Below are 72,089 nucleotides of genomic sequence, written 5' to 3'. Positions count from 1 at the left end.
TTTAACTCTTTCCCATACTAAAATATGTTTTTGTGTATCTCTGTCCCCATTGCAGACATTTCATGTTATTTTTTGTCCATGTGTGTCCCAGTCACTGTTACAGATTGCAATAGAAAATGTATCCAGATGAGACACTAAACATAGTTTTTTTTATCAGACCGGATATGTCTTTTAGCACCTACTACAGCACATACCCTCTGTGGTGGTATAGCCTGTACAGTCCACCATGATGACCTGGAGGCAGTTGTAGCTGGTGAGAGGTGCTTGAGATGAGCAAAGCAAAAGAGAAACCCTGGAGCTTCTCCTATTGAAGGCAATGGTGGAAGAGGTGGTGCACAGTGTCTTGGCAAGTGAGGTCTTCTTGATGTGGCAGTACATGCAGCAGAGAAGTACAGAGGGTATGGCATTGGGTAGTATGTGCGGGGGAGCAATGACAAACAGTAAAACAATGGGCAGTAGTGCAGGCAAGGACTGTGGAGGGTATGACAGTGGGCAGTATATGAAGAAAAGGGTTTTTGAATATATGACAGTGGGTAATATGCTTAGGAAAAGAGTTCAGAGAATAACAAGGCAATTAATGCAGGAGAGAAGTGCGAAATGATACATTTAAGCAATAATTTCATATTAAAATTTTATATGAATAGGAAAATCACTTCATTTTTAGTTCAATATATTGTTACATGTAATGAGTTTCATGAGGAATAATAGTAGGTAATGTATATCAATAAAAAACTCTTCTGTTAAAATCCTAGACAGCAAAAATATGTTTTATCTGTTAATACAAAAACATGCACAGATGTTTCCCAGAGGCCTTAATCAATAAAATCCTCTGTCATATAGTAAAATGTAATAATAGTAATCATCCTCATCTTAAATAAAAAAATAAAATAAAGATGAGTTCTTTCAGGATTACAAACATGACATGACAATGACATGAGTGTAATGGTTTTGAAGTACCTTTTAAGTCTATGATCCTGGGGACGCCACATGTGGGAATGCATGATCGTGGAGACGCCACATGTGGGAATGCCGAGGCAGCAGTTAGATACTAAATGGAGACCACAAGAGATGAGTCACTTGCTAACTGAGGAAAAGAACGGCTATGAACGGCTATGGTGATATAAATGAAAAATGTCAAGGATTGAGATCGTAAAGAAGATAGATAATATGGATTATAGTATGATACAATGTAAAATATTGCTGATTGAAAGATAGTTCAAAAGCTGCTGTCCTTGCCTGCTTTCACCTGTTAGGTGAGGTCCTATGTGCTGCAAGAATCAGATGTCCCTGTTCCACCTGTTTCTGAAGAAGCATATATAGTCCGCAAAATGCGTCGAACCAGCAGGGTTATCCCTGTTTGGGCAACCCGGACAGGCATTTCTGTTTATGTTTGCTACACATTTTAAAAGTTTTACTGTTGATGTCTTTTAATCATATTAACTAAAGTTTTAGTTTTTGATTTATATTTGTACAATTTGCATTCATTGGCCTTTAAAGTCCCATTTGTTAAGGTAATTCCCCAGACCCTTTTTTTCTCAGTCTAAAAAGTATGGGATGTGGCCTTGCCTTAATTAGTAGGTTGGTCAAACTTTAAAAGTGAAGTCTATGATCATGTTTAGGCCACTTGAACTTTTTTTTTTTAGAAAATTTTTTATTGAGGTTAAACAGTGAAATCGATATATACATACAGTCATGAACATTATATAATTTACAATATCAACACTTTACCAGTATTGTTATTCCTAAAGCGTAACTATTTTCTTAGTAAACCATCTGGACAAAAAAAAAATAATCATACCAATATCATTAAACATAGACTTTTGTGCATTCTAAATAAAAAAAAAACAATGACCGGTCCCTACTCCAGCAAAAATTGTCCGCTCTGTAAAAGTAAAAGGTTTATAATTCAGTAGGTTGTTACGCATATATTATTGACCACTTGACACCAGAAACGCTTTACAATCGGGCATTCCCAAAAAGTATGATAAAGGGATTCAGCACTGGCTCCACATTTAAAACATGTTTCTCCATCTGAGAGTCCCATATAGTAAGCCCTTTTATATAAATATAATTTTTGTGGAAAAGTCAAAAAAACATTTCCGGGTATTGGACCGCTAGCATAGCTTTCCAGAATACCCTGTACACCTTCATAATTTTAGTCATAGGTAAAGTGGGGAAATGTTGTTGCCATTTTACCATGCCCAAATTGGCATACATATAATCAAGGTTATTTCTTAAGAAGTGGAATAATTTAGAAATGGCTTTGGAGGAAGTAGGGGGAGTTAACAGAATTATGTCCAAGAGGTTATGCCAGTCATGAGGAGCTAGCACTCTGGACACTCTCGAGGCATAGACCCTTGATTGAATAAGCAGAAAAATACTGTCTGCAATGAAGGGGAACCTTATGGCTGTTTGGGTCAAGCAGCATATCTACTGAAGTGAGACCCTTGGTTGTCCACTGAGCTATCAACGGAGAGGAAAGTCTTGCAGTAAATTCACTATTGCCACTCAATGGGAGTTACAGAGAGGAGTGAGCATTAAGCGATTCTGATTTACGCAGAAAATGCCATAGCTGCCACTGTGAAAATAGCAGTGGGTTATTGCGGACCTCTTCAAGTAAGTGTTCTTTATGCATATGTAGAATGGCCATTGGATTTCAAGGAGGATACAGTGAAAATTCTACTTGCAAATTGGTATAGTATAAAGTACCATGTATCCAATCCTTTAATATGCGCAAGAGTGCCCCTTGATATATATAGGGCCACATCAGGTAGGTTTAGCCCCCCATTTTTGATATTTTGTTGAAAGATCACGCGACTGGCCACTGCCTGTTTACTGCCCCATATAAATGTCCTAATAAGGAAGTTAATATGTTTCAAAACCTGAGGTGGTAAAAATATAGGGAGAGTTTGGAATAGGAACAAAAATCTGGGGAAGGTAATCCTTTTGATTAATGCTTCTCTTCCCATAAAGGAGAGTGTTAACGAGGTCCAGGATTTGAAGTCTTTTTTTATCTTAAGTTTATCTTAAGTTAAAATGGGATTTTGCCCATTGAATTCGGTAAAGAGAGCTCCAGTTAGGTTTATGTATGAGGTATAGAAACAGGGCGATTGATTTATCAAAAAATATAGTATTACCTGAAAAATTTTGGAATGCCTGGAAAGTATTTATAATAAAAAGGAGAGAATCAGTTGGATTTGCAGTTAATAAAAGTATGTAATCAGCAAATGCAGTGATTTTATTTCTGTGGAGCCAAACTTAATGCCCGAAAATCTAGTATTCTCCTCAAAAAGTCTCAGCAAAGGTTTCAAAGCTATATTAAATAATAGTGGGGATAAGGGACAACATTGTCTTGTACAACTATTTATGGTTATGGGTTGCGAGAGTTGGTTATTTATGATAAGACAGTGGTGGTGGGGTGGTTATATAGGAATTTTATGTAGGTTTGAAATGGAATACCAAACTGTCTATGTTCTAGTAGAGAATGTAAGTATGGCCAAAGTATTTTATTAAACACCTTCTAAGCATCAAGGCCTAAAAATAAACGATTTTTGTTATATGGAAATGTAGTCACAGCTACAGCTGTCCAAACCCCTATTGAAATATGTTTATTGTGGAGGAATCCCAATTGATGGTTGGTTAATAGAGTAGGCAGCATATTTTGTAGCCTACCCGCCATAATTTTGTATTCTGTATTTAGAAAGGCTGTTGCCCTATAGGAGGAAGGGTTTTCCGTGTCTTTGTAGGGTTTAGGAATTAATTATGTGTGGGTGTGGGCAAATGTTGGGAAGGAAATTTGGTTCTCCAAGATGCCATTGTAAATATCCAGCAGTAAGTGGGAGAGTTATGTTTCTAATAGTTTGGAAAATTCTGCTGGTAGCCCATCAGGGCCTGGCGTTTTCCCTAGTTAAAGGAATTTTATAGCTCTCGGTATTTCCCTTGCAATGCAGATAATGCTGGCGAATTCGCTTCTGAAGGAAAACCTCTGAATCTGACATCTCTGTATGCAGAGTAGAATTGTGCCTAGTAATTTTCCATTATATTAAGAATTTCCACTTGGGTAAACCATTTAGTACTCTTATCATTACAGACTGTGTAGATGGAGCATATAGGTTTTTGGGGTGATGCCAAATTGGCTAAAAGAGACCAGGTTTATTTCCCCACTGATAAAATTTATATTTTGAATGTCAGGCTTTAAGTAAGGCTTTGGCATGTAGATGATTATCCAGAATCATAGCTGCCTGTAACCAGGCACATCTAGTAATGTTATTAGGGTTATTCATGTGTTCTTGATATGCAGCAGCTACATTGCCATACATTGAATCCCGTCATTTCCTTTCCACTGCTCCCTGACCCCTCACATATGAAGAAATCTGGCCATGCATGCCTGTTTCTCAAACCGGAGTATCCCAATGTTACAAGTTATCATCTTGAAAATCTGTCCAAGATGTGATTGGAAATCTGGTAAAGAGCTTAGATAGGTTGGAAAATGCCATCTCGGGGTTTGGGTGCAGTTCTGATATATCAACACAGGGATCAGGAGCAACAATAAAATAACCCCAATAACTAAATTTGGGTAATCTCCTGATAGAAGTATATCTGTATTTTGTACAAAAAATTGGGTGTTTGGCCCATTAGGGGCATAAAGTTTAAGAAAAGAGAAGGTGGTGCCTTGTAATTTCACTTTCGCCAAAATATAGCATGTTTGGGTCTACCTGTGTATCTAGTAACTGCTAAGTTAATGCTCTGCTGAAAATTTTGGCAACCCCTCTCATCTTCTTGACATAGAATGCAATCACCTTACTTACCCAATAACCTGAAAGACGGAGATTATTCCCCTTTTTCAAGTGCTTTTCTTGTAAAAAAAAAAGATACTGAATTGAGTTTAACCTTAGTAATCGGGAGAGAATCAGATTATATGATAGATTGGGAGCAGTCATCTCGCAGTCATCTCACATCTCCAAAAATCACAGCGGGTGTGTGATGGGTGGGGGCAGTCCCAGGCTGACCCACCCATCCCGACAAATAGAAAATTGTGAAACTCTTGGTTATAATGTAAAGAAACCTCGCTTGGTACCATAGAGCGGAGTAAAGCACAACTGTCAAAGTGCATGCATTAAATTTTCAGAGCATAATTCACTGTTAGCCAGGTTTTTGTTTTATGTAAAAAATAATACTAAAAATTAGTAAAGTAGTCAAACATTTAACCATTGGATTATGATCCAATTTCAAAGGTAGTGGAACCTGAGTATATATAGCAATATTATCGATAAAAAGAGTAAACAAACAGCCAAGTTAAGGCTATAAAACAACCCTCTTGTGGAGTAAAGTGCAGAAACATTTCTAATTGCAAAAAAAGGATATATGGTAAACCTTCCGCAGGAGTAGATAAGGCAATGACAGTCACATTGTAACATCTGCAGTGGGTAGCATTTCTTGCAGGTGAGAGAGAGACAAGTCTAGATCAGGATCAGAGTGGTACTGTTGCTTGTGACTCTCATAACTCCACTCTTTTCTTATACAGTAAACCAGGGTGCCAGGGAGCTATGAAGCTTTAAAGGTCCAGTAGCCAATGGAAGGATAAGTGCATAGCCAGGAACTAATGCACTCATTGGCTGTAAAAATCCTCTTCAGTGCACACAGTCTCAGAGCAGTGTATGCTGAGAGAGAACATTTATGGTAAAATGGAAACTGGGGATGCTGCAGAGCAGTGGACAGACAACTAAATGCTTGATGTTATTTGCTGCTGTAAGCAACACTCTTGCCCTCAGAGGTAATAAACGTGGTACACTGAACTGCAGTGACCCACTGCATGGGATTGCCAAGCAGATAATTGTTTTCTAACATTACCCTTCCCCCTTGAGGAGAGGCCTCCAGACTCTCTATCCATTGTTTCTCAGAATGGTCACTATAAAACTTTTTGACCAGTTCTTCTGCATGAACTTGGTGAGCCAGAAGCCAACTTCTCTCCTCTGGTCCATAACCTTTCCTATCTATCAAGTATTGGAGGGACTTTTGTACCCAACAACAGTACAAAATTTTCTCTACTTCATACTTTGGTTCACCCTAGACAATAACTGGTTGAGAAGGTTCTGAGGAGGGTGCCTCATTAGCTGCTGATTTAAGCAAAGAGACGTGAAAGGAGTCCCGAGTGAGTTACCCTGTACGTGACCATGTTCATTTATTTTCACCAATAGGGTATGGACCAATGCATTTAGGCACAGGCTTATCAGAGGGCTAGTGAAAAGCAAGGTAAAAGCTAGGAACTTATGCACTCATTGGCTGCAGCACACACTTTAAAATCCCCTTCATCTACACACAGTGGCCCTGATTTACTAAAGCTCTCCAAAGCTGGAGAGAATACACTTTCTTCAGTGAATCTGGGTGATCCAGAAAACCTGGAATGGATTTCCTAAAATCATTTGCTATTTGCTAGTAAATGTTTTGAATCCTGGACAAGATACATACCAGGTTTGCTAGATCACCCAGTTTCACTGATCAAAGTGTATTCTCTCCAGCCTTGGGGAGCTTTAATAAATCAGGGCCATAGTAAGAGCAGGGGATGCTGAGATAGAACATTCCTGACTAAAGGGAACCTGGGGATGCTACAAACTGCAATTGTTTGACCTGCTTTGCTGCTGTAAGCAACACTGTCAGAACAACAAGCTGCTACTGTTGATTTGCGTTTTCAGGCATTTGTCAGGGCTTTTTCCTATTTCACTGCTTGGATGGTCACAATGGTAGTTCAAATGTTGCATTCTGGTAGTTCAAGGTATATTTGCAGGAACATCTACTGAATATTTAGCATTAAACTCAAAATTTTCTGGACAACCTTTACTCTTTTCATATATCACATTTCCATGTTCATTTACCAAGCATCTCATTAGGAGAAAAATACATTTTCTGACATTTGGCAAAATTTGAACAAAGCTGGAGAAAAAGCTGCACTGTGATGGGAATCAGCCGAGAATATCCACAATGCTTTGTTTATATCTATTCCAAAATGCTGACAGCATAAACAAAGCATATGGTAAAGACTTTGCAGAAAGAAAGGTGGGGGGCTTGCTGTTAACCTCCCTGGCGGTATTACCGACTGTGGCTCGGGTGGATTTTCCATACCAAAAGCAGTAACCCTAAGCCACATTCGGGGTGAAATTTCCAGAGAAGCTAATACTCCTACCTTGTTCCCACGTTCCAGCACTGTCCTCCAGCAGTACCTGCAGAGTCCTCCAGAGATGTCCACGGCATCCTCAGATGTTGCCCGGGCATTTGCTCGCAAGTGTGTGCCTGAAGGGCGGGACCATCATGCAGGTAGGCAGGACCGAGCAGGAAATTTAAATTTCAAAATATTAAAGATTTTTAAATGCACTGCTTTTGCAATTTAAAATTCTCATTAATCATACCACCAGGGGGGTTAAGAGAGCATCAGAGCTCTTGAAACAGACAGGATATAGCCACATACACAAGTTACATGCACATACACAAACATGGTGCTTGTACTTGCCATCAACCATCCTGAAAAAAAATGGCAGTCATTGCTGGAATAGAAAAAGCTTTTGGCCATAGATTTGATACACAGTAAAATAAACATTATTCAGAATTAGGGTTTACATCTACTCCCAAAAACCAAACATTTCCAACGCTAGCTGCCACATCCAATGGACTTTCCAACTAAATAAGATTACATTGTCCCATACAACACAATCAAATAAAACTTATTATTATTATCAATTATATAGAGCCAACTTGCCTTACCTGTGATTAGGATTTTCACAAATACTTGGCTCACTATCGTTAGGATTCGCTGTATATGACTTAGGAAAGCCAATGCATTAATTCTTAAAAGTCTAATAGTTACAATTTGCTCTATACTGTTTATTGAATTATTCATTCATTTCTGCATCAACATATGTGTACATGCTTTGGATGAAAACCAGCTTCTGTAGTAAATTTTGTTTATGTTCTTTTATATCAGGGTTGTACAGGAACCCATATGGCTAACAATTTGTTAGAATTTTAGTTTAAAGCTCATTTTTGGGCACATTTAGTTTGTTAAGTCTCCCTGAAGGTTTGAAATAAGCAGCCCTGAATGTAATACTCACTTTCTCTAGGTGCTTTGCCCTGCATTATTTTTTTTACTTCTCATGATGTCCTCAGTGTAAAAAATACACTATTCTTCCTTTATCATTGTAGACAGCCCATCTCCAAAATCTATGGAAGAGGACCCTAAAAACATTTTTACCTGAATGAAGAAATTTGGTAAAGCCATGTATAAAATGAAGTATCACATACGTGGAGCATCAAGGATGGAATTTTCTGGGGGAGAAGTTGGAATCCCCAAGCTTGGTTCTGAACATATAAATAGTCATAATAACAAATTATTATTTTGTTCATTAATTTACATTTTACCATGATATGTATATAAATTCAAATATATCCATTTTGCTACAGAATCGTATTTGTAATTTTTTGTCTACATGTTAAAATGCACATTTTAGGCCTGAAGATCACATTACACATTTTCTAAAAGCAGAAAGCATGTATAATAAACCGTGGTAGTTGAAATATTTATATTTAACACAATATTTAATCTATATAATACTATTTTTAACACTATTCTTCAAATCCAAATGTTTGGAAAAAATATTGGTTGCTTTGAATAAATAGATAACAAAGTGCCTAAGCTTAAAAGTGCAAAAACTGTAAAATGTTGAAAAACGATGGCGCCCATACTTAAGTTGCAGAGGAAAAACTTGAGGACTGTAGCCAAGATATTATTTCTCTTGCCTTTGTTAAAATAATATTAAAGTTATATTTTGGTGGACTGTGGGGAAAGATATATAGGAATTTAACAAGATACATCTTCTAGTCAGCAAAATTTAAAACATAAAAAATGTAAATGTGCCACTTAAGGACATAATCATTTAGCTAATTTGTTATAAAGCTGAGTGAATATTTATGCATGTTTATATAGCTAATGATATCAGGTAATAAGATCGCTGTGTAAAGGGGCAGATGGGCACCCAGCAGTAGTCATCAACAGTCACAGGCTAGAAGATTAAGTTTAGCTGATAACAGCTAGATTTACTTTGCAGTGATAAAAATCACAATCTTTTACAGTGTGAGGAACCATCACCAACTGTCCTCCAGGCAGCATGAAGCATTACATCACAATGGAAAATTAGATTTGCAGTTTCACTGAAGTAATATTGGCTGCTCTTTCTTTGCACTGTTGTGTTCATGGTAGGAAAATATTAAACAATAAAGATCATAAAGATGATTAAAAAGGTTAGGAAATTGCAATCCCCAACATTTTAGGAAAAATCTGGCGATTTTGGTATTTTTTTCATCTTGGTTAATGCAATAAAATCAATGGGTGAAATTAAATTTAGGGTTTTAGTTTTTAGAGGTGCAATGCATTTTTAATAGCTTCTGAGAGTCAAAAAAGCTAGGTATCTGAACCCAGGAGAAAGAAAACAGAGACAATGAAAAGTATAAATAAACACAAAAATCAACAACAAACAAATAAGAGTTGCATATAAATGCTATTTGTAATAAACTTTATAGAAGTCATTATATAAAAAAGAGAAAAAAAACAAAAAACAAAGGACATTAATTAAAAAAGCTCAACTGCCCTAAACACAAAAAAACTTCTTAATAAAAGCACAGGTATCTACATAGCTTTGTAGGTACAACTTGGAGTTTCAGCTTGACAAATGTTTACAATAAACTGTTTAGCTTATCCTTAGTAAACACTAGGTAAACATTATAATTTTGTTTTACTTTACCTGAATTAGCCACAAAATCAAATCTTTGTCACACAAAATCTTCTTACTTTAGAAACTGAGAAAGTTTAGTAAAATTTAGTGAATGTAGTTCACTGTAGTGAAAAGTGGACATGAATACATTGCATTGATTCTTGGGCATGGCTTAAAAATGCTTAGCTAAGGATTAGAACCTTTGGAGGGCCCCAGATGCCCTTTCTATAATGTGGAAGTATATTTGCACATTATGGCACATGATTGTTGTTCCTTCATTAAAATGTTTCTCTTTTTTTAGTCTTCTAGACTCAGAGTCTTTGACAACTGTGTTTAGCTGGGATGAGATGACATAATTCTCACTGTAGAAAAGTTAGGAAAAAAAATGCAACAAGGGTAAGAGCTACACATTTTTTATTAGATAGATTTCAAGGTGAGAACCTTAAAGCAGACTAAACCTAAAATACCTAAAATGAGGATACTCTTGATTGGCTGTGGCGGGTTGATGCAACTCTCAGGCAAAGAGTTTATTGATTCCTAGTACACACAAGGGAAGCTAGGATTGCGGGACTAAGTTCGACATTAACAGTACATAATTACATTTATACAGTGTACTGTACATCCATGTCAGAAAGATAAGCCACAACAGTGGCCATAGATATTATAATATGCCACGGTCACATAAAATATGTCAATCATTTATAAATAAAGGTTTTGAATCAACAACAAAAAATAATGAATTATGCCTAAGTTCTTTGTGCAAAAACTGTTAATTCTAACTGGCTCTATTGTAATATAAATACAGCACGAAGAACAACTGTATTACTAGTAAGTTGCTGAGGAAGTGATAACTGGTACCTCCACCTGACAGTAAAATGATTGGAGGCTACTGCGGCAAATTTAACGGTAAGGAGGAAAAAAACTTAGAGCAGAGTAAAAGGTGGAAAAATAAACAAGAAAAGTCCTGAGATATGAAGGGAAAAAGAAGAGTCGGTGAGGGCAGAAGGAAGGGAAGAACATCATACAGAAAAGGGAAAAGGCAGAAAAATTATGAGTGAGGAGATTCGACATTAAGTTGCTTTGAAGTGACCAGAAGAAAAACAGATGAAAGATGTTTTCCCAACATTATGGAATATATGTCATCACTATTTTTTTCTTCCACCCTCCACATGGTAGATTACAAAGTCCTTGTATACAGTATCTCTAATCATAGTGAAATTGCAGAAAATTAAATGTTGGGAAAGTAATAAGCTTGGAATTACATACCATCAGAAAATGTGGTTCAAATTTAAATCAGTTGAGAAATCCACTGGATTTGAAAATTCCAAGTTAGTATCTGGATTTTTTATTATATTTTAAATGATTGTTTTTGGTGGAAAAAAATCACTTGAAATTAATTCAATTGTAGGAATCTTGGAAAGCACAGAGGCAGTCTGAATCCAATTTCCTTTTACATTTACCTCATTGAAAGAAAAAAATTCCTGGATATAATTGAAATTATGTGATTTCACTTCTTTAACAACATTGTAGGAATTTAGAGATGAATTAAAAAAACCTAGAAAGAAAAAGAAGAGGAAAGAGGAACAGAAAGCTGAGACAAGTGAGGGTTAGAGTGGAGGTAGGAGATAGAGAGGTCTAGTACATTAAAACAGCTTCCCAATAGCCCTGAAAACAATAAATGAAGTGGCCTAAATTAATTTGGGGAAAAAATGAATATAGGACAGCAGTGCCTTAAGGAAATGTACCACTAGGCCATATCAAATTAAAGGAGGAATAGCCATGATGTAGCATTTGGGGTATATTGAGAATTTAAAATACATACAATAGCAAAGCACAAAAGTATATATTAGTGAGTATGGAAAATAACTGTTATTAATGGAGGTTTAGGTATTAGCTTTGCATTTGGATTCCTATAAGTGGTATCCTGGGTGTGCTCCACGCTTGTAAACTCCACAAATTAGAGGGTGACCTAGCTGAATTAGAAGCACATGCATCATTTTGCAAACATGACATAAGGTCCAGTAGTTTTTGAGCCAGTTCTTTGAGATTTGATGTATATCTTCTCATGGGTCTGATTGGGTCCCAGGATTGAAGGCAGAAAATTGTTGATGACCTGACAATACTTGCAGTGTATACCTGCAATAAAACAGTGATATATAAAACTTATAAGGGTGTATCTTTTCCAAGTAAACAATCTAAATGTATTGGGGGAGAAACTGGGGGGTTTAGGTATTACAATGGGAAGTCTGGAATTTGTGGGCAACAAGGGGCCAGAAGAAGCCTACAACTCAAGTCAGTGTTCACAGAACATAGTTACATAGTAAGTCAGGTTCAGTAGTAAGTCAAGTTCAAACAACATCGTTTTTAACAATAGGCCTCTGGATGATCTGATGGTAGATGCTGGGTGTGTTGTGTAGATTGCTGGGATCCAGAACAACAGTTGCATCTTCTAGCTGGCATGGGCAGTGATAACAGTTGTTCAAACAGAGCAGTAAGGAACCTGACAGATAGTAAGTAAGGAAGATGAAGGAATTACACTCTAGAAACTTTGTTAAACTTTTTTTAGGACTTATCTCCATCACCAATTTTAGAATGTTAAAGGTAGTAGGTTCTAAGCACATTTGAAATTTAGCAATTAGCAACTGTTAAAATAATAGACAACTTGGTTGGAAAATAAACCAATTGGTTGGTAGTATGTAATGTTCAGTAAAGCTTACTTTAGCAATAATAGCCTAAAATAGTAAGGGTGCAGAGGTCATGACTACATAACGTATACAAACACATGATTCCAAACTATGTAAAGTACCATAGTATCTTAGGGTGCCTTGACATTTATTTTATTTTTTTTATGTTTGAGTAGCTTATTGAGGATGCACATTTCTAGTATAGGTGTAAAAGGCAGCAACTTGTTTCAGCTAGATTTAGGGGTGCAAGAAGGGCAGGAGCTCAGGCCTATGCTGATGAAGTTCATAGTTCATAGGTAGAGAGGTACACTTTGGCTTGTTTGCACTGTGATGTAAAGTACCTAATTCTGAGAACATGGTTACCTACATTGCTTGCTGAATTTATAACCCTTCTATTATGGATATAGAGACCCGTATTTAAGAAGACCGTCTCATGCATAATTCATATAACAAAACACTTTACACATTAGAAAATCAAAAAGCTTTGTATCCTGTATTTTTCTGTTCATTTTGTAAACAGTAATCTAATCTCTGTGACACGCAGGCTGATGGCATATATGCTGACACTACCAAATCTGATAACTTGACTTCATATTGAGAGTGATCATTTATGTCATTTTTCACAGAATACTATCATATGTATCATATCATATGTCACAATCACCAAAGCACTCCAAGAAAAATATTATGTAACAGATAGGGCATAATTTGAGAAGAAGTATATTTACTTAATGCAGTAGTTACATTTGCTCCAGTTGTATATGATTAATAAATAATTGATGGTATAATTGAATTTTCATTACATTCCAATATACACCCAACTAGAACAGATGTTTTAATAATATGTGTGTCTGGAGGGGTTTTTTTTTCCTCTTGTGGAAAGTTAATAAAGGAAAATTAGACCTTTCCTTCACATAGTTTATCAGTATCTACCCTACATCAAATTGACCCTTCACGTTTCTCAGTACAGCCATATGTTCCTCAGATACGTATTGTGGAATGGATTTCTTAATTCACTATATTAGGACACAATTGAAGCTGTCAGGTCAGAAATGGTAAATTCATATGCTTAGCAACTGCGCATTTTACACATAGCCGAGATTCATGGAAAGATTCCCAACCCAGAAAAAGTTCAGTTTAAGATGTCAATGCTGTTGCAGGAGTAATGGGAGGTGAGTTTACAACCTTGCACTTATTATTACTGTCAGTGTCCATTTTTTAGAGATTGCCTCTCATTCCCTGTTTCAATGAACACACATGATATAAAGAAACAAAGGTAGAAGAAAAAACTTAACGGAGGTGCAGCGCTCATTCACAGGTGACATGAGGTGACAGCCCAAATTTAGTACAACATGATCCTGCGTTAAAGTACCCCTGGGTCCCTTCTCCTTTGACTTCCTTTATTAAGACACACAATAATACAGGCCTGTAATCTTCAACACATCAATGATTGTATTTTAAATACATTGTCCTCTTGTTCTTAATGTGCTGACTGAGAGCATGCTGATAGGAGTGATAGTAGAGTATGAGAGAGGTTAGCAATCCGTTGGGCTTCTTCTTCTTTCTAATCTGTCACAGGATATGGCAGCTCCAATAAAGCCTGGTTCAGAGGAAGTGGGATGAATATTTGGACTGTCAAACAATAGTCCTGATCCATTAAAGCGCTCCAAGACTAGAGAATATAGACTATCATGAGAGAACCTAGGTGATCCAGCAAAGCTGAAATAGATCTGGTCCAGGATTGAAAACTTTTGCCAACTAATAGCAAATGATTTTTAAGAAATCTATTCCAGGTTTGCTGAATCACCCAGGTACTTCTATGATCTATCTTCTCCAGTCCTGTAGAACTTTAATAAATTAGGCCCAATAAATGGTAGGAGAGCTACAAATAATAAAAATAATTACAAGGTCCTGGGGGGCTCTAAATTAACAGTGAAGTTTGCAGCAAAGCGTCTCTTTTCTTTCAATTGGTTATCTTCTTTGTTGGCTGTAATTATAAAACAAGGGATCAGCTTTTTTTTTAAATACTCCCTTGTGGGTATCTTCCAGGTCCATGTGTTTTAATGGCAGTAATTGATTCCCACCATGAGGAAATGTCAGATTCCCTGTTTTATAGAGTCCTATTTGTATTTGTTTTTTTGTGTGTTTTTTTTAACTAGAGTCCATATCTAAGTGAAAGGGATGCCTACACATATATACCTGACAGTACCTGACCTGGAGTAAAACAACAGATTTTGGACAGTGGGTCACTGAAAGCATACATCTTGTTTTTACTTTTTGTACATTTTGCACTTCCCTTGAATGATGTTGTGAAAAGAATAAAACTAAATCTGCATTGTCTTAACCTGCTAAGAAAATTGAAATCCAGACTAAAACTAATCAGGACACTGGCCACCAGATATTCTTTACGAAGTGCTAGTGGCTACGTTTGTGTGTGTGTTATAGTCTTCTCATATATACAAAGAGATGGTGGTTGTATTACTTCTTTTTTTGTGTGTGGTGTACCCTGTCACTACATACACAAAGCTAGTGGCTACATTATTTCTTTTTGTGTGAAATGTATACTGCGAATAAGAAAGCACTTCCAGAAACATAAATCAAGTTGGTTTTACAGAATTCCTGATGTCACTAAGATAATAGGCTTCTGCATGCTTCATCATGTTTCTAAGCAATAAGTCTAGTATGCAATTTAATTTTGTTGAGAAAGAAATGTACAATATGACTTGAAGGTACACAAACAAATTACGTGTTAAGCATAATTAGCTGGCAATTTTTGTAGGGTCACTGAATCAGTAATATAGCAGACATTTCCTAGCATCCGAACACCCTACACCACTTCCAGGGTTTTAGGTCAGTATACATAGGAAAAAACTAGATAGTATATTTAGTAGAAAAGTCTGGACTATTTTCTGTGTCACCACAGCATACATTGCATTTATCAGAACGTCATGGAAACTCAAAACAAATGAACATGCCTGCAAATAAATACATTGCACTTATTTGGTGCCAAATTGTTTCAAACTTAGAGTGCACAAAACCACATAGAAAACATATACATGACACATGAAAAAAAAAATAATATACTTCAGTCCTAAAACATAGCCTACTTGGATATTGAAAGATGTTGGATAAGAACAGCTCTACACATTTCCACGTTTGTTTGGCAGTGCATCAATTTGCATTGATCCAAATGTTGTATGCAGTGTATTAGCTTTGTTATTACACTGACCTAAATGCTCTTAACTAAAATGACCCTGAAAGCCCATGAAACTGTAGTGGTTAAGTTTTTCCCTAGTCTATGTATTGCATTTATTCAGTTTTATTTATGAATAGATATAAAACCTGTTTGTGGTCATTTTGTAGCAAGTTGTCTTTCTTGTGCTGGTGGCAAATGTGTGAAAACTGCCTGAAGGAGAAACACAGACAACAATAACCATTTCACACCTTTTGTTTCAACAAAGTAGGGAAAGTTCCATTAACTTTTAATTGATGGTGATTTTCACTTACTTCCTGTCAAGGTGACAATTTTGTCCTTGGGACAAAAATTTTGAAGAAAGGTCCTTTGTAAGGCTTCAGGAAGCAATACATGTCTACTTTAAACACAACTTTGACTGGAATATAAAGAGAAACCATCATTTATTATTCAACAATGTACTTTTAAGATTATAGGTACAATTAATATATGTTATACTCCTGTAAAGAGCCACCCAGAAGTGGAGCGGGTCATGATGTGGCAGGAGGGAAACTGTGCTAGGAAAGTGACTATTCAATGGGTTCAAGAGCACGTTGTTGGACAAAGAAACATTTTATTTGAGAGCAGGCATGTAAGATATTTATTTGTTTTTGCAAACAAATTTTGCAGGATCATTTCCAATGTACCCCAAATGAAATAATTATTGGGCATCTTTTTGTTGTGGTGTTGTGGTATATTATGTTGTTGGCTACCATATAATTATTTGGAGTGCCTTTAACAATGAAGGTCACAGATATGTACTGCATATAGATCTAAGTGTATTACAAAACGTAGGTATGAACTGGTCTTCTATGATGTTATACTTATTTATGAGAACTGTGCCTCATGCAGCCATATTGTGGACTTGTCTATATCATTCAGCTTCTTCCCCAAAAAAAAATGATTAAAAATAAAACATGTTCTGATTTCTTTGCCTGCTTCCTTATTGTAGTTCCAAGTAATATAGAGAACATAAGGAACAGATGGAATAAACAAACACAGAAATCTCTGCTGTAGACAACTGCAGCCAAAAATAAACAGCCTAGCATTCATTATAAATACGGAACTGCCATGTATATTTGTAGAAACCACAACACACACCAAATGGGAGAATTAGAGAAAGCTCACATTCACCTATTAGATTGGAAAGACCCCAGGTACCAATGCACAATGAACACCTATGCAATAATATTACCCAGAATAACATTATATGCTTATTTAAAATCTTCGTTTTCCATGCTCATGGTGTTCCTCAAACAGATGGTATTGTGACAGAAAAAAGGTAAAAACCCCTTTTGGATAGGAGCCAATGCAGTCACTACATGGACAGGTTACAAAACTGCTAAAAAATAGATTTTATTCTGCCATCCTGAGTTCATCCAACAAGGATGTTGTGAGAAAAAAAAGATACATAATAAAACTGCTTCAATGCATTTATACACATGCATTTATGCTATCCATACAGACAGTGAGGGAGCTTCAATATATGGAAGTAAATAAAAGTGCTCTGTATCTTTAAGGTGTGCAGTTTCACATAAATGTGGACTGGATTACTTGTAGGATATCCTTTGAGATAACAAGATGGCTGCTGCAGAAGGAGTGAGTACTAATTGACTGGTGGGAAGGGTGTGTTAGTGTCTTGTATAGTATACAAAAACCTGCAGTGCTTTTCAAAGTGAAACAATTGACAGCAAAGTTTCATGGTGTGAACTGACAGGATGCAACCACACAGATTTCTTTTTTGGTTAATCATGCTTGTGTTTAAAACAAAATGGGAAAGGCCAGCATGTGCCTAAAGTGTTTTGTTGTGTTTTTGTAGGCTTTGATATGTATTTTGCTGCTTTTTGTTTTCTTGCTTCAGCTGGGACTCTTTCTCAGCTGTTGTAGTAAACAATTTATTTGTTTTCTAATGCATTGTTTTGCTGATTGTGTTGTGACCTATACAGTTGCAGTCTCCAAGTGGATCTAAACTTGGACATTATGTACATTTTTGTTACTAACACTAATGTAAAATAATATTATTTGCTTGAATGTAAAGCTGATCATTTTGGTCACACCTGAAACAAACTTGCAGAAAACTATGTGACAAGTTGTGTGAGAATTAGTTGAATGCCCAAGCTGCATACTTGTTTTGGGCATGTGATTTATTATTCTATATAAACTCTTGAGATGATGGTCCCCTTTTTACATCTATGTTATTGTGAATCCAACTACAAACAATACTTGAATCAATCATTTGTAATCGTCAACACAGGAGGAAATTGGCCTGGGGTGGGAAAGGCAACACCTATATTGTCGTTACAAATATGTATTTGGCCATCTGCCTAATTTTGAGCATTTTTTTTTCTTGTTCTAAGAAAAAATGCACACAAGGGGGTGCAAGCAGTTATGGGTAGGTTCACCGCTCCAGGCATTTACAAAAAATGTGTAGCTTTAGACAAAATATTCCTGATAGGTGAAACAACAAAGCACTTCTGTATTTTTATTTGTGACGTCCAGGTGATTTCCCATAGGCGTCAATTGGTTGCACATGTAAAATAAAAACCTGCTAGGCTTTTCTAGGCACCTGCACAGGTGTTTACAATGGGATTTTGCAAATATTAAAGTTTATAGGCTGCCTTTACACTGATCAGCCACCTGCCTATTATTGGATAGGACCAAGTTGTCATGGATTCCAAAATACCACTAGAGATGTCCTGTGGTATGAAGACCTGATCCCTTAAATTACACTGGTTGTTGTAGTGTTCCATCTTCCCACAGTGCAGTATGCTTCTATCTCTTCCCCAGGTAAACTACACACCCCAACCATTTATGATTGAAAAGTAAATGGGATTTACCAGGCTTTTGTTTGCTCCACAAAATATACATTCAAATATTGTTATTGATTTTTAAGTATTCTAATAAAAGTCTTAAAAAGGAATACAGGGGTATAGTCACTGATTTTCTGAAAATGCTGCTTGCCTGGCTGCTACAACATGCTAATATTAAGGTGTTCCAGGTTAGTCATTTAAAGTATTGAACAAGCGGTATGGCATGAATACAAGGTGTTTAGCATTTTTTTTTAAAAAAAGCAGCCTCCATGTTCCTTTTCGGAAAATAAAGGTAAGAAATGTCCTACACAGGCTTATAATCTGGTCCAGTTCTTCTTTCTTGTTAAGCAGACTATTCTGTGTTTAGAATGATTTTGATGCTAATACCCATTAATCTTAAAATATTATATATATGTTTTTTTTTTTTTTTTTTTTGCTGACAAACCCAGAATCCTTTTAACCATTTTTTTTTTTTTTTTTTTTTTTTTTGTATTTTTCCTTCTTTAGTCAACGTTTAGAGGTCTTCCCCGAAGAGACAATGAAAAAAGGAAAAAGAAAAAGGATATAATTGCTACGGAGCTTGTGGAGAAACATCCTCTCCAAAGCAGGTATATACCATCACTAGGTTGTGACAGAAATAAAAAGGAGCTCTCCTTGGCACTGGGGAGAGCCATGTATTTCAGAAAAAGATTGCTTCTTCTACCTTCAGGACCTCAAACAAATGTTGTTTGTTTGAAAATAATAAACTTCCTATTGACTGTCAAGAAGCATGTCCCTTAAAGCATTTTATGGTCAAAGGTAGCCTTGCCCAATAATGATAATTTTCTACAGAAAGGTGACATTACTAGCAATTAGTGCTCTACTTTGCCGAGCACCTGTACCTGCTTATATCCTTCTATTAAATCCGAACCTCCTTCCAATCACTAAGAGTCATTTTCATAATGTTTTGTAACTGACTTTACTAAAATCTAAGCCTCCATACCATCTTTGCCAATTTCCTAAACTAGAGACTACCCATCCTGGGTGTAACCTGCTCACCTATTTCTGATGTCTTTTACTTCTTTATTTACACAGAGGGGTAGCAAAACCTAACTGAGATCGCAATATTCTGTTGCATTGACTCCTTCAATAAAGTTGCCTTTATAGTTCTAATGCTGTTGCAAAATGTATTACCTTGTTTATAAAGAATAAACAAAGCAGGTATAACGTATACAAAAATAGATTTACTTTTACAGGAAACATCTAAAAATGTTAATTGAGGCGAAGCAGTATACCAAAAAAAGTATCCTTTTTTGTTTGAAGTTCGTATCCATGTGTCTATATATGTCTATCTATACAGACCTAAAAAAACTGGAAACTTTGAGAGTCTAAAGAGCTGCTGCCTGTGACTGTTAGTCTTATGCGACCAGGAATTAGGTTTTTGCCATTACTGTCCTGCTCACTGTTATGCTTGCTGGAGACTCTGGCGTAGGGAAGGAAAGACCTGCTTCTATTTTGCTGCTGCCTCTATACAGGGACCTAGCACAGAACAAGACAGAGTAAGACACTAATACAGGGAACAAAATGACTACAGTAGACCACTGGCAATATTGGGCAATTTAGTTCTTGGTCCTATGTCTGAAAAGCTTTGGGACTTCATTTTTTTTTTTTTCCCCATTTGTTAGGTGGGCTCTTTGGTTCTTTAAGAATGTCAAAAGCCAGCCGTGGCAATGTAACTTACGACTTGTGACAACCTTCAACACAGTGGAGGACTTCTGGGGGTAAGTATATCTATACACTGATGGATTGCAGGGGGGACATGGCAATAGCAAAGGAAGGGTTGACAGCAGGTTGTGGCAGGATAGGAAGACTCCCCTATATCTGCTTGGTGTTTGTGGGTAGCTGTAACAAATAGGCATTGACTGCATTGATGTCTTTCTAAAAATGTTCTTATGTTTATAAAAAATACTTAAGACTGTAAGTCAAGGCTTTATTGGAATAACACTATGGGTTTAGAAGGAAAATGTAAATTTTTCAGTTAATACTATCACTTTCTGTCCCTTAGGCTCTACACAAACATACAACTAGCAAGCAAGCTGTCCTCTGGCTGTGACTACTCCCTATTTAAGGTGAAAAGGATCTACTGTTTAAAATTTTTCTTTGGTGGGCATAAAGATAGATATGCTGTGTATGTTAAAGTGAAAGCAAAGATATTAATGACTTCATTTTGTAAATGCTAGTTGCCTGGTCCACTTTTCTCCCTAGCTTGTGCCAATAACTTCCAATAGATATACATTTGACGTTGCAATACTTTACCTGCATTCTTTTCCCACCAAACCTCTCCCAACATGATTTACTATTTTGTGTGTGCATCTTTGCATGTTGTGTTCATTGTGTGTGTGTGTTCAAATAAAAAGCTTTCATGGACCCACTACAGTTAAAATAAAGCGGAGATTTATAACGTTAAACAAAAAAGCAAAAGGTCAATAATTTTAACAAATTATAACAATTAATGTAATATGTGCAGGATGGCATTGAACCCATGTGGGAAGACGGTAGAAACAAAAGAGGTGGGAGATGGCTCATCACTCTGTCCAAGCAACAGAGGCACAGTGACTTGGACACACTATGGCTGGAGACGGTAGGTGTATGATGGGTACATTTATCATGTGATTGTACACTCCTATTATCATTAAAAGCAAAGTTTGTTGGGTCCTGTTTTACTGCTTTCAACTCTTGAACTTGCCATGGGTGTGGTAACTAGAATGTTTTTATTTGTGTGTATTTTATAATGTTCTTGGCTATAAATGTAAAAACACCTACGGTATGGAAATTAACACTGGGAAATGTGAGGTAAGATCAACAGGGGACATACTGAGTGGCTTTATATATCTGAAAATTGAAAGAATGGAGTAGAGCAACTACTGGAACATGAATTATATCTCTCATATTGAATATATTTCCAAATAATGGAATTGGTACACCATCAAGTTAATAATAATATTAATTTTCTAGTAAAAGCATTTGACAGCTTTAACATTTTTATGTATGGCAATGTTTTGTCACCACATCTCAAGATACTTGATTTTTTAAAATGTTACCATTATTCTCAGCTGCTGTGTCTAATTGGTGAAGCTTTTGATGAATACAGCGATGAAGTCTGTGGAGCTGTAATTAACATTCGTGCAAAAGGAGACAAAATTGCAATCTGGACCAAAGAGACAGAAAACAGGGAGGCTGTTACTTATATAGGGTAAGTGCTAGCTCATTTATTAGGTATGAATAGATGTAATTATTACTTGATCCAAAATTGTTCACCTCCTATTGATCTTTTCAGTTGAATAACCATGTAGAGAAAGTTGACCTGCTGAGTGTTTCTGTAAATCCTTATGGCAAAGGGAATTTCAAATCTATTTGCATCATGGCAAATTACTGCAATGACCTTTTAGTTTTGGATTTTGCAGTACTTGGTTCCAATCACTGCACATCAGTGATACCACCTCATTGGAAATTTATTTTTGACTCCAAGGTGTTTAATCAGAGTTACAAAGTCATATCCTTTTACTGGTCTTGGCACTTTTATCCTTGGAACAGCTGCTAACATCTGCTACCATACTGTTATGTAATACTGGCTTCTCTCAGTCTTTTGTCTTTCTTCCCCATCTGCCCCTTGTATTTGTATTGGATCCAAGCATGTTCTCATACACGGCCGGAAACCTGCTTCTTTTCACATGAGTATGCTCTGTGTAGTCTTTAGAAGGTTTTAAAACTAGGTAACAACAACACATGACATATATTTATTTTTTCTTTAGTTAAGGTCAAAAAGCACAAGCAGTGGTGTGTGTGTGTGTTTTTTTTTTTTTTTCCCCTTTCCCTCCATGGCTGAGGTTATTGTACTATATGATGACATCCCACTGCTACTGTTTAGTTACCAGTATTTTATTTATTTTCCAGCCGTGTGTATAAGGAGAGACTGGGCCTGTCTTCCAAGGTGGTCATTGGTTATCAAGCTCATGCAGATACAGCCACAAAGAGCAGTTCTCTTACCAAGAACAAGTTTGTAGTTTGAAGACTCCTCACATGTCCGCAAATCTCATAATCTGTGCACACATTTTTGTTTTTGTCCAAACAGAGGGACCATTTTAATTTACTTGATATGAGGAAATAAAAATTAAATCATTAGTGTTTTATGTGTGTGGGTTTTTTTTAATCATTGTTTAAAACAATATTACAATGTACTGTATATACATAAATAATAATGTGGCCTAATAGCCAGAAAATATGATCCACTTTCAGGAACTAAGTCAGTATACTGTGACAACCTGAAATTTGTTTCTTTATGCCCTTTGAGTTCCCACACATGAAAAAATGAAACCTGTCATTGGGTAAAAATGGAGGGTCTTCAACTGGAGACCCTCTTCTGAAAATACTAGTTGTCAATCTGTTATACAGACCTATTGGCCAGTGGCATAATAGGGTAGTTGACAGCCATCCCTCCTGTATATGCCAAACCTAATACTGGCAGTAATCTTGGAAAGAGTATAGAACAATGGGAGATTGTAAAAACTTTTGTTGTCCAAATGGAGTATATACTCTAAAGGTTTAAATAGCACAAAGTCAATTGTTTAAAAGCCGCGTGTGTGCTAAAGATGAAAGCAGTGAGATAGAGCAAGGCCTACAGGGGACATTTATAGTAATATTTAACAGAACAGGGGTTAGGGGTGCTCTTTTGGATGCATCCCTAACAACCTAGGTGCACCTGTGGTAAACACCAACTCCTACCTGCCCCCCCCATATATCAATGCCAGTGGCTTTATTTGTTTGAGTCAAGAACATGGAACAAGTATTCATGTCTGAAAAGTCATAAGATCTCATCTGTATACTTGTTCCAGTACAGTCATTTTTAAAGTATTAACCATACAATCAGTTATGAGTCAGCAAACTAAGTTTTGTATCTAAATATAGTATATTAAACTTTTATACTTTCTGTTTGGCTGGAGTTTGTCCCTTTTTTTATCTTTTATATTGAACTGGTTTAGGCTGTATACACTTGTTCAATTTTTGAACAAGATTGACAGATGAACAAACGCAGTGCGGTTCTGTTGGGAGGGGGGGCAAGTTAGTGGCACCCACTCATAAATTCATCAGGACAGGTCCATGAATGACATCGGGCGACTGCTGTGCAGATTCAGATTCTTGCCCAAGATGAACCCAAGTGTTTGTCTCATCTTGCATATATACATAGCCTAACCCCTGGGTAGTGTCTTGTTGTGAATTTCAGATAAGGAATGACAGAAGGTCTGAATCGCTACTGATAAAATTAACATCCTGTTTATGGACAAAAGTATATTGTGGTGACCAAGTAACAAGCATTACTACTTCCTAAATTTTGTTTGGTGATCTCTGTTTTTTTAATTTATGCCAAGTTCAACTTCTTTATTTAATAGATTCTGGATTGAAAACCATGATGGTGGTTCCTTAACTGCAATAGCAATATATTGCAGCAACTGTTTTAGTTGTATTACCGGAACAATGTTGAAGCTATCTGCAATATGGAAATACCTGTTTGTCCCAGTCACAAAACATTTGTTTTTGTGCCTTTTTAATCCTTGCATTTCCTATCCTATCAAATGGACCAGATCACTGTGGAGGACACATGCATAGTTTTGTACATCTTTGTTTAGAAATGGGTAAATACCAGGTTTTAGGTATACATTGTCACAATAAACAAAATTTCCCTTTAAAAATTTATAACCATTTTGAATGCAGTCCATGGATTTGCTGCAAAATTTTTAATGTGTTTTTTTGAGTTGTGTGTTTTAATGAGTTGTGTTAATTTATGATAGAGACTACTGTCCATTGTCATCAAAATCTCTGGTTTGTGCATTATGCTGCTAAACATGACCAGACCTACATTGTAACTTTCTTGTTAAATGTGACATGTGTTTCATTTTAGGTGCAGGCTGTGGCTCCTGGTGCAGGTCATTTTTTTTTAATTGACCCTAAAGGTCTGTAAGGGAAGGTATAAATGATGGATAGAATGGGGGCTCTGGGCTATTGGAGTTATTAAATTTAGGGTTGGTTGTACTCTAAAGAAATCCTAAATTGACCCCATTTTCCTGTTCTTTAGTGGTGGTGAGCTTACTTTATATAGGAGGCTTGAGTGTGGCTCCTGACATTACTTAAAGCGTACCTAAACTCAGAAATTTCACTTTATATGAAAGGGTGGGCAACCCTTTTATGTAAGCTAAAAATTCTGTTTGTTTTTTAAGTGCAACATGCTTTTTTTTTTTTTTTTTTTTAAAGGGTGCTCCTCGCCCCCCAATTCTTGATCATCTAGTAGCGGGAATGGGAGCACAAAGCCTCCCGGGATACCTATGTCACGCATCCTGGGGGGCTCTTGGGTGCTCCTTCTGTGCATGCCCCAGTATCACGGGTATGTGCAGAAGGAGATTTTTTGTTAGAAGAGAAAAAATTTGCCGACCAACCTACGTCACCCAATCTCGTGCCTGGGTCGGGTGATGTAGGAAGAAGAACCGGAAAGAAGTGGGAAAGATGGCGGCGCCTGGATGCTAGGACGATGTGGGGACCCGATGGAAGAGACCTCCAGACTGATTGACTGCTCTGCGGGATGAAAGATAAATGTATTTTTTTGTTTTGGCGGACTTTTGAGTTTAGTTCCTCTTTAATGTCTGCAGACGTGAACAGAAGCCGGTCACAGACTGTTCTCATGTGTTGAGGACGTGCCTCAGAAGACGGTCATAGGGTTACTATTTCTGGAAAAAAAAATACCAGCTTAATTTTTATTTCAATAACATTGGTAACAAGTTCAATATTAATGCAGCAGAATCTGCTCCAATACATTTTTCTCTTCACATTTGTCTCCCCACACACAGTGTGAAAAGGCCTTATGATGGACACCACTAGCAGCCTCACTGACTGACAATGTTTACCAAGGGCTGGTCTGAGCTTATATAGTAGGATGTTATACTCTATTGTGACCACAAGATGTCGCTAGGTGAGGCCCGCCCCTGGGAGGGAAGGCGGAGTTAGACGGCGCAGTGCATAAAGCAGGACAAGGCTGCACAGCGGACATGGCTATCCCGTGCCTGGGACCCCAGGAAGAGCTGTAACAATAGGGCGGCCTTGTTCTCCCTGTGCTCTGTGCAGCCTCCCAATGCCAGCGTTATTAGGTTCGCGGGAGTCGTCCTACCTTCCCCATAATCCTGCCCTGTGTATCCTTCCCCGCAGCAGCTCGCCTGTCATCTGTGTGTGATTGGATTGCTGCTGCCCTGCTGCTCTGTGGATCCGAGCCATGTCTGGCAAACACCAGCACTTCAAGGGACCAGAAGTCAGCTGCTGTGTCAAGTATTTCTTGTTCGGCTTCAACATAGTGTTCTGGGTGAGTTCCGTGCAGCTTGGTGACTTTGGTGAAGGAGGGAAGTGTGGGAAGACTGAGGCTTTTGTTTGCTGCCTGGGGGTAATGTAGTCACAGTGGCTGAGCTGGCCTTTCTGTTTGCCACTTTCCATTGTTTGTCCCTGGTTGGGGTAATGATCTGAAAGAAAAGCTATTATCTCAGATCCATGGCCAATTCCAACAGCAGAGACGGCTGAACCCATCAAAGCAACCCACCACCAAGACTTGTAGTGACCCCGATATAAACAAATAGGGGTAGGTGGCTTCCATGAGTTTGGAGGTCTCTAAGATATGAAATCGCCGTACGATTGTCCTATTTCCGTCCGATACTGCAGTCAGAGCCCAAAGATGTGCTGACTTGGAGCTGGCCGTCATCTGGTTAAGTTGTACAGGATGTATATTTGTGTGGGTGGCCGTGTTTTCATTTCCCAGCCATAGATCAATGTTAACAGCACAGTGGAGCCTTCTATCCATGTGTTGGGGTTTGGGAATTCTTTACCGATCGCCTGTAAATTGCCCATAGGAACCTTCCTTGTAAATGATCGGAGAATATCAGGATGAGAGATCGCTGTGTAATGGGGGCTGGGGAATCCAGCATCGGGATGAATGGTGGGATTCACCCCTTTACACAATGTGTATTGTTTACACGCCAATAATTGGTTTTAGAATGGATCCTTGCCATAATCTTGTCCCGGGTATTGTTTGCTGTCTTGCTGATGCTTTAAAGCCAGCTACAAATTGGTTTTGGAGTGTCCTCATAAAGCAAAACTCCATTATAGTGGTGGCTTTGGTCAAGCAGATGTTTATTATAATCCTTTATGTCTAAAGTGTTACCATAAATCAGATGTTTTGAGGCCACTTCTTTTCTTGGTTCTAAATGCGCAGTTGGACATAGATGACAAGCAAAGGGCAAATTTTACGAGGAGATAAAATGTTGTTTGGTTTTTGATGTAAATAAACCTTTGTTGATATCGTTGGCTGCCATTTTTGATTTCTGGAATATGCTCGTTGCCTGGCGCTGCACGTCTATTACTTTATAAATGTTAGTCACTAACTTTGAACAAGTGTGCAGCCAGTGGAGACGGAGTTCCCTTTTTGCATTCTTCCTAGTTAGGCTTTATGTTACTGGTATGATTTGGGTTTAATTATATTACAAACATTTAATAGGTGTCAGCCCAGTAATCCTAATATATGGTGCCTACATATCTTTCCACTTTTTTTCTATGTATTTATTTCTACTCCTAGTTCTGTGAATACCATTTTCTAGCCTAGGGTGGCTATGCTCATTCACTCAACCACCAACCGAGCCTTGAGACCTGTACTGGGCTGTGGGACTCGGCTGTCTGTCGGCTTCAGCCTTTACTGTGATGGGAAGGACTTGTGTCCTCTCTGCTGTCATTTTATTATTTGTGTAAGGCGCCCCCAAGAACACCCCAAAATGGTTTCATGCAAGAACATTTTTCTATGAATCCCCCAGGTCTATGGGAAAATTTTCTTGCATGAATCTATGGTTTGTGGTAGAAAGGGGTGTTGGGGATCATCAGTGTTGTGCTATATCCCTAGGGAAAGCCATGGTATATTCACCCAAAGGTACACTGGAATCCTGAGCATCCCTCCAGTTCTATGTATGCCCAGGATCTGCCCAGTGTGAATCCTCTCCTTTCTCTGACTGCTTTGTGATGGTGTGTACGTTGGTGTAAACAGGCTGTATTGAAGGCAATTTTCTCCTATATCTTCATGTTGCCATTGACGGAAAATCACTTTTAGCGTGAATGAATGATTTAGATCTTGTAGCACCTGCATTTCTAAAGATCAGCTGAAATGATGGCTGTGTTTGAAACCAATGTCTGTTTGTAATAGTGTGTTAGTATGACGCTGATCAGTAATTGCCCACCTTTCCTCCACCTGTAAATTAAGCTCTCTCTGTTGCTGTGGTGACATTACCATGGACACAGAAAATCCAAATATTTACATTTGGTCAGTTGATCATACAATTGTGTAACTCTCTAGTTAATGTACATTGACATAAAATTGCTACATTTTAACTTTGATTTTCTCTTGGGAAGGTTATAAATTGACTAGCTGGACAAGGTACATGTGCAAAATTCAGAAAACCATGGAAACCAGGCTTAATGATTTAATACTTGCTAAACTGAGAAGTTTAAAAAAACATTGGGTTAAAGCTAAACCCCGGGCATTAGGTCTACAGCCCAAAAAATCGTCATATTAGATTAGAAAAAGGTGTGTGTGGCTTTTCTTTTGTTCAGTTTAGGTGCTCAGGTTGCTGTTTGGGTGACATAGACACTTTCCTCTGCCTTTGCAGTACCTGCCATTCCTGAAGACTGCAGTAACATGATGTTGTGACAAGAGTGCCAGGTATTGGTGTGGGTACACATTGTAGCTCAGGATCAACAGTCTTCACCCCTAGGAGGGGCATCAGTGAGGGTGACATGACTGCACACTAAACTATGTAAAAATAATTCTATTTATTTAAAATAAAATTGGGGATCTTATCCTTGCCTGTAGACGGGGATTAATGTTTTTCTACATCATAACTGATCGTCTTGGCATTGCCTTTTGCCTGACCTGCTCTGTTTCAGGACCCTAGTTCATCATTTTGACCACAGCTTAATGTGTTTTTAATATGACAAAACACTTCTAGTTGCCATCATCACAAGAATATAGACAAAATCTTCAATTAAGAAACTTGTTTTTGTGTTTCCCAAAACATTTTTCTTTGGAGAGATCCACTTTCGGAACATAATCTCCCATTTGGGGCACATATGGGCCAAAAAATTCTGTTTTAACCTCCAGTGGCCAATATGCAACCATTGGTGTTTTACAGCAATATTTGTGGTTGATGTGCTGCTTGCTTCTGTAGTGTGGCACAGCCTGATTGATGTGTTGTGCACAAAGCATACTGCTAATAAAGTTGTTTTTAAACCATAATTGTGTGTGCTAACATACACACTTTTTGCTTACAGTCCAATAAAAACAAATGGGCTGACAACACCTGGATGTGCACACCAAAATAGGCTCTGCACATCTGGCTGTATTTCTAGCAAACAACACTAGAATTATTTCTGACTTGTTTAATTGTCTTCCAGACATTCACAGTAACACATTGGTGCCACAATTGTTCAATGATTTGACATTGATCCATTTTATGTGCACCTTTATGGGATCTTGTGCTTGTCTTGTTAAATGAAAATTTGATGGTGTTCACCACGTTTTCCAAGCAAATGAGAGTAGCTTGCCTCCTAATAGTTCAGTATTATTTGCATGTGTATATTTTGTGCAGATGGGCTTTACTATATTACATTTCTTCAGATAATTAACGGCAAGTCCTTACAATTTTTTTTTTTTTTTTTTTTTATTATCGGCCTTAAAGTAATTGCCAAGATGGTTGACTAATGATTTAATTAAAAGTCTTGTTTATATGTATAACTCATAATTGTGTGTAAGCATGGGATTTATTAAAAGTAACTTCATGAACAGTGGCAGTGCTTTTATTTCTCATGTACCTTGATTTTAATAAAGATCCTGAGATAAAGATGAGTGTTCTGTAAAAGCTAGTTGCCTGATTGGCATGATAAGCCTCTTTTATCAATACATTGGCTCATTAAGTGATGTGTACAGTTTCTTTCTTTGAATATCTTCTGTAAAACCACCCCTGGGTTGAGGAGCTACAAAGCACCACAGAAAATGTGTGTGTGTGTGTGTATATATATATATATATATATATATATATATATATATTCTGTATGTGTACAATTTAGATATTTCAGTGATAAAGCAGGGGTTTATAAAGACTTATAGCATTTAATGATGGATGCAGTGTGAGTACCAAACAAGCTCTTTTATGCTGCCGCTTTGATTTATGTCTTGCTTGCCTTGCAACTATATAATTGATTCCAAATGTAGAATGTTTCTTATGTTGGGGGCTCTGGTAGGTTATGCTTCAGATATGTAACTTGCAAAATGCTGTGCTTATTTATAGGAGACAAACGGCAAAACTTTATAGACAAAGTGGCAATATACACCTAATGTACAAGAGAATCTACAGAGTTTCACATTGGTCATTCATAGGTTAAAGCATTTCTAAACTTTTATTTAAACAAATTTAAAGTTCAGCAGATGCATTTTTGCAGCAAGTATGTTGATTAGTGTAAGCTCTAAGTTTTACCTTTTGGAACTGAACTTGACAGACTCCAAAATCTATTGTGTAACTGTGCTTGGCCGTAGCTGTGAAAACAAACACAACTCCAACCTTTTGTACCTTTTTAGTTTCCTGTTAACAGATTGAGGTCCTGCAGTTGCTCGACACTTGCGTCAGGTTATGGCTTCCCCTGTGGACACATGGTTTTTACTGTAATACAGAAATGCTGTAAAATGTCTGACTTTTATTATCCTACAACTTCAACTGATGTTACCATGTGACACGCAGGAAATAATGTAGTGCCGTGAGCAGGTAACGGTAACTTCGGCCCGTAAAGCAGATTTTCTGACCACCTTTTTTCTTCTATATACTATTTGTATTCAATTTTGCACTGAAATGCGATTAGAATTAGCAGTGATCAACTATCAGTGTTTATTCTGAACACTGGAATGGTCTGGTCTCCGAAACTGCTACATTTGTGTATATTTTTTCCACCTTTATTGGCTACCGTTCATAGATTCCATATGATGTAGCAGTGTTTCTCAACTAGGGTTCCTCCAGAGGTTGCTGGGGATTCCTTGAGCAAAAAGCAGTTTGTGCCTCTAATCCTAACTACATCAAGGATAATTACAAATTCTACATAGGTGAGGGAGGAAGAGCACACATTGAAGAGACTATTTCCAGCAAATGGATCATCCCTTTTAATGGGCATAATTATGTATATAGTGTGTGTGTGTGTGTGTGTTAATATATCATTTGAAAAGTATGACGTTCTATAGACAACAATGGGGATAAATGGTGGCAGTTTCATTGTGTTAAGTGCTGCTTGTGCCTGCTTGTTGCTTGTGCCTGCTTGTTGCGGGTTTTGGTGATCACAGATATATAGTACCGGTTAAGTACTCTATTCCATTTCTTCATTTCTTCCAAAAACTGGTGCTTTATTTTGGGTACAGTTCAGTGTTCTAATTTGCAAGTAGTTGGATTTATTGTGATATGTTGCTTTAGCTTTTCAGATTATCCTCTGATGTTGGTTAAGTAAGCTGGCTGTAAATTCCTGAACAAAACCTGTTAGAAGACACAGAAATAGAGTTTTACTTGCCCTCCTATGTGACATCCTGACATTATTCTAATATATCCTTTACCAGTTTTACAGCCCAACTTTAGGCCAATAGTAAATAAAAATTGTATTTTTTGATATTTCCCAACCTCTGTTACCAATGATAAGGTGTCGCATGGAAAGAAAAATGAAAAATGGTAAAATGTAAAGAAAATTATAGATAAATTTCTCAAATGGAGATAAAACAATAGTGTATTTGTTTGGGTTTTTCTCTAATTTTTACAACCTTTCTTGAATACTTCCATGTCATTTCACAATGTCAAGAATTTGTATAATCTTTCAAAAAAAAAAAAAAAAGTAGTCCTTTAGTTCAGCCAAGTGACTTTGCTATAGAGATGTTATTGGTCTTTTGCAGGCAAAACAAACTTTTGTTCTCTTCTCTCCCTAAATGTTTAGATTGCAACATTTAGAACCTTGTGGAAGGTTGCAGAGCCCGATTGCAGTCAAACTAGTCAACATGGCATAAAAACTGCATGGGTACCAGGATCTCTCCATCAGGCTACAAAGTTGATGCTTGCCCATGCATGTGTCAATCTAAATACACGTTTGATGTGTTTGCATTTGGCAATAACCCATTGGATACCCTTCATTGTAAACTCTTAAATTTGATGAATTGTAAAGGTTTTTAAAGCATTGCTCATGGAGCTTTTCTCTCATAGGGCTCTAAGCGTATAGTATATCCCCCCACAGATCTGTGACCTGCTGGTGGCCATAGCCTTCAGAAACCCTTTGTGTTATTAAGCTGCGTCTTATTATTGTGGGGGGAGGAGATCCTTACTGATATGTGTAGGAGCCTGAACCCAATGCAATCGTGGGCAGGACATATAAACTCCATACTGATTGTGTCATGCCTGATCGTTCGTCGTTCGTTTTCCAACGATAATAATTGGAAGTGTGTACGTAGCTTTAGCCCTTTAGGGATCTATGATCACCTTGAAGCTTACACATGACTGCTTTTCCTGGCAGAGAGGAGTAGGCAGGTATACATTGCTTCGGGGGATGACTTTAACCTTTCACATGACTGATTCACTTTGCTCCTGCAGGCAAATGGGAGGCCAAGTATATGTTACTGCAGGAGTCCACCTAATGTGAACCTTGTACTTTATCTTACCTAAACAAAGCCCAGGTTCATGTTATACACTTTCAGTTTTACATGTGCAGTGAAAAGGGGCAATACTGTTTTGCTCATTTCCCAACTGTGTCTTAGGTTACTTGCTGGAAGAATTTCCCAAAATTAGACACCAATCAGCCCTAGCAGACCTGTCACAATGGTGTAATATTCTACCTTTTACAGGCTCCAGGTGAATAATGTAAAAGAATTTCTTATTACAAAAGTGCAGATGTCTAAAGGTGGAAAGACAGCAATCATCCTAGCGATAAGTCCTATAAAAAAAAAAATTGCCTGAAGCTGATGGTTTACTTTACGGTTATCTGAGGAAGCTATCTGCTCATTGATCTCACATTATGAAAATGTTTATATATTTTCAGCATGGTGAAAATGGTTTTCCTAATGCATGAGTAAATTGTAAACTATTTTTGATTACAGCCTTACATTGGATCAAAAGCCGAAAAAGATTGTCAGTCAGCAGTGAAGTACATCTCCACTGTTTCTGCCTATGAAGTGCCTGTTGCAACTAAAATGTGCATGCCTGACAGCATCCTGCTTATCACAATCAAGGCATGTGCTGTTCCTTGAAAAGATATGCTTGTTTATATTTTTCTGCTGTAACTTGCTTTGCTGACTGACATCTCTAATTGTGCCCCTCCCTTATCAACAAAAAACATGGCTGGACATGTTCCTTATCATACATATTTGTGTGTGTGTGTGTTAGCATTGCCCTGTTCTGCAATGTATGTCTGCCAGTAAGGTGCACTGGGATGTTGTGAAATTGATTGGCACTGCAGGGCACCAACTAGCGCAGACATTAATGTAGCAGTGTTCACCCGGCCCCAGTCTGTGTTTCCCATATTTATATTTACTAAATGACTGTATGCCTTCACACAAAAACATCAATTTTTTCTTCTAGAGCCAGTAAGAATGACTGTTACCCTGTAGGCTTTTTATTTGTTAGATGCATTTCTATATTTGCTGTGGGGTGTGCTTCCTATGGTGTTTGTGGTTGAACACAATGGTCATCAAACTATTGATGTGCAGGGTAATATAGTTGCACTGGTGTGCTGTGAAAAAATTTAGGTTTGTGTTGGACATGTAAATACATGATGTGGTAATTTGGTATCAAAACGACCCCAGAAAGAGTTTGTCAGGTTGTAACATGTAAGCGCCCTATAAGTAGTGGCCCAGTCATTTGTTCATGTGGTGCAATTGTTTCCCCTTTGTAAAGCTGAACTTTAATTTCTTTATATTTTGCTGTCCCTGATTCCTCCATTTTACCCATCAAAATGCTAATAAAATTAGGAAACAAAACTTTTGTGTTCACTACATACCTTTTACATAAACCAATAGACTTTATTGCTAGGTTCCTGTGTTTCTTTGCACTACAGGGAGGTTATGGCTGGCAGTGTGGTATACATGGATTCCTGAAAAGGAAAAGCTTGTGGTAACATCCACCTGTAATACTGAGCTTCCATAATTGAGTGTAGGAACTAAAACAAATGAAAGGGGCAGCCCAGGGACCATAAGGCTGGGGAAGGAATGGTTTTGATGATGCCATAAATTCTGCAGGCTATATTTGACTTGCTGCAGCTTGTAATTCACAATGTGAAAGGCTCATAGTGTGCCATGAAAATCAAAGGGTGAAAAAAATGTTTGCAACTGGATCTTAAAAATGTTCCACGTTAAGCTCCTTTCCAACGACAGAAGACTGAAAGATGCATGAATGAGTGCTGTACATATTGCGCCATCCTGCTCTATGAAGAGGGAAGATGGAGAACGAGCGATCAACACCCCCTGCACGCTCTCCCCTTCCCTTGTATTGCAGTCATTTGATGTCCGACATTCATGGATCTGCCAGGACGCATCCATGGACGACAAGCTCTGTACACATGCCAGAGTCTCGTCTGATACCTGCCCTGAAGCAATGATTGGACAAGATACATCTGAAATGTGTACGTAACCTTGGACCATACTTGATGCTACCAATTCCTTTGCAAGGTTTTGTTCAGGTCACTACTTTCATTTGTTTCTTCTTGCCTCAGAAGTCTTCTGTCTTACACTAATGCCGGCACCTCCCACTCTGGTCTTTCTTACCCATAGAAGAACCCTGGCTGTAGTGTCTATGTACTGTGATAGTTTTGGTGACAATGTAAGGAACTAATGCCAAAAACAGTTTTGCTACAATTGAGTGTCTCCTTTTTATGAAAATCATGGGAGGCTGTATGGTAAATGCATCTTACTAAATTGTTTTAGAGTCATGTTTACCTTTTTGGGTTAACTGTTTCTGTACTGAGCTGATAAGATGTCTACAATGTGGTTATTGTTGGTTCTTTTTCTTAGGCAATTGTGCAGGACAAAAAGAGAAAGCAAGATCTTTAGAATGTGATAGTGTTGTGGGAGTAAATTCTTTGTGCAGTGCTGAATATTGCACTGTGAGAGAACTATGGCCTTTTGTTCTGTAAAGGTCGGGTTGTAACAGTCTATTCTTTATCCAGTGAATGAAATGACACAAAACCATTTTAAAGTGTTTTTTTTTATTTTTATTTTGACCACCTGAAAATGTTAGTTGCAAGATCTTAGTACTTGTCTCCACTCTGGAACAAATATGCATCTCTTCATGTCAGTGTAAAGTTGAAACTCTTGATCTGCATACTTGTTCCAGATCATTGGATTAAATACAGATTTTTTTTTTTTAGATTGGTATAAATGCCAAGGAAGTGATTTTTTTTTTAGAAGAATTCACTCAATCAGTCTAAATGGAGTGTGTTTACTGCCTAATAGATATCCTATCTAAACCACTTGCCACCTGGTGCTATTTTATAAACCCCTGTAATGCTTGACAAAGATGCATGCAAACACCTATAAAACCGTGAGGAGTAGAAACTTCATTTGTAAATTCTTGATTCTTCCAAAAATGTCTCCTAAAACTAGGGGCATCTAGGACCTCACTTTCCTACATGACAAAGGTAACTCACAAAAGCAGCTGAACAAATCTTTAAACTTTTTGACAGATAAAAACGGTTCACTGAAAATTGGACTTTGGGATGTTGTAAATGTAATATGTGTTTTGGACTGAGTACTTTTTGGTTTTATAATGTTGTATTCTAACCTGTTGCCTCCTTTTTTTATAGTTGCTAGGAGCTGCTTTCCTGGCGATTGGATTGTGGGCATGGGCAGAGAAGGTAAGTGCCAGTTTGGCTTTATCATAAAGGCTTTAGGCTATGTACACATGTGCAATAATTATCGTTGGATAATGAACCATTAAGGACAGTTCAACAATTATTCACGAATATTTTGATCGTATAGTGCACAATTCTGTACATGCTGAAACTATACAATCGTTCAAAGAAAATCCAGCAATAATGTACACACACTGGATATGATCGTTTGAACGATGCAGGAAGTGACGCGTACTGGAGAAAGTGTACCACAGAACCATCTATGATCACTGAACGACAGTACACACAATAGATGGTGAACGATCGTCACCCAATCGGATCCGCCTGGACGGCGGCTCGTTTCCAAAGACGTTTGTCATCGTTGGTCTGTCGTTCACTTTTTTTGTTAACGATTATCAGACGTTCAACCGTTAGTCGTTCCTTTGCAATGATAAATATTGCGCGTGTGTGTACCCTTAGATCAGAGGTTGGCAAACTCCGGCCTTTAGGCCAGATACGGCTTAGCCGGGAGTTTGTTCCGGCCTAACCCTCTCTGGCCGATCCGGCCTAATGCCGGCAACCTGCGGCTCTTGCTGGCCAGTATTAGGCCAGAACAAACTACCGGAGCCGCATGCGGCTCTTGAGCCTCCTCTTGCTGTGGTTCCCAGAAGGGAAAACCCTCTTCTCTGCAATGCATACGGAGAAGGAATGTTCCCTATTTACCCCGGCGGTGGAAGTGTCAAAGCCGGCTGGGGTAAATAGGGAACATTCCCTCTCTTCCAAATGCATTGTGAAGCAGAGGGATTTCCCTTCAGGGGGTGTTCCTGGTGGGGGGCAGAGCCATTAGGGCAGGACTCGAGAGAGAGTCTGGCCTAGTGTGCTCCTGCCCACCCGTGAAATGGCCTAGTGGCCAAAAAAGTTTGATGACCCCTGCCTTAGATGGACAAAAAGCAAACCTCTTGATAGGATCACAAGGGTTCTAACACTCACCATTATATTATTGCCTTGATATGATCTTTAGTTCTTGCCAGATTCGAGCACTACATCATTTAACTCTAATATATTAAGCATTATCGCTGTTTTTCCGGTGTGTTGGGAAAACAAAGCATTTTCTTTTTTAGACAAAAATAAGTACAATGCATGGCATACTTCTTCAAAATGCCAGCTGTGGTGCACAGTGAACATTTTAAATGAGAGCTTGAGAAATTTTGGGAGCTACCTATCTTGTCCATTTTATAGATAGTTGGGGTTCTGTAGTCCTCGGAACATGATCAATATTTTTTTTTATAACTTATTAAGGTAATAATTAAAAAAGGATTTAAATGTTATAGGGACTGTAGGAACTATATTGAGATGATCTATTGTGTGGGAAAAGTATAAGGAGTAGAAACAATCCAGCTCTCTTATGAGAGATCTACAATCCACCTTATTCTACTGACAATATGATTGTCCTAATGAACATTTGCACTCCGGAAGCCATGAAGTTGGGATTCTGTTAAGCAGCAAGAACAATAGGTTCCCATAATTCGCCAGCTAGTAGCGCACAGAAGACTAAACAGTTCACAGAATCCTTATTTTGTCAGTGTGCATTTTAATCCCCAGTTCCCCTTTACCCCCTGTTGTTTGACTGGTCATGACTAAAGAATAAAGCTATAAAGTTCAGAGAGACCCTATCTCAAAGCATTATTCAGAAAAGGAAGTAGCTGGAGGTAATCCAAAAACATGCATTTTATAGATCCTGTTCCAAAACTAACAGTATGGACGCAGACGTGATGTGCTGAAATGAACAAGCCTCCCCGTTTTCAAAGATAACAATGACAAATCTTTCCATGGCCTTTAACATTTGACATTTAAATTAGCTACCCTTTCACTTGATTAGGAAAACCTCCAAACCTCTTCTAGAAAACTAAATTAACAAATCTCTGTGAGTTAAATACTTAAAGAGGAACTATACCCAAAAAACCTTCAATCCTGCAGGGCAGACCGATCACTCTGGAGGTGTCCAGCATCTGGTCCCGCGACAACTGTCAGAGCTAGCCCTCCGGGCAACGCCATCTTTGTCTTCTCTCCTGGGTTCTTCATCCTACGTCACCCGACCCAGGCACGAGATAGGTTGACGTATGATGAAAAAAAAATTGCCAAATTTTATTTCTTTTAGCAAAAAGGCTTCTTCCGCGCATGCCCGAGATGCTCGGGCATGCGTAGAAGGAGTGCCCAAGAGCCTCCCGAGATGCCTGACTTAGGTATCCCGGGTGGCTTTGCACTCCCATTTATTCTTGACCGCCTAGGTGGCCGAGAATTAGGGGGCGGTGCTGCACCCTTTAAAAAACAAAAAAAAACTGAATTGTTACCCCCACATAAAAGGGTTCTCCACCGTTTTATGTAAAGTGAAAATTCTGAGTAAAGGTACGCTTTAAGTCTGTATTGTACTTGTGAAATAAATACCACAGAGAGCATTGTGTATCTGTTCCATGGCTGTAATAAAAAAAACATACCTGTTCATTTTTTTGGAAATATAAAACAATCTTCTCTCCTTGTCCACTGCAGACTTATCCCAAGCTCTCTTGTCCCTGCACAGTTCATTATGCCTCATTATGGAGGATTGTTATTCAGTAGTCCTAACATGGTTTCTGTCCTGTTGTGACTATGCTTCTCATGTCTCAATGACGCAGTACAGTAAATAGAACGCTGTCATTGTACGTTAGGAAGTGTAATACTGGCAGGATCACCAGGTGAAAATGAAGGTGTAAAAAGCATGCCATGTGTGTGATATATATTTCATTTCTCTGATGTGGTATTTGCACAGATTCTCAAAGGCACGTTTCAGAACAAGTGCTACAGTCCTCTCCTCCTTAGATCTGTATTTAATCTGTCTGTTAGACTTTTACATAATGAGCATGTTCCTGCTTTTATTGCTTAGTTTTCAAAAGTTTTTTTTGTGAAGCAGTAATATATGATTGTTTTTTTTTTTCTCCTACAGGGGGTCCTTTCCAATATTTCCTCCATCACAGACCTGGGTGGATTTGACCCTGTGTGGCTTTTCATGGTCACTGGGGCCGTTATGTTCATCTTGGGATTCGCAGGTTGCATTGGAGCGTTACGGGAGAACACCTCACTTTTAAAGTTTGTAAGTTATCCCAGATATCTTTGGGTCATATAATCGGTGGCCTTCATTAATGAAAATAACAAGATAAATTGTGTTATACTCACCAAAACGCCATTGTTTTTTTATTTTTTTTGTGCCACAAATGAATCGGGGAAGTGTCTTCCTTTGCATCGATGATGGAATGGGGTGCTAACACTGCCATTGTACTTGCGTGGCAACTGTACATGTGTATGTGTATCTCTGGAATCCTAAAGGACACTTTGTCCTCTTTTAATGTGCAAAATCTGCACATAAACAGCCAATCTGAAAGTAGTATTCTACTTAGTTTAATATAACTGTTTCCAACTAGCCACACTAGAGAAATGAAACCAGTGCATTCTCCAGTCTTGTTCATGCTGATCCTCTCAACCAGCACAAAAAGAATTGAAGTATATCAGTCTTTTCTTTTTAAATCTCTACTCTGGACTGCGGAAAATGTTTAATTTTCACACAAAGATAGTTGCTTGGTAAGTTACCATATTCTTCCCTTGCTTTTCTGTCCAATGTTCATGAGATGTTGACAGATCCTTGCTGTCCTTCCTTCAATGCAGGACTGCTGGTCTTGCATTGTGTCTCCTAACAACCTCTTAGTTAAATATATGTTCAGTAAGAAATACTTGAATTATAAATCTGTTCTATATGGTTTCAAACACACAAAACACTCAAATCCTCTGATAAGAGCTGCCCTGCTTATATTAAATGGCTGATTGCTCTAGTAACTGTTTCAATGTGGACTACCATCAACAAGTCTGCTTCTAGCCCTGCGTTATTATATTAAAGAATATTTAATGTTAGTTTTTTGTTTTTTTTGACCAAGTGCATGAATTATGTTACCCATGTTTGGCAATGGAGTTACTTGCAGTAGGGTGATGCTGTACAACTTGGTAGCATGCTTTGATTGGCAACAACCTAGAACACTTTAAATTCCTAGATTTAGCCCATTGTGTAATTATAATTGTACACAGCAGGGCAAAGTTCCTCTAACTTATAAAGAAAGCATGTTATGTTTGCCAAGTTGACAATGCCACTGTATGTAAAATGTCCATAAATACCATTTTATATTTTCTATGTCTTTATATTCATACTAAAATGGTATTTGATCTATTCCTTGTGTCTTCTACTAGTTATTTAAGTAGAATTTGATATGACAGTGGCCCCTTGTATTGACCTAATGTTCCATACATTACATTTAGTAACTCTGTATTAAGTGATGCAGAAAGGGGTGAAGGTTCTCCTGGAGGTGCCTCTTCCAGCCCCGCTGAAACCTTTTCCCCAGGAACATAACATTTACACACCTTGTCATCCATATAATCTTAAAAGATGTGATCTTTCAGACCAAGCCACCTTCTTTACTTGTTTACCTGTAAGCAGTACTGCACTTTGGGAGGACATTGCCCTCTTGCTGGTTCAATAGTTGTCCAACCATTGACCCCTTTTTTGATAGATGCAAACCACTGCACAGAGCATTTAATCATGCATGGTTCTGACTACATGTAAGTGTGGGGGAGGGGGATCAGTGTTATCATTTCCTTTCTTTACATAGGCCTAATTGTGTGCAACCTACAAACGTTTACAAAAGTTGTGTATCAGCATATGTTAAAGTATAATTTCTTCTTTGAAATTGGCTTACCTTTTAGCTCCTGCAGGGTAACGATACAAGAATAAAAATTCCATATGTATACGACACGTAAAACCCAGGAATAGCCAAAGAAATTAATGTAGTCATAAGATGCAAGCACTTATTTCCTCTGTTATTTGTGTCCTGCACAGGAGCATACAAAACCTAGGAGTGAAAACAGGAGGGAATGACAACACAGAGTAAATTACAACCATGTATGCATTGTACTTCCGGTGCATATGTTTTTGGTATTTACACAAGGGGCCCAGAAGGGAATCCTATCGTGCATATTGTGACTTTGAGCTAGAGGAGCAACAATTATGCTCTATGCATAATGTAAATTTTTGTTTTTACACAAAGAAACTTATGAAAAAAATGTAAAAATGTCTCCCACAATACAGGAACATTTCCGTGTTGTATTTCTTTAGAAACTACCAGTAGAGGGAAATACTTGTTGAAACCTAATGTCTTAACTTTTATGGCTGACAACCCCCCAGCTCTGTACCATAGAAATCCTGAGCAGTGTTGTCAGCTCTGACCATGCCTTCGCTATTGTACTACAGAACACCTCATCCCTAGCTCTGTAAGATGTTCTGTAGTGCAGCAGGGAAGAACTGGGCAAAGCTGACAACAGTGACTTTAATTTCTGTGCGGCAAAGACTGTATCGACTCGGAAAGGTTAGGAGCCCAGCAGATTTTAAATCGCCAGAAGAAAATTATGAAAATGAAGTCACTTCTATTGTTTTTATTTTTTTAACTCAATTAAAACCAACAACAATTAGACATACATGCTTTGTATTTTTTTCCTAATGACAAGGTAGTGAAATATAGTTGTTTTAGTTCAGACTAAATGTGGCTATAAAGCCCTTGTGTAATCATAGATTTCTCTTTTTCCTTTTGCAGTTTTCCGTCTTCCTGGGGCTGATCTTTTTCCTTGAGCTGACTGCAGGGATTCTGGCCTTCGTGTTTAAGGACTGGATCAAAGATCAACTCAACTTCTTTATTAACAACAATGTGAAGGCATATCGCGATGATATAGACCTCCAAAACCTCATTGATTTTGCTCAGGAATATGTAAGTGGAAATCTTTTAGTATTTGTTCTTTGTCAGTGACCAAGCTTTTGCAAGGGGCATCCATTTTACATTTTATTCTATAATTGCAGCAATTACACTGGTCAATAAACATTTTCTTGCCAAACAGATTAGTCATTTTAGGTTATGTTTGATGCACAGATTCCAAATATGGTATTGGTTTTGCAGGATTGGCTCTAGTTTTTGAAATAATGACCTCAATAATAACCTCATAGAAAACTAATGAAACAGGAAAATTAAACAAAAATAAACTAGATATGCCTGCGTATCCAAAATTTAAATTTTGAAATACCTAATGTCAATATATTTTATATAATCAGTATATTTACAGAACTAATCATAAAGAAGTCATTGAAAAACTCTGTATGATTTGCTTTTATGCTGATGATCAAGACAATCACGTTGAAGGCTCCAGCAGTAGTCTGCCATCATGTGTCTATCCCATCTGCCCTGATACCTTTCTTCGTCTATTCCGATTCCTGTATCACAACAACTAGAGACAATTCAATGAAACTGATGTCTTTTCTGGATTTTTGTTGAGCTGTGTTTTTAGTTCAACACCTTGGTTTTGCTGCCCTCTAGTGGAAGCAGAGAGAACCTTTACATTGCCAGGCAGACTGGTATGAGTATTTCAGGAACTGCTGATCTGGTATTTTTATGCACAACTATCTATACAGCTTACAGAGACAGGCCTGAAAAAGAGATAAATATCCAGTTTAAGTGAAAATGCATTGCTAATGCCAGAGGTCGAAGGAGAATGGCTAGACTAGTTTGAGCCGATGAAAGGCAACAAGTTATTTAAATAACTACTCAACACGCCACACCTTGAAGCGGATGGGTAACAGCAGGAGATCACACTGGGTGCCTCTCCTGTCCACTAATATCAGGTGTCTGAGGCTACGTTTTGCATGGGTTCACCAAAATTGGATAAGTGATTAGATTAGAAAAAACTTTGCCCTGGTCCCATGCAGCATATATGCACTTTATATATTTGTAATCCTAATAAACTTGTATTTTTCTCCTTTCTCTCAGTGGTCTTGTTGTGGTGCTCATGGACCCAATGACTGGAACCTCAATATCTACTTCAATTGTACAGACTCTAATCCAAGCAGAGAGCGTTGTGGAGTCCCATTTTCCTGCTGTGTGAAGGACCCTGCAGTAAGAAGCCTTCTTTCTTTGTCGGGGAGATTTATATTTTGTCCCACTGTCTTAGGGCTACTACAGCTAGCACACTGCAGGTTACTTTTAAAGATCGATGCCGTGTTCTTCGTGTTTTATTGTACTTTTAGAAAACCTGCAGACATTTTTATTATTTTTTTTTTAAGATTATATATCATTATGTTTACAATTCTAAGTATACAAATATTAAAACTAAAAAGTCCAAACTGTGATGCTTTTTTGCGCAAGTATTAATACATAGGCTTATATTTGGGGACTCTCCACCTTGTTTTCCTAAAATCACAGATGTACCAATGAGTACAAAGTTGTATTCAAAAAGTTTTCTAAGACTGTCTTAAGACTTAACACTACAAAGGAAGTTGTGCCATGCACCATAACGCTGTCAGAAATCAACAATTGTTTCAACTGCTTCTGTTAACTGCTCTGTGAACTGCTAAGCTAAATTATTTGGTGTAGTGTAAGACACAAACTTTATACATTTGTTTTTAATTGGTAATAATACATCCAAATCAAATTGCTATGGCTTTTTAAATGTAACAATGAGAGTGGGGTAGGCGAGAAAACAGTACATTTTCATATTACTCCATTTTTAGATGGACCTGGAAGTTGTTTTCGCTGTTGCAAATCAGTACAGATCTAGGTTCTAACACCCTGGCATTAGGTTTGTAATCTTTGTAGAAACTTTTTTTGCATTCACTAACTTTATCAAACACACTTACTGCTGACCCAGGACCTTGGACATTGGTTAAGCAGCTGGAGGAAATGAGTGCAGCTTTATAAATGTGTATAGGACGTCACAAAATGTGAAGCTGAGACCAGGGCTGACCATATTCAATAGCCACACAGGCTTTAAATGATGCAGTCTTCTTTGAGCAAATGTATCTTTCTAGGAAGTAGATGTAAACTCTAAAAAAAAAAAAAAACCTGTGGGAGATGCAGTACTGTGATCTCTGTGAAAGAGAGAAATAAAATACCCAAAAGTGCTCCCCCTTTTTTCTTTCTTTTTTTTTTTTTTTTTTTGCAAACATGCAGCTAATATGAAAAATATATCTGATGCTGTAGCTGCCATAATGTTCTTATAAAATAGAAAAAATAAATACCTTCCAAATTAGAAAAGTTCAATCTTATTACTAGAAACAAAAAACACTAGGTAGCCTGTAGTAGTATAGTAACAGTTTGTAGCAGATATCTAAACTGTGGTTGGAGAAATATGCAGGGCTTTGTTAAAAACATAAATTGTAATCGGCAAGCTGTGTTTCTAAGATGAGTTCTCTCTCTGTCCATAGGAAGACGTTCCCAACACTCAGTGTGGATATGATGTGAGGCTGAAGCTGGTAAGACTGGTTACTTGCATCTTTCACAAACATGAAAAATTGAATGTGTGTATGAACACCATATACCACTAAGTCAGTTAAACTTCTGGCATATTGATTTGTCCTGTAGGAAGCTTAAGTAATTGTGAATCAATTTTATCTGCCTCAATGCAAATGAAATTAACAACTGGTAAGCCGATTTCCAAAGAAGGAATGATTTTAATAGATGTTTCTTTTCTCCTTATTTTTCCTGACTGACTTTTTTTTAATTTTATTTCTTTATTACGAGTCTTGCTTTTTGCATAATTCTGCCAGTCTAGTTTTACAACAATAAAATCACATTTACCTGCAATTTCGCAGATTGGCCTATCTTTCGGAAGGTTTCTTCCATCGGGTCGAGGGAGCGCTGGGCATCGACGTCATCTTCCGCGCTCTTCTTCCTACGTCACCCAATCTCGAACTGCGCAGCTGCAAGATTGGGTGACTTAGAATAGGAAAAAAATTGCTGTTCTCACTGCGCATCTGTGGGATTTGCATTTTTTTTCTATTGATGAAAGAGCATGCGCAGAAGGAGCAGCCGAGAGTCCCCCAGATGTGTGACACGGGTATCCCAGGAGGCTCTGCGCTCCCATTAGGGGGCAGTGCTGCACCCTTTATAAAAAAAAAATAATAATTTTTAATAATAAAACAAAAACATTTTTTTTACTTTAAAAAGGGTTGTCTAGACTTCTCCCCATGTCAGGGATCTGGAATCAGTGCTTTCTAGAGGAAAGTAGGCCCAGGTTTGCTTTAACCTCCCTAGTGGTAAGCCCAAGTGTGACTCAGGGTAAAAAAAAGCCTGCAGAAAGCGGTAACCTCGAATCACAGTTAAAAAAGTAAAAAATAAAGACTTACCTGGTCCGATTGGCATCCTGCCCATCCAATAACATCCTCTTCCTCCAATCTATTCCCCAGGAGTTCCGGTGACGTCGGTGCATACAGGCGGCGCTAGGGGAAATTCTAATTATTTTGTATTGCATTCAATACAGAATAACTGTATTGAATGCAATACACTGAATTTATATGTCTAAAAGCAGTACAATTGTCTTTCATGTAAATTTAGTTTACAGTAGAATATAATAGTATGAGTATAATAAAGTTTGAAACACAAAATCATTTCAGTTTATTATTAAATGTATTTTTTTTTTAATTTATTATTTTGACATGATTTTGTGTTTAAACTTTATTATACTCATACTTTTATATTCTACTGTAAAATAAATTTTCAAACAAACAATGTATCGCTTTTAGACATATAAATCCAGACAGAAATGAACCGCCAGGGAAGTTTATCGTGTCACACCTTGGTTTGCTCACCTAAAACTGATCTGGTTTACCCAGGTGCCCAATCTACTTGACATTTTCTTGTATTGCTTGTGTGCATTGTTGTGATCTCTGTGCCCTATGTTTTGGGTCTGTGCTCCTGCTTAGGCTGTTATGAGGGAGTATTCACTCTTCATGGGGTTTTACTATAACATGGCAGTGAGATAGTACTGCTGAATTGGAATACCTAAAACCTATAGGAAGTCAGGTATTTATATTTTACAAGTCATATTAGTTGTACTGCTTGCTTTTGTAAGTTAATAGTATGTATTTTGTCTGGTTTATAACTGTATTTTTTTTCTTGTGAACAGGAGCTAGAGCAGCAGAGTTATATTTACACCAAGGGATGTGTGGGCCAGTTTGAGAAATGGCTTCAAGACAATTTAATTATAGTAGCTGCAGTGTTTGTGGCAGTTGCATTACTACAGGTTTGTATTTTGTTAAGCTTTCAATATGTCGGTCGTGTTTGCAGTTTCGTATGTGGTGTTTGTAGAAAGTAATTAATGTAATGTAGACAATATTCAGTTTACTTAAAAACTTCCTAATATGTGTACTTAAACAGAATTACTGGCAGGGTTGTGTTTACTTCTCTGCTGCCCTCTACTGGATAACTTTGGATTGTTTTATAGGACTGTGCAACAATATTGTATTCTGATAAATTTAACCAAATTATATATGTATTGATGGTTATTAGTATATAGTTCCTTTTATAATGACATTGTATAATAAATAAAAAAAATGCCTATGCCACACTGTTCTCCTCTCCATTGTGTATATACAACCTATAAAAGGGCAAAAAAAACCAAAACAAAAACAAAACAGGAATAGCTGAAATTTAAAATGACCCTGGTCCCTAAGGGTGGTACATGCGTGAGAGTTCTAATGCTGGTCTATGTCTACCAGGATTTATCCATTCCTGAGTGCCTACTGTCAAATATATTAGGTACCAACTTGTCACTGCTAGGTTCTTTCAGGCTGCAAACAGTTGGCAAACTCCTTATCTTAGCTAGCTTAAAGGTTGCTTTTGCAGATGGTGCTGCTAAGAGTTTGATTTAGCCAAGTGGTACCAATCCTTAACAGACTTAGTTTGTGAGTGGATTCTTCTCTTTGTATTGGATTCAATACTAACTAACTGTATTGAATACAATACAGAGTAATACTAATCTCGGCCAGGACACTATCTGAATGGAGTTTGCAGCTTCTCCCCATGTTTGTGTGGGTTTCCTCCCACATCCCCAAAACATGCAGTTAGGTTAACTGGCTTCTCCCAAAATTGACCTTGACTGTATTGAAGACATATGACTTTGTAGGGACATTAGATTGTGAGCCCCTTTGAGGCACAGCTAGTGACATGACTTAGGACCTTGTACACCGCTGTGTAATATGATGGTGCTATATAAATACTGTGTAATTTAAAAAAAAAAATAATCATAACAGATTTTTTATTTTTTTTATTTTTTATTTATTTGATTACATTTTTTAAATATTGGACATATTTCAGTAAGTTATGCCTAAGAACTATAGGCCTTCAATGTAAAATAAACTTCTATGCAAAATAATGTACCGCTTTTGGCATAAAAATACTGACATAATTAGACCGACACATTTTATGTTAACATTTCTTTTTTTTTGTCTATTTGTTTTCCAGATTTTTGGAATCTGCTTGGCTCAGAATCTAGTTAGTGACATAAAAGCTGTGAAGGCAAACTGGTGACACATTGCCTTGAATGCCCCTGAGCCCATTCAACACTGTAGTCTGCCTTACAGGACTGCACCATCGTAACACCAGAGACTGCTTGGCAAAAACTTATACTGGAATACCTCCCTGCACTACTTAGTATTTCTTGGAATGTTCTGAACAGTGGATGAGAGGTGACTTAATTGCAGTGTGTTCCGTCCTGCTGATTGAGGAACAATGACGTCTATCTGCGCAACAATACTCATGTCAGTCCAAGCTTCCTTCCCTCCCTGGAGAGGCCGGCATTGGAAGCGAAGGTGTAATATAAGTGCATGTATGATACAGAAAGGCAGTGTGACAGTGATTTATATTTATAAATATATTATATATAATATCTATATAACAAACCAGAATGACTACACACCATTTTGGACAACCGGATGTGTTTTCTATGCCATGAATCTGGAAGGAACTGCTTGCATGAACTGCTTCCAGAATGGTGTGCAGTGCTCACCTCTGAACCTTGTAATGTCAAACACTGGAACCGACGCAGCTTTATAGTTTGGTAATAATCTTTCAGAAAAGCTGCCAATGTGACTTTTTTTTTTATTGAAATGGGGAGGTAGGGGAATCTCATTTTGTGTATTCATTTCTTTGTACTGGGACATTTTATGTAGGCCTTTGCAAGAGGTCACATTAGGGTAACTTTATCTGACTGTAAACAAAGTGCTCAAGGTATAGATTGGATATCCCAATAGCAGCATACTGGAGGGGAATGCAATAGTATAGTACCTCAATGCCAAATATGTGGTTTTACACCTTAAATGTCTCTGTCCCTGATGCTGTGGTAGATGTTGCTCTTTAGTGCATTTATAGATTTTTTTTTTTTTTCATGTGCTGACCTACAAGCCTTGATTTCCCTCAACATACTTGCTGTGGTATGCCATCTCTAAGAACATTTATCCTTGTCTTTTTTTAATTGTGTGAAATTCTTCATATTTAACTTTTTTTTTTTTTTTGTCCACCGCCTTTTTTTTATTTTTTTTTCTATTCAAAGCCTCAATGTCCCTGTACATTAAAATGTTTTTTTTTAATGTTTGCTTCTGTGTTAAGCATCTTCTTTATCCCACATGATGCTTTCCAGCTACTGATGTAATGCTTGTGTCTAAATGAAAATCAGCCTGATGCAGTGAGAGTATATACACCACAGCAAATGGGTTCTGTTTTTTGATGGCTTGGTCTTCTCTTTAGTGTGGTTCCCTGCTAAGGTATATTGACAAAAATAATTGTTCCATACCTTGAGACTACATTCCATGTACAGTCACTAAAAGTTCAATGACCAGACAGTAATCTGTTTATCCTGCATTTTATTTGTTCCAAGGCACAATTCTTTTCTAGCAGTCAAAATATTGTGCAGATTTTTTTATCCCAGGTTTCAGATTTATGTCGAGGGTTATCCGCTATAATGTGTATTCTAAACTGATCTGTTCCATATTGGTGGGGACACAAAAGCCTTCACATTTTAGCAATGTAGTACAATTTCTTTGTGCTACACTCCCAAATTATAAATACATAAATTTGGATGTAGACCAGATTACATTATAAAGCAGTTTTTAATTCCAAGCTTAATCACCGCTGTAGATTGTAATAGGATTTTTTTACAACCATAGAGGCAGTAGCCTTTGGGTGGAGTGTAGACGTTTATTCCTCTAGGAGCAATCTCATAGGGGCCCCAAGATTTCTGAGTCCTGCCAGATGTATAGAGGCTGCATTTCCTGTCAATACTGCCATTTTGTAGCCATGTTCTTCACTTTGTGTGTCTGACATAATTGTGTTTACACTAGACTCGGCTTTATGCACAATTTTTAAAATTAGAGGTCTATTTTTTTTATCATCTCCTTACTTGCAGTTTATTGATAATGTTTAGCAAAATAAAGCTAAACAAGATTAACAAAATGCTGCCGTACAACTTCTAAGACTTGCCATAGGGAAGACAGTTCAGTCATTTACTACAGAGCTTTTGTCTTATAATGTTCACATTTTTATCTCCTAATGTGGCAAAAAAGGATTTTTTTTTTACTGTTTTATGTTAATCACTGTTCTAATTTGCAGGACACCTAAAAGCAAATCCTGGCCAGTAAACACAACCTTCTTTTGCATAGAAGCAGATGTCTTCTAAAATGCTGCTTTTTGTTATTTTTACCTTTTTAGTCCCTAAAAATTGTGAATGTTTTCAGATGTGCACATGTTCAACAGTTGCCAGCCTTCACTGATAAGGCGAATAATCGTCTTCGTCAGCCGTCCGCACTTCATTCCACTGCACATAGTTCAGTGGATAATCAGGAAATCGCAGTGCAATGTTACTGTACAAATTGTTTATGACAAATAAAGTCCTAAGACTTTCCTACTGAGTCTTGTGTTTTACTGGAGCAAATAAAATTAGAGAGGTGGTAGAATTTTTGATTAATTGCAATTGTATTTCACATTTAACATGCAATTTAATAATAGGTTTCAACCACACGGGGGTGCTGTGTAACAGCATATATCTCTACACCAGCATCACCAACATGGAATTCTCTCATAATGTGGTGTATGGCATTAGAAACATACATGGTTATTAGAGTTGTGTAAATAAATTTTTGCATGCTACCCCAAGTTCCTCTATTATCACTACATATATATTTTTTTCCACTGCAATTATGTCTCTGCACAGTTGAGTCATAAAAAATAAGTTGCCATGTGTATTATGGATTGGCCTGTAACTTTAGATTTGTTATTGGGTACTATAAGTGGCAGCTTGGATATATTTAGACTTATGAAAAATGAAACAAAGGTAAAGTGCAGTTATTCAACAACCAATAGTACTGACATTTATGGAAACCTCATAAAAGAATAATCCCTATGACGTTATGAAATACGGTAGGTAAAATGATTTTATAATGCTATACACAGATTAGAACTGATGGTCATAGAAAAACATAATAACTTCAATGTTATGGAGCAATCGACCTTCTCAGTCTGAATACATAAGGCTCCATTCACTAAGCCATAATTCATGTGTTATTTGGCATAATTATTGCTATTTTCACAGTGTGGTTATTTTCAGCTCCCAGCTCTGATTGCTGAAAAAACTTGAGGGTACAACTACCAATCGTTAGAGTTTTGAGCTTGGATTATTAATATCCATTGTTCATACTAGGCCAATATCCAGACCGTCTGTAGTGCCTTCAGTGTAGCGGACATTTTACTTAATGTGTGGTGCTACTGTGTTTCCCTGAATATAAGGCATTCCCATTAAATAAGCCACCCCCGATTTTTTTTTTTTTTTTATAAAATAATTAAAATAAGGCACTCACCCGTGAATAAGACATCCTCGGATACCCGATCCTGTGTGTGTCTCCTCGATGCCAATGCCTTATAATGGGGGAAACAGGGTATTGTGCCATAGTACAGGTTTGCTTTAATCAAGTGGTTAAGTATGCAGTATTCCATATTAGCAAACTGCTCTAGTTGTTAGTGGTTAAGTGGTTAAGGTTGGTTTCAGCATTTGTTTTTCATATTGGTATTGGTGAGATTCACTGGTTATGACCCCGTAAATCACTGCTTAAACATGGTGTCTCTAAATTGACTTGGCATTGCTCACTTACTGTGCTGAATCTCTACAGGAGCAATGTTACAATAGAAAAGGAAATGTTAACACACACGTAAACACGTTGCTGGTCTGCTGCCTGGCATTAATTTTTTTACTTGCTTGATCAGCATACCAGTTCCAGGGATACAGTTGCACCTCTATATACAAATTCTGACTTCCAGATTTGCAATTATTCTGACCCCTTGGTTTCAGTACTTTAATTTAGTATTTCCAAGTACCTGACCTATTCACACCAATGCTTGTTATACTTGTGTGTTATGGTATGTGTCTGCATGATTTTTACAGGGAAATGCACCACAGATGCAATAACCAGGACTTTCCCAATGTATCGCTCCCACAAGGTACAGTTGTGATTTGATCATAGTTATGCACATAAGAAAGAACTCTTGTCTGTCCACATTTCCTCCATAGCAGTCCAAATAGGATATGAACACTCACAGCAATGCTTTTAAAACACCTGCCATGTTGTATTTATCGGCTACAGTACTTGTGCCTGATCCAGAACTATGCTTAATTGGAACTCAGACTTTTTTTTTTGCTGGTTGTTTGTTTTTCCTGAATTTCAACAAGTATTCCTTTCTGAGGATTTGAATGAAATCCAGGGCCTTATTTTTTTTGAAAGGTTTTTATTTTATTTTTTTTATATTTTGTTTGACAGTCTTGGCTGAGTGAGTATTCCAGTACACAAAGCCTGGTTTTTCCACTATTAATATAGTAAAAGAGATCTGAAGATAAATCGCCAGCAACCAATTTTAGGGGACTGATTTTTGAGTTTCTCATCAGAGATGAATGATTGATTCAACAAGAAAACCAAACACTATTACAAGAAAAAACATTCTTAAAAACTAGCCTGGGTAAACATTATTAGCGTTGTACCTTGGCTGATATTACCTGTAGTAGGTGACTATTAAAAATGCTGTGTTTAATGGCTCTAAGACATGTAGTATCACCTGTGATGACCCCCATTGTGCTATACATATAGAATATGCAAAATATGAATGCTAGGCATGTGTAGTAACTGGTAAAATGTTTAGGCATAAAGCTGTACTCCAATCAGTATTAAAAGTACCTCAAGTCACTCGGGTTACCTCTAGTCCATACTCGGCAGCCATGCAGACAACCTCTAATCTCTCCCATTTACTGACATCATAACACTGGGCAACCCTAAAAAATGCTCTCTTCCTCCCCTCTTCCTATGTTGTCTCCAAAACTGTTATTAGTTTTCCCCTGCCACTCCCCTGCCAATAAATCATGAAAATCTTTAAGTCTTTTGTCTCTGCAGTTAGCACATAGGTACAACCCTGTGAAACCATAACTAACTTTGTGACTCCACAGAGGGTAAATGTAAAGTCTGTGTGACATAAACACCATGACAAAAGAATAGTAAACTTCAGTAAGGACAGTGGATTTCTAAGTTCACCGGCACTGTATCAGTGCATAGGTATCCCTACACTGACTGCATGTGCATGCAGAACACCCTAGGAAACACCCCCACGGAATGCTGAGCCAAAATATCAGTAAATGGACAGCACAGGAAAGGATTATATAAAAGTGTGCAAAAATAAAAGTTCAGCTTCTAAAAAGTTGTTTTTCTTTGTGCCACTGTACAGACATTGTTTTTGATTAGAAAATGTTTTAACTTCCTGTAAATTCGGGCATCGCTTTGAGCTCAGAAAGTTTGATTTCCCACAAATGTTTTGTGATAAGTAGACTTAACATTTTTTTATCCTAATCTGAATTCAATTTTCATTTTATTACTTACAATTATGTTAATTGTATATCCTGCTGAGAGCACTGTGACTGACTTCAGCAACAAATGCATATTTCAAACTTTTCCTGGTTGGTGGGCATTTGCCTTGGAGTTCATACATTTCCAGAAAGACAAATTACCGCTCAGAGTTGGGCATCCTGTTTTATTTACCAGTTTTTCAAATGATTTTTTTACACCTTCTAGTGTTCCTAAAATGACTTGTTTGCTCGTTCTTTGCTGTAGTAATACATGTTTTCTGGTGTGTGGAATGTTTAATTAGCCCTGGTCCATCAGTTTATTTATCATGGGCTGTTGGGACTGACATTGTCACACAGGATATGGGTTGTTAGTACCAACATTTATTTATTTATTGTATTTAAAATGATAGTGTCTTACAATATTTGAGTACATTTCCCCCATTCATCTCATGAGGTATATGTTTATTCCAACAGTGAACTTTTTATATTTGTTCCCCTATGGCTTGGTAAATATACTGCTTCAAGTGTTTGATAAATACAGTGAGCTCATAGTTTTTTCAGCCCTGCTTTCAATTCTTAATGTACTGCAGAACACTCCCTTTCATACTACAGAGATAAGCAAAGGAGCAGGTGTTCTATAGACTTAACACACTTCCACTGCTATAGTGACCATGCTCCTTTTGCCCAGAAACCATGCTAGGAGCCAGATCACCATGTACAAATAATAAAGGGAAAAAAGCATAATAAAAGCAGGCACTGGGTTTAATTGATCATTGAGTTACTGTATATGCAATTTAAAAGGTATTACTACGGCAACAATACACACAAACAATTGTATAAAACTTGCAACTACTGCATCTAATGAGCTTTTATTTATTACTTTGGCTTTCCATTGCATCACATCGCAGTACTTGGAGAACCAACCCTGTAGATCCTAATATTTAAGGTTTTAAAAATCTCTTGTCTTGCTTTTGAAAATTAAAATACTAAGACACAAAGTTATAGATGTGTACCTCAGGCATGTGTGTGTATATAATATACACACACGCACACACAACCAAGTACATGTATAGAAAGTGAAAAGTATGTGAACTGTGTATTTTGGTAATATGAATGTGTATAGAAAAATCTGTTGATTGTTTTATATGTAGCTAATCGATAGAATTCACATTTGTGAAAATTTGAAAAGGGCTTTAAAGCATTTTTCCACAGTGGTGAAGCAATGCTTCTCCCTAGAAGAATTCAGAAATGAATGTATTTTTCCAGTTTTACAAAAGAAAATAATACAGCTACACTGTGACACAATAATAGAGGTGCCCTACTTCTGCAACTTGTCTTCTGCTTCTATCACAGCTGGTGAGTCATTTGGCATATTGATCACTACAGACATTATTGATTTCCTTGGGTTAACTGTAGATGTTCTTGATAACCAGATTATCTTTCAGGGTTGTAAAGGAAAATTTCTTCCAAGCTGGCATTTTCTACCTTGAAATACTGCATACTAGAAATCCCTAAGGTAAGCTTTCACTGGGTGGCAGATTAAACCAAAGTTTCTAAACCAGGGTTCCAATAGGGAAAAGGGGACACACATACTATTTAGTATTAATGTTATGCTGTTGGAAACTTTAAAAAGTGCTTCAGAAGTGGTAATGACCATTTTAACATTTGGTGTTCCAAAAGACCCTTGGCATAAAAGCTGCAAGGTGCTGGAATGCACTGAAATGAAAACTTATCTGGTAAATCATAGTTCTTGTTGTCCAGTGCTCAGACAGCCATTGTTCTACAGTTAAACTTAAGTTCTCTCCTAACATCGGGGAGGCAGCAACAATGTGTTTGTTTAGGTGACTACCAATTCTGGGTGGCGGATGATGGTAATTAGCACTGCCACTGACATCCAATTAAAGGTGGTCTAGGAAAGTAGACACCTAAAGAAGGACACTGACACCAGTGATTGAGATCATTGCATCCACTGACCCCAAAGCTTGCGGTTACTACTTACTGAAACCCAAAGTTTTTTTTGCAGCCAAAGACTTCAGTGATGCCAATGCTGTGAGTTATTGCTAAGTATGCTGAAACAAATGTTCACCATCGGAATCATATCTTGCTGATCCTTTTGAGCTGTGCTTCTTAATTATTATTATATGTTGCCAACTACATTTGAAGAAGAACTACCATTAACAGATGATGTAAGCTGCCATTGCTAAATTTCTTCAAAAGAATGCCCATTGCCTGGAAATAAAGCTGACCTTTTTGTTTGTAGTCACACCCGTAAAACAAGAATGCATCTAACTTTCAGGTTAAGTAATGTAATTAATTATCTGAACTCCTGAGCTGTTCTCATTGTGGGTCAATTATTCAGAATGTGGCAGGTACAGGTATTAAGAAGCAGAGAATAACAGCAACCAGGCACAATGGTTTTTAGTACTTTAGCTTGCAGAAGCTAGTGTATTCAATGCTTTTTCACTATAATAACATCAATCCAGTTCAGAAAAGACTCTGTTCAAAGACATAATTAGTTCAGGAGATAAATTTAGGGGAAAGTGCCCCATCAGGTGCCTATAATAATGACTTACCAGGGTTGTAACTTACCCCCTTTGTATACAGTTCATTAAAAGCAGAACAAGGGACAACGGTTACCAAACACAACCAATTAAATAATTTCTTTTTTTTTTTTTTAAGATGAAGTCTGGTTGATTAGTACATGCATCAGCTTTTACATCTTCATTAGTAAATGTCTGTTTTAGCATTATTCACTGTATGTGATTTTTAAAATGGTGCACCTTTTAGAGCAGATGTTTCAAGCTGGTTGTACTGATTAAAGCTGTGATACAAACACGGTCTAGCAGAAGTGACATATTTCAATTGTTCTACCTGGGAATGAGGAGACATTGCTAATTCTATTCATCTCAGCAGATCAATGCAATTCTCATCCAGTCATAGTGATAGAATTAACACTTTTAACAACAATAGAGAACATGATGGCTGCACAGTAACTAGAGAAAATCATAATACAAAGTATTATGAAATAAAATAGTCCAACTGCATAAGTAAATCACATCATACTGTGTAACATTATGTCTAGTATCTATATATCTATCTGTGTGTACATGCAAAAACTCTGTGTTAAAATCTTTATTTTTTAAAAATATTGCCAAGACATAACTAATGTTGCAAATGGTATTTAATGCTTGAGATGACTGATTTATACACTTGACTGCAAAGACTAATTTTTACTTGTGCCTTAACAAAAAACTTTTAGCTTCTGCTATTTAAATCCAATTATTGGATTCCAATGTAAGCTTTAACATTATAAACTAACTTTAAATGTCAAAATAACAGAATGTGGCTGCAGAAGAGCAGGAGATGCAACAAAGGATGGAAAACATTGCACACGTCTGTTACTGTTGCTTACCGTTACCTGCTTGTGTGTCCCCCTCTTTAGCTGTTGCTCACAAAGATAGGCAGCGAAGATGGAGATCAAATAATTAGGTATGCCCCTTTGTTTAGCAGATTTCAGCATCCCCAAGCCATATGCGCTTTGTCAATCTCTGCATCCCCTGCACGCTGTGCTCATCTGATGAGGATATGAGAGTATGTCCTAAAGCCAATAAACAGATTAGTTCCTGGGAATTAAAAAAAAAAAAAAAAAATTTTTTTTTTTTTTTTTTACACCTTACTTGCTAATTAACTACATAGCAGCTTAACAACCCAATACATCACCCCTGCAGTGTAACACACAGATCAACATAAAGTGGTCTAAAGCAAGCTGAATAAAAAGGGAAATGGTTTAGTAAATGTGGTTATGGCTAATTGGATGTCAGCAATTAGCAATAGTACATGACCATCTCAGCAATGATCAGTAAAACATACCCGGGGTGAAGAACTATATAAATCAGTAATTGACCAAGTCTAAGTCTGACCAACCTGACCTGTCAAACCCCATCAGTTTATGTAGGGAGATAAAACAAGAGGTCTGATCACTAGAGACCAAGTTCTCCACAATTGTAAAAAGCTCACCTTTTACTTTGAATTGGCATTTTTTATTGTTTTGGTATATTATTTTCTGTTTTGTTGTTAAACAAGAACTCTATTTTGGTAAATATTGTGTCATATACCGTTACTACACAAGGAACTTTGTAATTTAATGGTAATAAATATTATATATCAATATTTTATATTGAATTCTGCAACCAAAAACAGGGTTACATCTTAGTGTTGTTGGGATTCTCCCACATGGCTCATTCCTACTTTTACTTGACTGTGCCATCAAACGCAATATGGGGATATGCGGAAATTGCAATGCAGCTGTGATAACTGGCCATTGTTTCTTTTTAAAGGATGCAGGAATGGCAACTTTCCTATTTTAAACACTAAAAGTGCACTGGGTTGTTATAATAAACCAGAGCATTCCAACCAGGAGTTTGCATTAAAAATTGTGACACAAATAGCTATTTTGTAATGAACAAAGATAACCAAGAGCAAAAAGTGTTACAATGTAAGTTACACTAGGAGAGACTCTTGGATAAAGTTTACTATTTGGAAAATTTTCAATATTTTATAAAAAGAAAAAATGTTTCATCACATAATGCTTTTTTCTTTTGCTTTAATTTAGAGAGTGTCAAAGATTTCCCCTTTCCTTTATTAGCAGAGTTGCAGATCCAGTATGATTCCTGCAAGTTTCAACATGCAAAGTGTAGAGTGTTTGTAGAACCCCAAAGCACTGCTATTCCCATTCCAAGTTTTCTTGAGCAAGCCTTGCCTCTGGTGTCCTGCAGTGAAAGTAGGAATGCTTATCACAAGAAGAGACAATAGTGTGCTGGCAGAGAAGTTGTCCAACCTTTTACTTTCTCAGTGAATTGTGCATATTAGACTGCAAAAGAGTTTAGGGCTCCCAGGTATTCCAGATTCTGTATAAGATATATTGCATGCATCTGAATATTTAGAAGTAGGATTTTAGATTGTCAATCCAAGGACCATAAAATGTTCTGCATACAGAACGGCAGATGGGAGTATCAGTCTTCTCTTTCCATAGAAAAAAAATATCAGTGACTTTATGAGCATGGGGCTATAAGGTGCTCATCTCTTCTATTTACCATACTTTAAAACAAAAGAATATTTTTTTTTCAAATCAATCATTCAAAAAATATCAATGGCATTAATGTGGTACTGTTGGCAAGGTACAACATTGTTCCCATAAACTAGTACTGCCCCTTTAGGAAGAAATGAATTTTTGGTGGGCACTTTGAAAAACTTCTTACTAGTGTCTGAAATAGCGTTAAATTTTTGACCACACATTTTTTATGCAAAATTTCTTCAGTTCTAATATGTTCAATCCCAAATCATAACATTTCCGTCACCATACTTCACAGTAGGTATTTGGTTCTTCTTGTGAAGTGCTGTTTTTGATTTGTGACAAGTATGTTTCCTGTTAGTGTGCACAAAAAACTCTAACTTTGTTTCATCAGGATATGGCACAGAAGATCTGTTTTTCCAGGCACTCCAACAGAATTTGCAGGGGCAGCCAATCCTGGACAATCGGACAAATCTACATCACTTGGAATCTTTTACTTATAGTAGAATGATTGAGTTTAAATAATTTGGTGGACTTTTTAAATCTCTTGTCTATCTCATTTGCATTAACAACCCTTTTTTTGGGGGTGCTTTAACTTAGGGTTAACACAATAACGAACGCACTAATAACACCAGACCAGAATATTTGAGGTTGTTACTGCATACTGCCTAAAGAGGTTCTTATCTTTGGAACAGTCTACAACACCTTAATCTAATCCCGTAGATTTAAAGTGGTGATAAAAGTAGTGGTATAATGGTGTACAAGCACACATATGAATTTTGGGTAATACAAAAAAAGGATAATATATATATAGACCATGTGAATTGAATGTGCCATTTTTTACATGGGAATAAAGTGCATTTCCATTCATCTCTGAGAATAAATACACCAAGAGGTACATTCATAAATTAGTCACCTGAAAATTCGAGTGCAGGTTCTCTCACAGCCATTCCAACCCCTCTACATCAGTGGTTGCCAACCTTTCTGACCTCAGGGATCACTAAACCCCCAAAAAATTCAGACCATGCATGCACGCCAAACCGTGTGTCAGTCAAAAGGGAAGAACCCCCCCAGAGTGACGTCATGATGCCAGAACCTGCCCACTCTCAAATATACAGTATTTGCCTGTGCAAACATTAAAGTCAACTATTTCCATTGGACTGTATGTTTGAAGCATGCGCAGAATTAAGTTTGGCAAACCTGTCCTGCAACATGAACCTGTTTTATAAAATCACTATACTCAACAGCACTCAAAACAGCACTCAAAACAGAACACCAAGTTTTCATATTTATACATGAGAATCACCACAGTTGTTGCACAAAAAAATTACCCCAACTATAAGAATATAAAAAAGAAAAATGCTTCCAAAAATTTCAGTTTATATGAAATTAGGAACCAAGAACATTTTGATTTCCCCAAATTTTACTTAAATGGTTGATGCCACAAATTCTGACAACCTATTTTTTATTCTAAAGAAGTCCATTTTACAGTAGGGAAATATCAGAATATTTATTTATGAGGTCACCAATATCAAAGTAAAGTAATTGGGTTTTAAATGTATTTGGAAAACTTTAGGAAGGAAAGTTCTACTGCTGTTTTGTTCACATTGAAGTGCAGGTCGGGTACAAAATGTTTAGCTTCAAAATGGCTCTATGGCATTTAAGAAGTATTAAAGTGGTTTGAAAATGACTTTAATATATATTCAGCTTCGGTGCTCAGGCTGTATACTGAGCATAATGTAGGGTTTCTGGAATCAAATCATTTATACTTTGTTCATTTTATACTTAGAAAAGTATTTGCCTGAAAATGATTTTTCTATGTATTTACCTAATTGGTACTAGCAGATACTACTGAGTAGTAAAAAAAGAAAAGTTTAAATAACAGTTACCTACAAACAATACAAAGAAAATCTGATCTAATCAGTTATCAGTGCTTTGAAAGTCTGAATTTTAATTTTTTTTATTTTCAAATACATCTGTATTACAAACGAACAACCAAAAAACAACCCTTTCATCCGATTCTGAAATAATTTAGAAATCAATAAATTGATGTTTAATACTTCTTCCATGTAATGCTTTGAAGTATTCATCTTAATTTTATAATGTACCAATCTGAAATTTAAATTGTTTCAACTCAGAATAATGTCAATGATGTGAAGCCTTTAAATATTTTCAACTAACAAGTAATTACCTGATTACTAATATGGAGTCCATCTACATGCACATAGTTTTAATTTAAAAAACTATGTTTTAGAAGGCCCCAGATACAACTTTGTAACATATAGTTCCTAAAGACCAAGGAGTGTTTAAAACAAGCAGAAGAACCAACTCCCAGGATTGAGAATATGACCACTGTATACTTTAACATCTATGAACCAAGTCTCCCAGCTGTATACAGCTGTCAATGGTCCCATTGGCTGGTGGTTGTTAGGTGTGGTACCTCCACTGAAATCTATCAGCCAGAAGAATTGTTACCACTGTATGCTTATTTTACCCCATTTCAGATCAATGAATCAAATAGCTAGGCTTTCACTCCAGACACTAAATAGTGAGTGGTGAATAGTGACATTGTACTAGCATAAGGAGCAGCCCACAACCTCCTGAAATGTGATGCAAGTAACCCAAGAGGCTGCAGGTTTCCGTGCCGTGGCAGTGAAGACAGGAGGAGACCTTCCCAAAAAATAAAATTTGTCCCCCTTATATAAAAGGAATAACCACCCTTTTATATAATGTTAAAAATGTTGTTGATAGATCTACTGTTAGAAGGGATCAGGTGCTTTTTTATTTCCTTGCAATGCTTCACTGCTCCTATTCAGCATTACTTACATTGATAAATGTCCCGTAATGGACGTTATCTTGGCCTAACCACTAAATGAACAAACGGAGCTGTAAATTAGTACATTGTGATACAGAAATTCTAATGATACAAATAACTATAAACCAAAACAAGAACAGGATCCCGTTTTTCACTGCTCTCATTATAAACAGTGTGTGAGTGAATCTGAAAATAAAAGGACTGTGGCCTCTTACAGGCCTGGACCATTGCCCCCTTCTCAGACCAGTCTTTGGTAACCTTTGTACATGCAGACAAAGCTTTTATACACAATGAATCTGGTCAGTGTATGAGTTTATATGATTCTGCAATGGCCAGTGGAGGCACTCATGTATTACTATTCAGAAAAGAAGAAGCAGCTGCAAGGAAAGCAAGACTAAGGCCTGAAAATGTGCCTGAAGTCAGCTTAGAAGAATGACTCCGGCACAGATCTGTGACCTTATAGACTTTTTTTCATCTTCCATTTTTTTTCTCCATTTTGCAATTAACGAATGTGGAGAATTTTAGCACGTTGCATCTGTTCCCCTTTCTGCTCCTGACACTGCAGCACCCAGCTGACTCAGGCTCACATATATTAACGCTGCTAATAATTACAGCTGTTTAATATTCACAGACCAAGCTTTCTAACTCCAGAGCAATGAACAAAACTACAGACTGCTGCAAAGCCGTATCTATATATATATGTGTGTGTAGGATATAGAAAAGGACCTCAAATTTCATCTGCATGTTTACTCCTAAAAATCCCTATTTTTATATGTGTCAGTGATATGGTATTTATTAAGGCAAAGAACATTTTGTAGAGTCTGTTAAGCATCAGCAGTCAATCTTTAATTGTCTTTTGCTGTCCTAAGCCTTTTGTTACTTTAGCATGCTCTCATCATTTGGTTGGGTTAGGTAGGCGCTAGTTATTAAAGGTCAAATCAGGTGGCCAGCCGCTCTATACCCACAATTACAGCCGTCCATGTAAACAATACTAAAGCTAGGTACACACTTCCAATATTTATCGCTAGAAAACAAACGATTACGACCGATTAACGATTATGCACGATTATACTTGAACGATCATATTGTGCTGTACATACTGTAACGATACAATCATTCAAATATAATACACCAATAGTGTACACACGCTGGATACAATCCTTTGAACGATGCAGGGAGTGACATGTAAAGGAGAAAGTGTATTGCAGAAACATACATGATCACTGAACGACTGTACACACGATAGATAGTGAACGATCGTCGGCCAATCACATCCGCCATGCCGGTTGTTCATTTCCAACGACAATCGTCATTCGGCAGGGTCGTTGGTCATTTTTATTCAGAACAATTTTTGGCCAATCGGTCGTTCATTGTGTGTTTCCAACCATAATCAATGAATGTGTGTACGGGCTCTGAAATAAAAAAGAAAATTATTCTGGTTACTATAGGTAATGTTTAATGTACATCTCCACCACTCTATTACATACCGTAGGTGAACTAACCCGTAGCAAACAGTCATCACTTGTATTTGTTTTAACTCTAAACAAAGCAGCATGTATCTGGATGCAGCTACACTTTGCACATCATCATTGCTCTTTGCACTGCCTTATTAAATAAGCCAATGTGTATGGATGAGAAATTGCAGCCTGCCAGTATCTCCGAGAGATTTCGGAGCGTCTCTGTGCTGGATTTATTACACTTGTAACACTGCCATGTACAAGAGGAGTGTTATAAAGATTATTTGCATATAACCTCCTTCCCCTTTACACAAGTACATACTCTATGAGATGGTTGTTTTCTTCAGAAGCACTGTAGCTGGATTGCTGCTCTGATTTATATCTCTGCAGCAAGGAAATCTAGACAAAAACATTCATCTACAGGAACATGGCGATGAGGTTCCGCTGAGCTGCCTCTGTATCTATCTACGTCTTTGCTTTAGCGAGTGAGCGGTCTGTGTACGAGACGAAGATGCTATCCTCATATGTGGGGGCGATCAGAATTCTGTATTGGGGCTGTATATAAGCTATAATATTAGTAGCTATAATATTCCTAATATATGGCTCTTGTTGTTGAGCCATTTTTTGTTTTTCTTTGAAAAAAGGCCTCGCCTTTAGAGTTAATCTCCAAATATCTACATTAAGAACATAAGTAGAATATTTATGATCTCCTACCTGCCAAAGTATTAGTTTTTATTTCCAATCACTCCTTTTTACAAACAACATTTACACTTCTTTACCAAACAGTATAGCTTTCTCTTGTGGGACAAGACACCTGATTGCTTTTGCAGTTGGGTACCGCTTACAGTCTTTTTTTTACCCAACACTGTCACTTTGTTCCCTTTTCTTATCAGCATATAAGACTGTCCCCCATTGCTACCTCTCCCTCCCCCAGTCTGATATCTGCTGTACAAGGACTGCAAGAGGCTGATGCCAGTTTAATTTCAGGTACTCACACTGTTTGAATTAAAAAGGGCATTTAACAATGTATTAATGCGTTTAGAGCTGCATTAATGTTTGCTTTTTTTATATGCTTTTTCCATATATTGTTTAATAGCTTAGCAGTGCCCTAAATACATATCAAATCCCATTACAGTTCAATCTAAGGTTGATTTTATTGAGTCAATGGACATTTTACTCAAACTGTTACAAGCAGCATTGCTTTTTAGGCAGACTGATTGCTACAGGGGTGAACTTTGCTATTCTAATTGTGCAGTAATGTGTATTCTTTGCATTCATAATAGCACAGTTGGGGCAGGAACAGCTTATTTTATGAACTATGCCCTGTTAGATTCAAGTGGAACCACATGGACTGCATACATTTATATGGTACAACACACCAACTGTCCAAAGCGTTTTATGATCTGGATAACATTTGCAATAAAATGTGTGATCTACTGTGCTGTCATTAAAAAATGTCATGTTTAATGGCAGAGATAGTCACAATGCACAGCAAATGGTGACCAAAAAATCAACAAATGAAAAATGTAGTGTTATATATGGTTAATTAAGGATGAACTCCAGCCTTACCTTTCTTCTTGCACACTTGTAGATAGTCTTTTCCTGTACTGAAAGTCAGTCTCATTTCCCTGCAAACTGTGACTTCCACACAACAAGCTTTAGAATCTAAATCATGGATCCTGAGCTCACCTTATTATCAGTATAATAGACAAAAACTGTCCAACTCTCTTCCCTTTTTTCCACCCATTCTGACTCACACATTTTAGATATTTGCTTTTCATTGCATCTGTTATTCTGTACATGTAGTTTTTCCAGCAATGCATGTGTGTTGATCCAGTGTGTGGGAGGCAGTGCTCTGAGCTGAGAAATGTCATGTCCTTGCTGTACATCTATACAGACATTATTATTATACAGTATTTATATAGCACCATCATATTACACAGCACTGTACATAGTCTATAGTCGTGTCACTAACTGTCACAATCTAATGTCCCTACCATAGTCATATGTGATTATTATAGTCTAAGGTCAATTGTTAGGGAGAAGCCAGTTAACCTAACTGCATGTTTTTGGGATGTAACCCACGCAGACACGGGGAGAACCTGCAAACTCCATGCAGATAATGTCCTGGCTGGGGATCGAACCACTGGGACCTAGCGCTGCAAAGGCCGGAGTGCTAACCCCTGAGCCACCGTGCTGCCACTGCTAAACATACACTCAGCTGATCATTCACTCAGCTCATCATAATGGAGCTGAGACATAATACAAAGGAGCAGAGGTTTATAAATGATTGTGCTGTCAGCAGTGGCAGAGAAGAACTGATAACAAAGGTTGGTAAAAAAATGTTTGGGTGATGAGCTCAGCATTGGGTAGACTGTAAAGTCTGGATAAAAATTTTACCTAATCAGCAGAACCTAGAATGCTGTTCAAGGTTTCAGTTTTAGATTTGATTGGAGTGACTTTTAAGAATCATCCTGCATTGATCAGTAGACTTTTTATGACATGAGACTATATTTTTCTTCTGCCATAAACGTTTTTCTCTGCTTAGCAATGCTTCTTTTCCACAAGTGCCCAGTAAACCTGTACATGCATGGGTCAGTGTACATGCTCTGTACTATTGTGTGCTAGTACAAAAATACCTGCACATTATGGCACAAGCTCCTAGAGGTTCTAAAATTCAATTTAGTTCCACTATATAGTTCAACAATATTTAGCCTGGAGGGTGGACTGTTGCCACTTGATTCATCTCTGGTGGTTCAGACCAAATAATTGGAAGTTTTTTTATATAAGCACCAAAAACCTCAGGAGACCAACTTTATTCACAAGATGTATGCATGTTTAGGTCACTCCACACAGTTTGTTCATATAAGCTTATGGCTCTATGCTCCATTGAGGTCTAGCATTTTTTTACCTGCATTTGGTAAGTATATATGGTCTTTAGTATTTTTTTTATAGTTATACTTGCTATGTCAGGTGATTCTGCTTCCAAAGCTTTCTGCAGAAACTGATAAACAATATTAGTCATAGCCAACAGATGCAGACCGATAAACATGTCTGAATGATGTAAACCTCACATATTGATGTAACATTTATACTTTCCCTCTATTACGCATGGCTTCCTCTTCTGGAATGACATTCAATATATGGGCTAGATTTAGATTTTTATTATAGGAAATCTGAACCGAGAGAGCCGTGTAGACTTTTAATATAGCCATCTCCTGCTTATTGAAGCTTTGTGGCTGTTGTACAGACCCTCTGGTTTCAATAATCACCAGTCACTGACCTGGGGCAAGGAGGCAAATCAGGATTCCTGTTCCTCTAGCAGTATGTTTCTTTCAGGTAAGTGACTTAAAACAGCAGATAGTAAACTGACATTTTACTAATTCATTACACACTATTGTTTGAGTCCTCTAACTACTGTCGGGTCCAAGGATGTCCCATAGGTACATGTTGTGCTGCCTTAAGGTCTATTGTGTTTCTGGCGAAGTAGGAGAAATTGCTTTATGCCTAGAATGAGTACATAGAATACATAAACTACCTTGAGATTTAATCAAATTAATTTATCAGAATTGAGATAACATACAGTTGATTACATTTAGGTAACACTGGTGTCCACCATCAACATTCATTATTCTAACAAATTTAACATGCTATTAATTAAAAAAAAACAAAAAACAAAAATGTCATACAAGGCCATAATAAACACTATAATGAAAGTATGTATAATTTATTCTCCTGTAAATTTAGCTAAGATTTCACAGTTTTTACTTTAGAGTGCTTTTTTTATTATTTGCCATTAGGTGACAGAATGATCCTTGGTATTAATATGCATTGAAGTAAGCACTGCATGGGGATTAGAATGCAATGAATGTGAAAATAGTGACAATTTGATGGGCCACTCCTAAATACACCTCTAACAGTACATCAATGTTTCTGGAATCAGCAAAAAGGCACTATTTTATTATTATATTATAAGAACAATTAAGGCTCCGTTTATAAAACAGGGAATCTGACATTCCCTCCAACATTCCCTGGTGGGAATCAACAACAGCCATTGAAACTGTTCCCTATAAACACAGCCCCTAGAGAGAATTATCATAAAAAGTAATAAAAAAACATAAGAGTGATTAATGCCAATCAAATTATTGTATTAAATATACATTGAGTAATGATTAGAAATCGCTCAGGAAATGAACCCCGTAAGACAAATATACCGAAGTTTAAAAGATGTGGTTCCTTTTAACCAGGTAGCTGCTAGGATCAGAATGGCACCCCTGGAGCTAGCTCCATCAACAAGGCAGTACTGGCATCTCTTATTGCCACTCCCCATATTTTGTAATATATTGTATGAATGAATGAATGAAGTTATAATTGGGGCAAGAACTGAAGCAGCAACCTATGCTTTGGACAGGGAAAAGTGAATCTGGATAATTTCATTTTGATGTCATTTTACTAAACGTACGGGCATTACAGAGGCAAGAATATAGTGGTTTGGGGCTTTGGGTTGGTCAGCTTTGCCTAACATGGTCACAATGAAACAAAGCAATTTGTTTCCTATGATATCAAATTACACCAAATTTTTTTTAGCTGTGTTAAACTGAAAAATATAGTTGGGTTTTTGCAAAGCACACTATAACCCTGTGCTGCATTGCAATTTTTATTACAACCACCAAAGAACTAGTGCATGCAGGTTATGTGTGGTGTGAACAAGGGTAAGCCATGGTCATAGTGAAAATGTGTGAAGCACTGTATACTCACTTTCCAGTATTCTTCCATGTCTCTTTCTGCAGCCACACCTACAAAGTACTTAGTGTACCCTGAGTGTCAGGAGTGAATGCATGTAAACAGACGATTGAAAGATTCTGGATGACATCAGCAGCACTGAAGTGTGAAAAAGGATGAAATAAGAATAAAAATAGTCTTTTATGGAAAACACCTGCCCACTTCCCCACATTGCTTTAGCAAACTGCCATCCCCTTAGCATTTAGATCTTAATGTTCTCTAAACATCTTTTTTTTGACACCTACATTTGATTCTAATTCCTGTTTCATGAAATGAGAAAAATTGAAATATCCTCTATATCTGTGGCACACACACACACACAAATGTGTCAATATATTTGCATAGAAAATTGGTGCAGAGAAAGGTGGCATGTATATTATAATGATATGCAAACCAGACTAGTAATAAAATGGTTAACATAAGTGAAGAATCTAGCTGTGAAAGCATGATTGTTTTGTCTGACTTTTTTAATGAGTGGCAAGCCAGGGTGAGCTATGCTTAAGTGAATTCCTTTTATGTGAACGGACATTAATAACCATTAATACCTTATCATTAATTGTGCGATAGCCACATATGCCCATAATGCACTTCTCATCCTTCTCCCTTTTGTCCTTCCATTAATACAACATTTATAACTGTATTGATCTCTCAAAGAGTACATTACTCCGCTATGTTATGTGGACATGCAATAGAATAACAGATCCATCTCTCAAGGTTCCCTGGTGCATGACTTTCTAAGACTGCAGAGGTCTCCACAACCATTCGCATTGCTTTTCTTCCTCCCTCTTTATCTCTGGCTAGATACATGCTTCCTTTTCTGTCCTCTAAAGCAGCAGGAATTATGGGGTTACCACTGTGCCCCCTTTTACTTCAGACTTACCCTCTGCAGTAAAATGGTTTCTTTTCTGTCTCTCAGTGGGTGTCTCTGTGCTCTAATAGTACTTCACAGAAAGCTGTAATGTAGAACTGCAAAGAAGCTTTTACAGGGCAGGTAATGCTGCCTGTGTCCCCGCTGTGTTACAGGAGGCCGCGTAAAGGAATCGGACCGCAGCCCAGAATCCTTCCATAGAATTACAGCTGATAAAAGGGGAAGGGGGGCATTGTGTGAAGGCATGTGGGAGGTTTTCTGTTCACAAATGATTGTTCTAATGACCTGCTCTTTGTGGAAGATCATTGCTTGATTAACCTTCTACTGACCAAGATCTTTAGCTAATGTTTCATGCTGACAATAACGTGAACTATACATTTCACACTAATACCTTGGCAACAGAAAATAACATTTTTACCTCTATATTAAATTTCCATCTGTCTGTATCACATTACTCAAGGTTTTAAGGTGGAAATGTAGATACATTTGCACATAAAATCTCCAGAAAAACCATATACCATAGTATCAAAAATACATACTATATAACATCAAATCTCAACTGGGTCCACATTGACATTGGGAAATTTAAGACCTGTGCAAATAGTCCAAATTATCAGCAACATCTGGAAAAATGTCATGCGTGTAATGTATGTATGCAAACACAGTATTGAAGAAGCAAAAGATTCTTATTTTCTTGCATCTTTGCTGATGCACCTTTCTATTTGACAATTGTTTTTTTTCCAATATAAACATTTTTATTGTTTTACTAAATAGGAAAGTTGTATTGTTACCACTGTACCCTATTGGCGCTTTTTTGGAACATTTTATGCAAACAATATTTTCATTACATGTCTTGTTAGCTGAAATAATATAAAAATGAACAATGAATAATGGGCCCCGTATCGTCAAATAGGCTACCCCACCCCTACAGTTAAAAAGTTGGTAATGTCAAACATTACACACAGCTTTATGTTTTGGGAATCTATGTACAACATCCTGCTGGTCCCTCTTACTAGCCATAATCTGCCTGCATTGCATGGAGAAATACAATTACCCAATGGTGATATTACTAGGTCTAAAATAATTTGTGTAAAACACAAAGGTAATTCTATTTCCATGTTGATGCAAAATATAGGCAGAGTAACTTTTTAGCTTTCACCCTGTGAAAGATTTCATTTGGTAATAAATTTTATCTTGGTAGTATAACAGATAACAAAGTAATACATACAGTAGATTCCTTTTTTTGAGGACAAAGTAATTTCTTTGCTGACATGCTGTTTGGCAAAAATGATTATATTTTTTATTCAATCCAAACATATAAGACTTTTTTTTCATAGATAAAGAGTAAACATTTTCTTTTATATTTAGACTTTGTTTTTATAATTACACTGAAATTAAGTTACTTACATATAATGGTAAACTGTTTTTTCCCAGTTTGTGCTTATTTATTTGTGTTTATTTTTAATGTGATATTAAAACACAATTATTCAACAAAAAAAAAAATTACAATAAAAATTGAAAATATTATTTTTAAAAAAATACACATACGCATAAGGTAAATTTAAGGGAAGAAGGTGAAGAATGTAATAATTAGGGTTGATTAGAGTAAAATAGGTTTAACCACCTGAGCGTTACACTGAGGTCTAGATTTCTGTACCAAAAGTGATCCACTGTTTTTCATGAAATTTTTTTTTTAAATTGTAGACCTGTAACTTACAGAAATATGTCCGAACAAGGGTCTAGTAGATATCATGAATATAAAAAATGTATTTACTTTTATTTTATTTTTTTTTATTTTTTTGTATTGGATTGGATATTGGAGTTTGTATTCAATCCAATACATAATGAGCATTTGAATTTACCAGTTATGTACTTTGTATTAATTTTATATTATTTTGTATTGGATACGCAAGTTTGTATCCAATCAAATACAAAATATAAATTTGAATTTCCAAGTTATTTACTTTTATTTTATTTTTTTTTATTTTTTGTATTGGGTTGGATAGGGAGTTTGTATTCAATCCAATACAAAATGACAGTTTGAATTTACCAGTTATGTACTCTGTAATTATTTGAATTATTTTCTATTGGATTGAATACAGGAGTTTGTATTGAATCCAATACAAAATGAATGAATTTCAATTTGAATTTCCCGCACACGCGCCGATGTCATCACGCACGCAGGGAGGAGCTGTCCGGTTTTTTTTTTCTCCGCCGGACGGCTTCTCGTTTCAGAGATCATCCGGCGCTGGAAGAAGGACGTGGACGATCAGCGGGACCAGGTAAGAAGCCGGCCGGCGGAACACAAGATGCCGGCCGGCTTCTTACCTGGTCCCGCTGGCACCCGACGAAGGCACCCGACGCTGGAGAGGGAGATCGACAGACGACGATCGACGGAGGATGACGCTGGAACACGAACACGACGCTGGATGAGCACAGGGGGACCAGGTAAGTGGGGATGGGAAAAATCTCGGGGTTAACCATCCTAGCCGTTTTTTTTTGCCCGCACGAAGGTCGGGCTTAACGGCAAGGAGGTTAATAAGGGTATCTTACTTTCTTAACAATGTGTGTAAATACTGTGGGACAGCTTTTGTACATCATTAGCTTCTAAAGACGCTGTATTTATGCAATAATACCAAGATGTCACTTTGACAGCTTGGAATTGCTTGCAAGTTCAGGGTTGGGAAAATTAAGCAGTACAGAAAGACTGGATGTATTACAGATACCCAGTCTATTTTAATACCCTTCAAGGGGCATTTGCAGCACTTCACAAAGGGGAAGGGTTCCCTGGCCAGCAAACACAATCAGTAGAATGGTTATTGTTATAGATTATAGCTCATAGCTCTTTTATACTGAAAAGTTCACAATTCAGTTCAGCTCTCTCTCTCTCTCTCTCCTTCTCTCCAAACACATGAAATGATGTTGACTGTAGGATAGGAAAACTATATATGCCTGAATATTAAGAAACTTTAGCATGGTAATGCCCACACACTTCAGATCATTGAGTTTTTCAGGCCTAATCATTTGTGGCAGTATATTGCGACCATCTAAATGGAATTGCCACTGTCCCCAAACTATTGTAGGCACAGTCAATGTCATCTTTATATTGACAGGGAGTCCTAAGTGAATTGGGATATTTAAAGATCCACTAGTGCACAGATGTCTACAAAACCTGGTTTGCCACGGTTCCTTGAGGAGTAATGCTGGAAAACAATAACCTAAGCTCAAGCATAGCACTGGGGACCAGCAAAGCTCTACAAAGCAATATTTAATTGGCTTCTTTTGAAAACAAGGGATTATATTAAACAGCCCAGTATCTCTTTATAAACCCTGAACTGACACAAACCTGTTCATTAACTTGCTGATAATACCATTTGAACAGCAAAAGCAGAACTACTTTCTTCTGTGTGGTTTAACCCTGTCACACATACGCAATGTTCTGCACTGTGTGTTCTCCAAGTTCAGTCCCTATGGTCAAGTTAAAGCCATAAATGTGACAAAATAGAAGTTTTTCATTTTTTTAAATTAGGGAAGAAAGCTGAATTTACATGCATGAAATTAAAGCAAACATTATCTTCAATATTCCCTAAGTAGTTATTTATATTGCTATAATGGCTACCATATGTACAGCTCAGTTAAAGAAAATTTCATTAGTTTTTACAAAATACTTTACAGTTTAGATGGAGGCGCAGCTACACAGAATTCGAACCAGATGGTACACCACCTATGTTAATTAGACAATAGTGTGTTTCTGCATACAGATATTTTATCTTTAAAAATAATAAACAGTGGCAACTACGTTTGGCTTGGAGCCCCCCAAAGCCCAACCACACATGTATTATCTGAGAAATGGTTAATATAACTGTACAGGGATGAAAGTTAAATAAAGTCAGCCTGTAAAGGTAAACTGACATCCTACAACAGCTTTTTCTCTAATAGAGCCCCAGATAGCTACTGGCTGCCCAATCCTGTAGCAGCAGAGGAACTATGTTGGAAGAAAGAGCTTGTAGAAGTAGGTATTCCCAGATAAAAGTCTTCTTCTACACTTTAATGAGGCAGTGGGAGGGTGACCAGAAAGGGAGCCAACGTTTTAGGGACCAGATCCAAAGGACTGGCATCTTGGCTGTAATGCGGGGCCAGGTCCAGAGGGTTCCCATTCATGACAATACCCAATCCACTATTTGTATTCTGACAGATTCTTTTTAAGAAATCTCTCTCTACCTATGCAGGACAATGCAACGGGTTCTTTTGTGCTCCTCCCTACATGGAAATATAGGGCACTTTTTTTCCAACTGCAGCTAAATTGACAAGGAAGCCATAGGCTACTAGTCATTGTGGAACTATTTTAATTTAAGTTGCCTTTCTATGGCTTTTTCATCCCTAAAAGAAAATATGCAATGATTAGAAAACGGTTTGAGAAGATTGGAAATATTACTTTGTTACCAGGGTCAGGACAACTAGCCAGTAAGAAAATACATTGCTAATAGTGTATAGAGAGTAGTGGCATAGTTAATACATATCTTACACCAAAACATTTAAATCTGTACATTGGAATGCTTTCACTCATACTAATAATTTCCCTAATGATTTTCCTTTAATTCCCACTAATAAGTATGACATCTAAGCTTCAGAATCCTTAGAATTTCTCTCATTTATGCTAATTAATAAAGACAATATACAAAAAAAATGTAAGTTGAACAGGCTTCTCAGTGTAAAGGGTAATTGAATACATTTTGTGTTGTTCAATTTCTATTGCAAATGTTTAAATTACGTTGAAAGTCATACTGTAAACATAATAGTGGATGTATAAACTAAGAGTAATTAGCTCTTTAATTATTGTTTCCATCCTAATCTGTAGGAGATTTAATGAACTTAACTATTGATAACCTGATGGGTTGTTC

The 72,089-nt window shown here is 37.2% G+C and overlaps 2 protein-coding genes and 1 long non-coding RNA gene across 3 annotated transcripts; 2 read left to right on the top strand and 1 right to left on the bottom strand.

Annotated features, from left to right (window-relative positions):
* Positions 1-17,255: 17,255 nt before the first annotated feature.
* Positions 17,256-22,645, top strand: EIF4E1B (eukaryotic translation initiation factor 4E family member 1B). The gene is made up of 7 exons (XM_072399002.1): positions 17,256-17,273; positions 18,992-19,092; positions 20,149-20,244; positions 20,529-20,592; positions 20,991-21,104; positions 21,577-21,716; positions 22,418-22,645. The coding sequence occupies exons 1-7, from the start codon at positions 17,256-17,258 to the stop codon at positions 22,530-22,532; spliced, it is 648 nt and encodes a 215-aa protein (XP_072255103.1). The 3' UTR covers positions 22,533-22,645.
* A 2,871-nt stretch (positions 22,646-25,516) lies between these two features.
* Positions 25,517-49,219, top strand: TSPAN17 (tetraspanin 17). The gene is made up of 8 exons (XM_072401039.1): positions 25,517-25,865; positions 35,402-35,452; positions 38,409-38,555; positions 41,095-41,265; positions 42,316-42,441; positions 43,749-43,796; positions 45,449-45,565; positions 46,786-49,219. Exons 1-8 carry the CDS (start codon positions 25,779-25,781, stop codon positions 46,849-46,851), a joined length of 813 nt encoding a protein of 270 aa, XP_072257140.1. The 5' UTR covers positions 25,517-25,778; the 3' UTR covers positions 46,852-49,219.
* A 12,143-nt stretch (positions 49,220-61,362) lies between these two features.
* Positions 61,363-67,267, bottom strand: LOC140322066 (uncharacterized). Its single transcript, XR_011919120.1, has 3 exons — positions 67,201-67,267; positions 66,297-66,419; positions 61,363-61,493 (listed from the first exon to the last, which is right to left on the bottom strand). It is a non-coding gene; the product is annotated as an uncharacterized lncRNA (long non-coding RNA).
* Between the last annotated feature and the right edge of the window lie 4,822 nt (positions 67,268-72,089).

This window comes from Pyxicephalus adspersus, chromosome 2 (assembly GCF_032062135.1).
Source record: "Pyxicephalus adspersus chromosome 2, UCB_Pads_2.0, whole genome shotgun sequence".
In the NCBI taxonomy this organism is placed as follows: Eukaryota; Metazoa; Chordata; class Amphibia; order Anura; family Pyxicephalidae; genus Pyxicephalus; species Pyxicephalus adspersus.
This window is presented reverse-complemented; position numbering and strand designations above follow the sequence as displayed.

Excerpts from the sequence above, each read along its gene's own strand:
- EIF4E1B (XM_072399002.1), top strand. Across the intron at positions 20,593-20,990 it reads GTGACTACTCCCTATTTAAG|GATGGCATTGAACCCATGTG; the intron begins GTGAAAAGGATC and ends TAATATGTGCAG. Across the intron at positions 21,717-22,417 it reads GAGGCTGTTACTTATATAGG|CCGTGTGTATAAGGAGAGAC; the intron begins GTAAGTGCTAGC and ends TTTATTTTCCAG.
- TSPAN17 (XM_072401039.1), top strand. The coding sequence starts at position 25,779 with ATGTCTGGCAAACACCAGCACTTCAAGGGACCAGAAGTCAGCTGCTGT. Across the intron at positions 25,866-35,401 it reads GCTTCAACATAGTGTTCTGG|TTGCTAGGAGCTGCTTTCCT; the intron begins GTGAGTTCCGTG and ends CTTTTTTTATAG. Across the intron at positions 43,797-45,448 it reads ATGATGTGAGGCTGAAGCTG|GAGCTAGAGCAGCAGAGTTA; the intron begins GTAAGACTGGTT and ends TCTTGTGAACAG.